This window comes from Polyodon spathula, chromosome 4 (genome assembly GCF_017654505.1).
Source record: "Polyodon spathula isolate WHYD16114869_AA chromosome 4, ASM1765450v1, whole genome shotgun sequence".
Classification (NCBI taxonomy): Eukaryota; Metazoa; Chordata; class Actinopteri; order Acipenseriformes; family Polyodontidae; genus Polyodon; species Polyodon spathula.
In genome coordinates this window covers 33543164-33615252 of record NC_054537.1, presented here as the reverse complement: position 1 = coordinate 33615252, position 72089 = coordinate 33543164, and the positions used below count along the sequence as shown (strand labels likewise).

The 72089-nt window shown below is 37.1% G+C and overlaps 3 protein-coding genes across 3 annotated transcripts in view; 2 read left to right on the top strand and 1 right to left on the bottom strand.

Annotated features, from left to right (window-relative positions):
• Nucleotides 1-9215, bottom strand: part of LOC121313926 (ankyrin repeat domain-containing protein 29-like) — a 10197-nt gene extending 982 nt beyond the window's left edge. Inside the window, exons 1-10 of the mRNA XM_041246704.1 lie at nt 9204-9215; nt 7540-7650; nt 6499-6597; nt 4698-4796; nt 4279-4377; nt 3716-3814; nt 3067-3165; nt 2617-2712; nt 1392-1490; nt 1-309 (exon numbers count right to left, since the gene is read on the bottom strand). The exon at nt 1-309 is cut by the window's left edge and continues 982 nt beyond it. Coding sequence (XP_041102638.1) covers nt 226-309; nt 1392-1490; nt 2617-2712; nt 3067-3165; nt 3716-3814; nt 4279-4377; nt 4698-4796; nt 6499-6597; nt 7540-7650; nt 9204-9215 — 897 coding nt within the window. The 3' untranslated portion in view covers nt 1-225. The remainder of the gene's footprint in view (nt 310-1391; nt 1491-2616; nt 2713-3066; nt 3166-3715; nt 3815-4278; nt 4378-4697; nt 4797-6498; nt 6598-7539; nt 7651-9203) is intronic.
• Nucleotides 9216-17962: 8747 nt separating this feature from the next.
• Nucleotides 17963-22454, top strand: cts12 (cathepsin 12). The gene is made up of 8 exons (XM_041246625.1): nt 17963-18030; nt 19061-19196; nt 19305-19427; nt 19544-19708; nt 20012-20236; nt 20541-20709; nt 21052-21157; nt 22327-22454. Exons 2-8 carry the CDS (start codon nt 19071-19073, stop codon nt 22424-22426), a joined length of 1014 nt encoding a protein of 337 aa, XP_041102559.1. The 5' UTR covers nt 17963-18030; nt 19061-19070; the 3' UTR covers nt 22427-22454.
• A 16771-nt stretch (nt 22455-39225) lies between these two features.
• Nucleotides 39226-71565, top strand: LOC121314440 (tetratricopeptide repeat protein 39C-like). The gene is made up of 14 exons (XM_041247720.1): nt 39226-40064; nt 46039-46087; nt 59467-59595; nt 61362-61476; nt 62633-62984; nt 63869-64037; nt 64531-64624; nt 66343-66450; nt 66879-66988; nt 67236-67359; nt 67798-67895; nt 69008-69112; nt 70083-70121; nt 70623-71565. Exons 1-14 carry the CDS (start codon nt 39928-39930, stop codon nt 70710-70712), a joined length of 1719 nt encoding a protein of 572 aa, XP_041103654.1. The 5' UTR covers nt 39226-39927; the 3' UTR covers nt 70713-71565.
• Nucleotides 71566-72089: the final 524 nt, after the last annotated feature.

Sequence of the window (72089 nt, the reverse complement as noted above, 5' to 3'; positions counted from 1 at the left end):
AGATAACTGAATATACCCTGGCATGTTTATTGCTTTCCAGATGTTATCCTTATGGCTATAAGTGTTTTGCAAACAAAGTTCATTTTTATTCATAGCAAGCTCCAGAATCTTTTTTGATGTTTCTGCTTGGAAAAGTTGTCTTTTGGTTTCTCAGAGACCTCCGAAAAGACAGCCAGTGCTTTCCATAGATTACAGAGCCCATCGAAGAAGACTGCATTGGGGTCTTCAGCTGTTTCTGTTTGTGGCTTTAGTCCATAAAACTCTAAGAATCTGTTCATTTTTTGTAAGATCTGCTGGTAGTTCATTATTCTAAAAATAAAAAGAGGACAATATTTAATTAAAAAAACAACTGTGAGGCAAAAAGAAAATCGATTACAGTAGATGCTTGGTTTGTGGATTAACAGTACCAGAGGCTCTCCCATTCACTTGTATTTAAAACTTTTATTACATTATTTTTTTTTATAACAGCCAAAAATTAGCACCCCCTTGTGGTTATCAATAGAATCAAACTAAGTAACAGCCCTGATTATAGAATTTTGATAAACTGGAGCAAGGAACCAGTATGTTAGAAAGTAATAGTTGAAATATGTATTTTGTATAGTGCCAAACATTCAAAATGTTCCTAATATATAGACAAAAGCTAATTAAATTGTTCTATAAATCATACTTACTTTCATTCACCATATAGCTATCACATGTGTTTTGGAAGCACTACACATCAAACATGTATTTTCATTTACAAAAATATAATCTGATAAATAAATAAATAAAAACATCTGAATATCAAAGTAAAAAAAAATGAAATCATATTTCAACACATTATGAAAACAAATTGTTAAACTTTTTTCCTCCTTTCTTATTTAAAAAAAAAGCACTTTATTTTGACCTAAGGAATCAAAGATTGTATATGTGTACTCAGTCTTTATCATCTGGCAACCAGAAAGTCACATGACTGCAACACTGCAATCCCCTAGGTCACAGGTCAAAGTGAAGTATACCTGCGGCTGAAGTTGCCACCTTAAATGGTTTATGAGATATTAACACTGGTAGATGTGGCGATGACAGATTGACACCCTCATAATGCATGCAATTTGGATCCTACTGTAGGATAATAGATTTCATTAGTAGGTGCAAACTCATACAAGCTCCCCTTACAGGAAAGCTTAAATACTGTAAGGGTACAAACTGAAAGGGTTAGAGTATTTTCTTTTTACATTCATTATTTACACTATAGTTATTCACATCATTTAACATTTGAAAAGATAAAAGGGTGTCAATACTTTTAGATACCAATGTATATACATATTTAAAACCTTTCTAGGTGCTGTACACTCCCAGATGTGGGGACACAACACACTTCACACCCTGAGGATTGGGAGCCAACAAGATACCTTATTTCTTAGTGTCGGGTCAGCACCAGCTCCCAGCAGCAGCATCACTGATCTTACATTTCCTCCCATAACTGCAGCATGGAGAACTGTGGACCCATTCTGTGTATGAAAAAGAAGCAAAGTACAACTGTGCATCTTTAGAGTTAGTAAAGTTCACGATTTCATATGGAAATTGAAACTAACAACCATTTACCAGTAAATTCATGTAAAAACAAAACAAAACAAAAAAACATAGAGAAGCAATATTAGATTCAAGAACCGAGGCAGAAATTCTGAAGAGGAAATGAACGATGAACGTGGGACTCTTTAAATGTAGGCGCATTCAATTTTAGCGATGCTGTTATTTCATAACAAATTAGTATCCATTTCAATCAGCCATTAGATAGCCATAGGGAAAACAATGGAACACGAATACAAATTGGTTTATTGTATTCTTGCTATGCAGCTGTTTAATATGATCAAAACCTTTAAGAGTTCGAACCATTTTTTTCTAAATCTGCCTTTACCTGTCTGAGCTGAGCTTGCTTTGCGCTTGTCTGGAGAAACATCAGTGATGGGACTGAATAGCCATCCATCCATTCAAATCACTTGCCAATGTGACCTTTCAACTCAGTCTTGCTATGTAATATAAGAGAGATGTAGGGGCTAGCAGAGTTGAAAAGTCACATTGTCACATGACTGGCTGGAGTTGAAGACATTGCCATGACTTTAGGTATCCTGACTGAGGACCACCACATGAGATTTTGATACCCTTAGTGAGCAAGGTTATTAGTTTGTACTGGTAGAAGTACTACTGCTTTCACTGTGTTTAGTGTCATTTCTCAGATATTTGAGAAACTGCTCCATAATTACTGTACTCACTTGTTGTACATGGTCTGACTGCATAAACCTGCCTGTGAAGGTAAGCGGGAGTCATATGGTTTATTTCAATTATGTAGGGGGGTGGAAATATATCTTCTAAGAACATTTACTGTAAAACCACACATTGGCAAAAATCCTGCATTGAGTTATTTATATTTTTTAATATAAAAAAATAATAAGTATAAAGTGCATAAATACAGATGTCTATTTTGTTCCCCCCTTTTTGACAGCGTTTTGATCCCCCAGTCTGGGGAACATTTCTTTGTCGTTTGGGAGAGAACATTTTTGTATGTGCTACAGCCCTCCCGAAGCCATTTCCCGCACCGCGCCCCCCCCCGTTTGTAAACCTGCGTTAAATTATTACCTTTAGAAGGCTAAGTGATGGCGAGAATTTGAGCAGCTCCTCTATAACATCATTGTGTCCTTTGTATGCAGCTTTAAACAAAGGTGTGGAGCCATCCTTTAAAAAAACAATCACAGCATGGTAATTCACAAAAATGGCTTTTATGCAAGATTTGATCTAAATAGTGCAGTTGCTCTAAGATTCGCAGTTAAATGCCCCATGGGTGTATGATCCAGTACCAGTACAATGCACAAACAAAAATGATTTAAATCTCAAGGGAAACATTACCAACAATCTCAGCTGAGTAATACATTTCAGAATCATTGAATCACGTTAGCCTCAGGGGGAAAAACACACAGGCATTGCAATAAGTTTATCTGCTAGCCTCAGACTCCTTATCACTTTTTCACTCTCGTGGGCACAGCTTTGAGGAGCTCTGGGTTAAGGTGAACAGATACGTGTCCAGCTTACTTTTCTGTTAGCATCTCGGTCAGCACCACGGAGTAACAGAACCCTCACAACTTCACTGTGTCCCATCTGGGCAGCAATCCACAATGGAGCAGTCCCATCCTGGAAATGGAGAACAACAAGAGTGTGTGTGTAGTTGTCAGCGTGCTGTCCAGCGACAGACTGTTGGCTGATTTGTTCAAAAGTGGAACAGGCAGTGGTGTATTGAGTAATGCAAAGCTGCTACTGGTACTGCTGACCCCATGGGTGAGACAAAGTAATAGGACATGAAATCAGAAATAAACACCTGTCCACAGGGATTAATCTTTTTGTACAGAGGTTAAGAAGCTCCTTTGGGAAACGGTTTGTGGAAAGCCTCTCCATGACTCTTTTCTGGGCAAAGACTGAGGCAAACAAGAGCTCACAATTCAAAAATGAATGCAAGTATTTATTATGATATAAAACTAGCAAGAAACTATATATAGATATATATTTCTTATGATAGACAGGGCTGGCACAATGATGAGTGGGGTAGTGAAAATGTACTGAGGGTAATAATGGAAGGGAAGTGGAATTCATACCCAACAACTTCCGTAACCACGTCTTTAAAGCAGATGCAATGTAATGAGTTATTTCTATAAAATGTAAAAGCTTATTTATTGAACCTCCTTACCTCCCTTGGTTGGTTTACCCTGGCACCTGATGACATAAGATGACGAATTACAGTCACATGACCTTCTTGCGCAGCAAGGAATAGAGCAGTTGCACCATCCTTGAAAACAAATAGGTTGACGACAGGTACTATTAATAACATGGAAACCATACCGAATCTGCAATTCAGTAAATTGCCATGACAATCATAAACCTACAATTATTTTGTGATCAAAATAATTAATTGGCCAAGCTGTGAATATTTTTGTTAACATTTTTGTAGTGTGTGTTTCTGTTATTTGATTGGTCACACACTTTGGTATTCAACACTCATGGCAAGCAAATCAACATGTTGGATTGTGGTCCATATTGGCACAAACAGCTTTGGGTGGCAGGGGAAAAAAGCAAAAATAGCAAATTGTTATTGTTCCTCAAATTGACAATGACAAAAAGTGCTCAAAGTTAAACTAATTTATCATTTTGAAAATCACCATTAGAACAGATCACCATCTAAACTTCAAAAATTTTGCAGAGTATGTGAGCGAGAGAATGACATATACTAATAATGGCACAAAAAACACTTACATGTAGTTGGTCGTGAACATTAGCGCCATTCTTCAGCAAGGTTTCGACCACATTCGAGTGTCCATACTGACAGGCTGCTGAGAGAGCAGTACCCCCATCCTAGAAATATACAACACTACCATTTAAGCTTTTCAGTGACTGCATGGATGCAGCAAAACCCTTACTCAAGAAATGACTAAAGCTGTCCCACGGAACTAAATATTACAGTAGTGGCAAAGGTGTACAAAAGGTGCTTTTGACAATTCAACACAGTTCACCCTCACACTGAAAACATGCATACAGTGATTAAATTTATACACTAGTAGTTCACTCTAAAACACAGAAATAAGCAGGTAGAACACTACTGTACATTCAGCATCTTCTCCTGCCACACTGTTGAACACATTTAAGGAAAGTCATGTATGCAGTCATTGACTTACTTTGGTTTGGAATTCTGTTGATGCTCCAAACTCAAAAAGAAGCTTCACAATGTCATTGCTCCCTTGCTGTGCAGCGAAAAACAGAGCAGTGGTACCTGTCTGGAGAGAAGCCTAGCGTGAACATAAAGCACAAAATAAAAAACAAGACCAACATGACTGTGTAATGGTTAGAACAAGACACAAAAACCTCATTGATAAGACACTGTATCTCAGCTAGATAGTCCTGGGAACACCTTAATTGGACAATCGAGTAATAAGTGCAATGATTTCCTAAAATGGACAATGATCGCAGCTAGATAAGTCCAATGATTTTTTGTGGTAGTGGTGTGTGTTGGGGTGTGGTGTTTGTGCGTGGTTAGTTGGACAATCGACGTTGTTAGCAATCGAGTATTAAGGAGAACCCCCCCCTAAATACCCCCCCCCCCCCCCCCTTCTTTTTTTTTTTTGTTTTAAAGAGAACATGAATCAGCTGAAACTGTGGACAGACAATTATTTCTAAAGAAAAGCCAAATATAATCTGTGTAGGTTCATAAGAATTCAAAGCACACTAATGATCTGTATGAGCTAAGAACGCATCCCCATGTGCTGTCTGGAAAGAACACTTTGAAGATAATTGAAAACCTAATGTGATTCCTTCTACCGGAAGTTTCCGTTTACACCACTCAGTAGTTATTATGTCTATCACAGCATACTCCATACCACTCACTGAGCCATTAGTATGCCATTAGCAAGCATCAGGCTCTGGTACAATATTACAGTACTTCAACTATAAATCTACAGAGGTGCTGTGTAAAGAGACTTTTTAAAACAAAATACTTCATTTGATTTTCTAGGCTGTGCTGGGTGTTCTGCAGCTGTAACTTTACAATGACACACACACACACACAAACATATATTAGTGATGAGCACCAATGTCGATGTTTTGATGATATCGATTTTGTTTGATATTGATAACAATTTCCATATTGCGATATCAGGGGATTTTTACATTTTTGCTTCATCAGTAACTTTTTGGACGAAACTTGAGAGCTTTTGGTGAAATAAACATGGTGTATCTAACTGCTAAGCTAATCATCAGTTTTCTTGAAGTTTTAATTATAATATCAATTTGCTATGCTGTAATGGATTTATTTATAAATAGAACGAATACATTTTTCAGCATTCACTCTCCACAAAGAGAAGTATGGAAAGCTTGCAGAAACATAATACTAACACAGTATAATCAAGTGTTTTTTTTTAATACTGAGATAGAATAAACCCTACACATACCACTCATTGTCAGCCTCGTAGGCACAGGAAGACCACAGACTAACATATTATTTAAGTATTTTATTGAACTGATTGGCATTTAGGTACCAAACGTTATTTGCATTCTGCATTAAGTCTGGCACTGTTGACCATCCGTAGGATTTTACTCCATGGATATTATGAAGCAAAGTTTTTGCTTTTCGTCTGTAAATATCTGTTAATGTATGTTAATGTATATGTTGTGTTTTAGAAGAATTCGATATCAAAACACATGCACAATGTTGATGTCAAATTTTCATATCGTTGCCCACCACTAATATATATTATATATATATATATACCCATATATACACACACACACACACACACACATACCCCCCCCCCCCCCCCCCCCCCCCCCCCCCCCCCCCCCCCCCCCCCCCCCCCCCCCCCCCCCCCCCCCCCCCCCCCTATAGAGAGAGAGAGAGAGAGAGAGAGAGAGAGAGAGAAAGAGAAGTTTTAGAATCTTAGAATCCATAGGCACTCCTAATTATAAACATAGATGATCAATTACCTCTCTCTGAAGGTTGATGTCTGCCCCTTGCATGATCAGCTCTCGGACACAATCACACTGGCCACAATAGGACGCTACCATGAGAGCTGTAGTGGCAAGCTGCAGGGGAAATAAATAATATTTTGACAATACTACTATAATCTTAACTCAGGCAATTACCGCACCACTGTAGCCTTAATACAGCTCTGATAATCAGTGTAACCTCTGGTAACTATTAACCTATGTGTCTGCAGCACTTTGCCTCAGGTGGACGTAAGCAAATCTAGAATTTCTTCTATCCACTAGGCTAGGGGCAGAGTGTTGCAGGGGGCTAGGGAAAAGGGTTCAATCTGGTCTATTTACAAATGACAAACATTTCGACTACATTTCACCACTATTGAGGGTTATTAGTTATGAATGATACACTCTGGTGCACTTAGGCTAGACGTAATTCTGATGGCTATATTGCGGCAACATGGGGAACTTCAGACTACTGAGTCACAATTTAATGGGATGGCTATAACAGAAAATGTTGCTAAGTGACTTACCAACAACAAGAATACATAAGTTAAGATATCTCTGATATGTCCCACCCATTCATACTAAGCTGCAAAGTCATGTTATTTAAAAAAAAAAGTAATAAAAAAATTAATAAATAAAAAGGAATGTATTGGACACTCATGCAGAATGTGTTTTATAGCCTGGGCTCAGCTCAGCAATGCATAGCTAGTCTTTAGTTTTCAAGGCATTGCTTACATATTGTAGGCCACATGTGTCATATCCCTTTAAAGACACATGTCAAAGCCCTGGAAAGAAATCTATGGAAGTGCACAATTGAATTTATATTGTCCATTGATCTTAGCAATATGGTCGCCCTGCCTTCATTGTTGTTTTCTTTGCAAATGTTAATTCAAAGTTAATTGCCCATTTTTTTGGCTTTTATTGCAAATCCTCCCTCTCCCTCTTCTGGTCTGCAAAAAAAATAAAAGGCTGCATCTTTGTTGCCTTTTCTTTCCATAGTAGTGTAGTGCAGTTCAGCTGTTTTGGCATGCATGTCCATACACTGTCTTTGCAGTCTACATCCACACGGCCGCTGTTTAACAGCAGCTGCAGGACGGCCAAGTTCCCTTTCCTTGCAGCCCAAAATACAGCATTGGCAAGTGGGGTTTCCGTCTGAAAAACAAAGCAAACATCCATTTATACAAGTCAAAGAGATAGATAGAGAAAAATGTATAGATTTTTCATTAAAGCTGAATGCTGTTTTCAAGTCTATTCAAGCGCCATGTTAAAACATAGTTAAGCCCTTAACATCCCTACACCTGACATTAGCAGATTAGTAGTTTAATGGTGGTTACCATGAGTAATCGCTTTGTTAAATTCCAGCTACATTCATCAGCCACTACATGCTTACTGAGAAAAAAGTATTCAGTCTGACGTTATGAACTAAGTCAAACATGATGAGAAATGGTAAATTTGCCTGATATCTGCTATTAGCTGCTGTGTTGCTGCTACTACTTCATGTATTATGCACTTTCCACTGTATTTAATGTACTATTTCATGTATTATGCTACTATCATGTATTATGCACTTTCCACTATATTTAGTGTATTATGCTTTTTTTTTGTTTACTGTATATCATGTATTATGCATTTCTTTGTATTTAAAGTATTATGGATTGTCTTGTTACTTGTAGAGTACTTTGTGATGGTGGTCCACTATGAAAGGCGCTATATAAAATAAAGGCTGACTGAAAGACTAAGTGCGTGTGTGTGTGCATGTATAATACTATATTAATATACCAGCACTCATTCATACTTTAAGCCATATATTCACAGGGTGACAGGGGGTCAGGAAGACTACTTCCTTGTAGTGACCCCCGGACAACGTCTCTGACAGCAAAAAGACCTTCAAATCGAACTTACCATTCAATGCTTAAGCAAAGCAATGTTGGGCTTGGTTAGTACTTGGATGGGAGACCACCTGGGAATACTGAGTGCTGTAGGCTGCATTTTAAGCTCATACCAATATATATATATATATATATATATATATATATATATATATACACACACACACACACACATACAGGGTGACATGTGCTCACTCAATTCTAAAAATAGAAATTCAGTTTTGTAAACTCCTGTTTCCTGAATTTCTGCCTGCATCCAAATTATTTTCCTAAATTCCTAACTCTGGCCTATTCTGCATAAGGGATTATCTTCAGATTGTTCAATGAATTGTAAAGCCCACTGAAACATTGCATTGCAGTTTTCTGCCATTTTAACATCCTGAGTTTTTTTTTTTTTTTTTATGAACTGGAAAAATATGTATTTTTTAAATATGAGTAATTAGTCGTACCTATGCACTGGTAAGTAAAAGATGAGGTAAAGTTCCCCCTTAAATGCTCTTAAAAACCTAGCAACGTGTTGTAGAACCACGCAGTCAGGGCATTAGGAATACAGTTCCAACACTGCCCCGATCTAAAACTGAAGGTCAATAGCGCGACCCCATTACCTCTAAACACAGGCTACAGCAGCATTTATAGCGCACTCATTTAAAATCTACATCACTCCCGCATGCAGCTCTGAAAAGCACCGCTCCACTAAAAACTATCATCAATTGCTATTCAATTAATAACAAGTCGCACGCTTTCATATATTGCAGATATGTTGTATACCCATATCTGTATGTATTTTATAGAAAGTACATTTTTTAAACCCGTTACCTTAAAAGACATCTTGCATATCCCAGTAGAGGCTCATCTCACTTTTAGATGTATTATAGCTGGGACACAATCAGTCTTCTGCAGAAACGCGTATCCGTTTTCGTTTAAGCACCCCACTATTACAAATCTACTTATCAGCTGTAGGGAATTTACAGCCCTGCAAGCAAGGACTGCAGTGCAACACAGAGGCATCCAGCAGCATCTCATCGTCACGACTACCTCCACCCTTGGCTGCAGTGCCTGTATGCTTTTTTTGGATATTATCATTATAGCTCGCGCTAGCCTGTGCAGCTGGTTTCGACGACAACCTAACTGCTTTGGCCTATTAAATACATTTGATTAGCCTGTTAGTTGCTTGAATATGTGTAATGAGTTTTAAAGCACACGTTGGTACATTGGACACCATCAAAACAATGGTTTATATAAAACATTTAACTTTTGAAATAAACAGAAGAAAAAAGTTCAGTATTATTCTAAATCAGCGTGACTGGACATTCCGATCCTCGTCACACTTTAAACAGCAAACAACCGAACTCAAAAAGTTTAAAATATTTCGTCTATTAATTTAAGATTTACAAACTTTTGCTTATAAAAGTGTACCATTTAATTATTATTATTATTTTTTTATTATTTTTTTTTACTGCAATCAACCATAACAATAGATTATGGAAGTAACCTCGGTTCCCTGAAATAGAAGATGACCGCCAACAACACTTCTGCTGTTCAGGTACTTGCGGAGCATGTTATATCAAAGCTACCGATAGGCCCCTCCGTGGAGTGACGTATTCGGTCCCGCCTCCTGACGTAAAACACTACACAGAAACTTAAATCACTTTTGCGTTTAACCCACGAACGCGAGTGATGCGACTTTAAAAACTTGGTTGTTATGTTCCGTCTTTCAGGGAATCATCCGTAACCCATCGTTCCCTTTCAATTTGAAAATGACCACCAACAATACTTTTGGGAAAGAATAGCAAAGCCGTTGCTAGGGAGAATGCACAGACCATATGAGGGCCAGCTACAGCCATCTAGGTGTGTGGTGTGAGCGTGCAACCTCAAGGACCCTGGTGCCTATGGAAGGCATAGAGCCGCAACAGCTGTTCTTAAATTGTGGGTGGTGAACTCATTTCTGGCGGGTCGTAGCGTGGGAAAAAAAAAAAAAGCTTTAAACACGTTTTCCAACAAAAGCGCCACAGCAGTCTGTTGACAGTGCTGCTCGCTTATGCTGTGGTTGTACGTACTCAACATATATACATTCTTTCCCTGAAGGGCCTCTGCGATACGATCAACCAATTGAATATCTGCAGTTTCTCTGAGGTAGCCCAATCATAAGTTAGCTGGGTGGGACATAAACTATTTCAGTTGCAGGTACTGATGGTAAGTTTAACCAATAGGAGAGTCAAATTCGTGAGCAGAGGTGGGGTGTTAATATGCCGGGTAAGCACTGAATTTCGCCGACAGTCAGAGAAAAATAATACATTTCAGTATTTAGAATGTAATCTTCTCTATATATATTTTTAATTTCACCAGACAAGGGAAACACCGTAGTAGATTTAGTTTCGAATCCACTTTCTCTGAATAATTGTACTGGAGATGAGCGATCTTTAAAACAGAGTAGTGTTGACAAATTTGCCATATTGAAACAAAGCGAGTCGCTATCTATCCTCTTTTATTTTAGTTTATTCATGGTTGTCTGTGTAAACATGCTATCTAAAAATATTTGCATTTTATATTTTATATAAATTATTTAAAGAATAAGCGCAGCACGCACAATTACTGCCTGAGACTTGGCCTTATCAGAGTGAGCCAAGAATAACTCCCACTAAAACTCTTACTATATATATATATATATATATATATATATATATATATATATATATATATATATATATATATATATATATATATATATATATATATATACTCTCTGTGATTTGAATTTGTAATTTATATATGTTATATATATATATATATAATCTCCTCAAATTACGACCCTTTGACTTACGACGCACCGAACTTATGACTCTTTTGCACTATTACTCTGCTACAATTTTACGGCATTTACGACATGGTGAGACCCGAGCCATGCCTCATGTGCGCATGCTCGGTGTCCGAAATGCAGTACCTGCCATGGTCGCTCTGACATAGTCTAGCGATTAAATTATTATTTTTTTTTTAATGCATATAACTTTTTTTTTTTTTTTTTATTTTTTTTTTGCCATTAACAATGTCTCATAAAAGCAACTGACTCAAAACGAAACCTAAGCTATGAACTCTGTCACATGATGAGGGGCTTAACTTCAGGCAATTGTATTTCCTGCTAGGAGTACCACATACACACACTGAACATGTCATTAGAAAGCCCCAAGACTGTACTTTTAGACAAGCCAGGTAGGTGTCTGAGTAATATACGCGTAACCACCGGGCTGAGTGTAAATTTGCATAATTATTTGCATGAGTACAATATAACGGGTCATTTTTGTAAAACTATATTATCTCGCTGAAAAGTCAGGAACGTAACCCCAATTTATAATATTGTTCCTATGGGAAAATGTGCTTCGAGTTACGACGCTTTGATTTACAACGCGACTTTCAGGAACCAATTGTGTCGTAAGTGCGAGGACTGCCTGTGTGTGTGTGTGTGTGTGTGTGTGTGTATATATATATATATATATATACACACACACACACACACACTGTATATGTCGTGGGAAGGCAGTGTTTAAGATAAGAACCTATGCAATAGTCAGCGTACCTGCAAAAAGCCAACTAAGATCAATTTATGCCTGTGCCCAAATTACTTTGAGAACCACAGGCATAGAGGGATCTACGACATTAAGTCGGTAGAACGTGGTAAATGTAAGCGGAGTAGTCCAGCTAGCCACAGTACAAATATCGGTCAATGAGGCACCTCTAAAGAGCGCCCATGACGTATTCACACCTCGGGCACCCTCCCAGGTGGGGGTAGGTCGGCATTAGTATATGCAGTCGAAACCGTGTCCACAATCCAATGGGACAGTTGCCGCTTAGAGAGGGCTTGACCTTGGGTCCATTCACCATGACAAACGAAGAGCTGGTCAGACAGACGCAGTGCTCTCATTCTGTCAACATAGCATCTCAATGCCCAAACAGGGCAGAGGGAGTGTAATCTCTTATCCGACTCCTCTGCAAAGGGAGTGGGATGGAAAGCCTCTAGTTCCACTGACTGATTCAAGTGAAAAGCTGTAATCACCTTAGGGAGGAAAGAAGGGTTTGTGCGCAATGACACCCTGTTTCCATTGTCGCAAATACGCATACAGGAACTGTGCACTGAGAGTGCCTGTAACTAGCTAATAGAAAGTCTGTCTTTATAGAGAGATACTTCAGCTCTATGGAATGTATAGGCTCAAACAGGACCTTAGTGAGACCCTCCAGTACCGTGTCTTGACTCCATTCGTGGGAGGACGTCCTTTATAAGAGGACGTAACGGACAAGCACCCTTTAGAAAACGGGTCACCAGTATATGAGCGTCCGGATACTGAGTCGATGGGAACATGGCGGATATGGCTGCTAGGTACACTTTCAATGTAGAGGGGGATTTACCTGCCTCTAGTAGATCTTGCAGAAACTGTAAAATAACTGCTATAGGGCAATAAATGTGACTTTTAAAAATGTAAAAAGTATTTCCACTTGTAGGTGTATAACACTCTTGTGAAAGGAGCCCTAGTGTTCTGCAGTGTACCCACTACTGAATAAGATGTGTAAACTATACATCAGCTGCAGAGTCACTTACTGCAACATCTCACCTGAAAGGTGACCACAAAAAGATTAAATTACTTGCTCTGGATGACACACTCAGTCAGTGGCTGAGCCAGGATTTGAACCAGGGATCTTCTAGTTACAAGCCCTTTTCTTTAACCACTGAACAACACAGCCTCACCTTCTATTGGAAAAGCTGATGATGCTCCTTTATGTCACTGCTCTTTTGGTTTGTGACCGTCAACACTTGATGTTGCTTGTTTGGTTTGTGAGTCTTGTACATATGGCAATCCATAAAAATGTGTAACTGTTGGCATCTGAAGGGTATTTTTTTTTTTTTAGAATTGCTGGACAAGCTACATGCCAGACCCTTTGAAAGCAACAAAAGAGAGACAGAGATCTCAGAACTTCCATTGTCAGCCTGGCACTTGCATTCTTATTGTGATAGATTTCTTCCCTGTTTTGAAGAATATTTTTTATATATTTACATTTTTCACAATTGTAAAAACCCTGCATTCTGAGCTCAGATCCTCTCACATACTTATATAGTTTCTAGTAGCTTAACTCTTGAAATTTATTTGGAGAGAAATGAGTCAAATCTTGGATGTTCAAAAGGAGGCCTGTCAGTCACACTGTACACAGTGACAATTGCAGATTTTACAAATATTTACAATACCTGGCCAGGTACATGCTCTGGAGAAATCAAGGTGATTGCCAACAGGGCATTTCATTTTGAGTAAAAATAAGTCTACAAGAACTGTTAAAGTGAACTCAACAGCACACTACTGTCAAAGTATTCCTTGCACTCTGCTATTAGAAACCACAATGCAACTCAACGATTCTGTCCCAAGTGTTCCTTAGAGTTCCCCTTTATAGTTAAAGTTAGCATACCTAGTGCCTTATTTAGCAAATATGTGTGCAGACGCTTCTGCTCGAGGAAAAATGACAGCGTTAGTGAACCACCGCGATAGCGCATGAAAACATGATTTAGACGTTGGGTCTCAGGCGTGGGCTAACGCACATCAAATAGCGAATCATGCACCCAGCCAATCAAATCACAGTGGGGAGAGTAAGGTTACAACCAATAAGGATTCAACATTCCCTTTAACAGCACCTGTGTCTATGCAATAGTGAATAGTGGGCATTTTGAAACCCCCAAAAAAGAAGAAAGGAGACAAAAGCACCAAAAATTTTTTTTAACTGCCCAGCAGTCCAAATGAGGAGGATGGCCAAGACCCTCAAGCAAGGCTACATGGTTTTTTTTTAGCAGCCTGGAGGTGGACAGTAAATACTTACGAAATTATAAAAAGCCATCTGTAAGGCTTTGTCTGACCTGCCTGGCACTTACAGCATCTGCAACTTCCACCATTGGGGCTTCAAGTTCAGCATCTGCTTCTCAAACCTGAGGATAAATGAGTCATGAGCGGAGCTGGGATGGTTTGCATACACATTAGTGATGCAGTTGTTGGCATCACACTTGCACGATTTATGTAGAAGTGCCTATTCTGTGTTGGTTCGCGTAGCTACACATGTGTGCAATCGATGATCCCAGGACACCAGGAAACCCATAACTCCCAAGAAAACCCTGCTTTGTATTTTGTTGCAACTCATTAGAGACAGGGAAATGAATGAATTCTCCTGCCAGCTTTACTAAAGCTGAAGTTACATCTCCCACTGCATATTATACAGCCTACTGGCTCATGCCTGCAGTATAACCCACCACAGTGGAAAGAGCCAGTGGCATAAAATGTTAGTGCAGCTGATACCCTTAGTGTTAGAGGCAAAGAATGTGCTCTCCGCATGTCTCCTTCCAGGTCAGCCTGAAGCAGTTGGCAGATGTCAGTGATTGTTTTTCTGTTGAGGCGAAATTGCTGCATACACATATGTGTGTCAGACAGGCTCAGAAAAGACAGATAACTTGTATATATTGGGGAACATCTCCTCTTCCTCCTCTGGCCATGTAGAAATCCAGTGTAGACCATATTTATTTTATTTCTCTTTTCTTTACGTTCTTCCCTGGTAGTTTCATCGGTATTTATAATTGACCATTACATTTGTATGTAAATGAAGACACTCCCCTAAAGTTCAGCTTATGTCCAGCACGAACGTTGACTTGCCGGGTGTCCTCTAAAACACAGTTGCTAAGTCACATAGGTGGGCAAAGTCTGTTTGCCCACATGTATACCTGATACCTGGTGCGTTAACTGTCCGTAAAAGTGTTTTGCAAATGCCTTAGGGGTTTGCGGACTTTGCTAAATAGGGCACTGTGATAAGTGCGAGTGGTGTAGTGAATAAAGCAACGTCCAATCAGTTACGTTTCCCAAAAATATCTGTTATTTTTAATAAATAAACAAAACAAACCACCCCTCTACCAGCAATGATATCTGGGGGAACACAGCTGGTTTGCAGACCAAAACAAAAACAACACTCCACAATAATCCCATGCACGAAAGTGTGCTTTTAATCTGCAGGGTAGTGTTCTGGTGATGCGGGCTGGCTCCGTACTCCTCCTCTGCAAAAAAAGAAAAAAAAAGCAACACGTAACAAAAGAAAATGCAAAGGATCTCAACGCAAGGCAGCAAACAACCCGTCACCATGGTTTCTCCAATAGAGGGCCGTCCCGCAGCTCCTTGCAATGGAGTTGTTCCGGTTACTTGCAACTACGCGCCCCTCCTAATATGGGCACCTTCCAGTTTCCACCTACCATCAAGGTAGTCCATCTAAGAGGCAGCGTACCACTGTCCTTCAACATCGATTCTTTCTCTCTATCACAGGCCCCTAGAGTTCTGGCAAGGGTTTATAAAGTCACTGTACCATGGCTACAAATTGTATATATTGAATAAGATGGATGGCTGTCATTTAATCAACACTGTATCTACAGAGCCACATACAGCCACATGACATACAGATGGATGACTATACAGGCAGAGACACCTACATATATCCCCAGAATCAAATCATCTCAATAACTTAATGTTTGTATGTACTATATATCTGTCACAAGGGATTTCATATAATTTGATAAAAGGGAAAATGTTATTTTTTGCTTTGAATGACACATGCTTAGTTTAGGAGTAGAAGATGCCTCACCACACATGTTTTTAAAATAGCTAAGAAGCCTATATTATCACATCTTTGCATCATAAGTTAATATAACCTTTAAAAAGGTTTGCAAAATAGGTAAATATGTGTTAGCCTTTATAATTTGCCACCAATGTGCCTTTTAGAGATTCAGAAAGTAGTTTCTAACATACATTTTGCTGATTCAAAACAAATAGTCAGCTAACAGACCTGTGTGTCAGAGAAAATAATCTATTTGAACATGGTGATTATGTCCAATAATCATTTTTAAAAGGGGGAGCTTTACCTAAATATACATCAATATAGAGCCAAACAAGCAGGATATTCAAATGGACATGGACAAGAGAATATTTATTTATTGGCTACTTTGTGCTGCTACTATGAAAAATAAAAAAATAAAAAACTAGGAAGAACCCTTACACAGAGTCACCAGGTGATGTACAGTATAGCATGATTCTACAGTACTATGGCTACCATCACACAGCAGTCACTGGTAGATACAATGCAATTTAAGTTACATACCTTAAACAAATTATTTGTAAGGAAAATGGGAACCTCAATAAAAAGCTGTTACATTTGCACAGCTATACACACACACACACACACATATATATATACATATATATATATATATATATATATATATATATATATATATATATATATATATATATATTCTATATATATATATTGACTGTTAAATACCAGGGCGTGGTCAGGTCCACTTGTCTAGAACAGCCTCGTGGATAATTGCATAAACCCCCGGGGTTGTCGTTCATACGTAATTTTCCTTATTTTGCAAACAGACGTTTTATGACAAACGAGATCGTCTTGTCGTGACACTTGAATCCAAACCACCTTGAATGAAACTCAGACTACTCATACATTTCCGTGGCATGGCAAGCCATAATTAAAAAAAAAAAAAAAAAAAAAAAAAAAAAAAACAGCTCCAGCATCAAATCTCATTTAACTCATAGCAGTTATTCTGTTACATAAACATTTTTGTTACATAAACAAGCACTGGGGAAAACAGTCGGGTGCCTGCAACTAGCGTTTAAAGTGGATTCTTGGCAAGATCGCTCATTGCTCCAACTGTACACAGACTTGTCTTATATCATAATTTAACTATTTATGTAAGGAATAGTTTGGTTCCTTGATAAAATCTTTTTCAATGTTTTTTTAACTGTGTTTTACAATTATTTGTTAAATGTACGCATAATTATCCATTCATAATTTTTTACCTGATAGGTTTGTTGGTTTTAAAACATATGTATTCAGATTTCCAATGCTGGGAAACATTCCAAATTCTAATCAAATTGCAGCTTTGTGTATTCTACTTCAAGTATCTCTCAATGCAATCCTTCACTACTGTAGAACTACAATTTGACATATCTGCCAGAAGCATTCTATATCATCTGATTGGCTGGTTGCGAGCACATGATTTATAATCAGAATTATAATCGAATTGTCTCAAGCCTGTCTGTCTGGTGCATTGGCAGTAGACATACAGCAAAAACTCATCAGGGTTGAAAAAAGGACAGTTATTTATGGGCTCACAGCCATTGGCAATATCTAGAGTTGAATGGATTTCCTAAAAGCTTAAGCTTACTCCAAAATGAATAGTTAAAACTTAAGACTAAATACAGGCTTGTATATTTCTGGTTCAGTAACTTTTTATTGGGTGCAATGATTCTTTCTGAAAAATGTGTACTATTGAGTAAAATGCTAGCTGCAAACCTATACTAGAATAGTATGTAGATTCAAATTCCTGACGAGTGGCAATGTCTTTCTAACCCTGCTGAAGATGGTAGTTTCTTTGCTATACGTGTTGCATGGAGGAGTGTTTAGGAACGAATAGAGCGCATGTCAGAGCACACCCACAAATTAGAAGAATATAAGATCGTTCCTGAGCAGATGATCATCAGTCAGTGGCTGAATGAGTACAGTGTCTGCAGAAAGACACCTGGAAATCACCTGTGTTATACCTGAAGGAAATCAGCAGCTACAGGTGAGGTATTGTTATTGTTTAATATGGGTATATTATTTATTTAATATGATTTAATCATATTCATTACAAAAACGCATTAGCAAAAGTGCAGGTGACTAAAATTATTATTTATTTTTGTGTTCTATGCCCAGTTTAATAAGGATATGTACACAATAATTTTAAAATTATACAGTTTACTTATCTATAAATGTATACAATTGACATTTACCTTTATAAAAAAACAAACAACTTTTATCACAAATTAAGCTTTCATTTTTTTAAATTACAGAACTTACTTTTATTACAGCAATCATGTAATAATAATACAAAAAATAAAGATGAAAGCTCAACAGAAAAAAAGTGATAGAGAAAGATTATAGCTAGAGACAAGAGCCAAGATTGACCAAACAGAAACAGCTCAAAAGGCCAAATACCATTATTTACCACTCTTCAAAGAGCAAACAGTGGGTTGAGAGTAATGCCAGCTGTGAAATCTGAAGAAAAGTTTAAAAGCCACCAGTGACATGACAAGGACATTAGTGTATGAGACAGGGGTCTGCTCACATTTGCCCCAGGTCAGATCCTAACTCGAACTGACCAATCTGATTTTGGATTTGCGGATGACCACAGCCACCATGCAGGGAAATAGAAAGGGTTTCATGGCAAATGAGATGTTACGAAGGATGTATAGACCAAGACCTGAAGATATAATTAAAGCAACTTAATCCAATAAATTCTTATGCATTTGGGAATAATTCTGCCTGGTACAAATAAATGATGTGGATTTTAGCAAGGACCTAGACGTTTATATTGAGGGGAGAATTGGACAGTTTGGCCTGCAATCAGAAATATACATCAATTGTGGACAGCATTCATTTACCTGTGCACTGTATTGAATGATCATCTCCTTCATGTAGGTCTTCAGTCACACATAGTGTATGGGAAGGAAACACCACAGCTGTGTATGGTATATATATATATATATATATATATATATATATGCATGAAAAACACCAGGCTTCCTCCTTCATGAGTCTCTGTTTTTCTTCAGGAGATTCACCATGAAAATCCTCTTTCTTCTGGCTTCTCTGGTTCTTCACCTCCAATTGGTTACATGCTCAGATGAAGACCTACATTCCGAGTGGGAGGCCTGGAAGAACAATTTCCAGATAGCCTACAACACAAGGGTGAGACAGGGTTGTGGTGGGCCAAGTGTCTAGTGTGAGTGGGTTGGTGGAAGTAATGTCTTGGCTATTGTATTCAGGTCTGGTTCTGAATGATGTGGTTTGTTTTAGACTAATGAGGGACAAAAGAGAGCAGTCTGGGAAAGAAACTACAAGATGATAGAAGAACACAACCGGAAGGCTAGAAAGGGGAGAAAGACATTTAAAATGACCATGAACAAATATGGAGACCTTGTGAGTACATTCATTCTTTTTGTTTTGGTAATGTACATTATTACATTTGTAAGTAAACATTATCTACCCTGGTCTAATCTGCTGTGCCAGTCTATTCAATATCTGCTCTTTTTCAGACCACTGAAGAGTATAAAAGGCTGCAAGGTGCACTAGTGAACACTAAGCTAAGGAGTTACAGGGCGACAGTATCTAGAAAAGAACTCCGTGATGCTGTCAGCAAGCGAAAAATTCTCAGCATTGATTACAGGACCTTGGGCCACGTCACTCCTGTAAAGGATCAGGTGGGACATACCTCTTTTCTTCATTAATTTTTCCCAGTCATAAAAATTTAAATCTTCAAAAAAACGACATCATTTAGACATCAGGTGTGGATGATTTGAAATGGTGGGTTATGATGCTGATTTTAACATTTTCAAAAGGCTATTATCCATTGGGACTATCCATTTTGAAAAATAAATGTATTGTTTTCCCATGAGAGGTTTGCATCTTGTAATAAGCCACTGATGTTATTTTAAGCATAAGCTATGATTCTAAGTTACACTCATCAACAGTAACAACTTCCTCTATTTCCTCCCCTCTCCCAGGGTGCATGTGGGTCCTGTTGGGCCTTCAGCACTACAGGGGCTATTGAGGGGCAAATATTTAAAAAGACAGGCAAGCTGGTGTCACTGAGCGAACAGAACCTGGTGGACTGCTCTCGTGCCTATGGGACTTATGGGTGCAGTGGGGCATGGATGGCTGATGCCTATCAGTATGTGCTGGAAAATGGCGGGATTGAAAGTGAGGCTTCCTACCCTTATACAGCACGGGTATGTCGCTAGAACAAGTGATTTTATTATTAAAGGATGAGACCATGTGTTTTCTTTGGTTAATCCCAAACCACATAAAAGTACAAAAACCATTATCTGTGACATGTCTCTGCTTGTTGTGTCCAGGAAGTGAGACAAGTGAGTACATTTAAATGCTTAGACTGAATCTGTTACAGTGTTACACAGACACAGAAAACAACAAATGAAACAGCAATCTACTTGCCTCAGGGCACCTTCAGCTTTCCTGACTCTCCCATTCCTAAAGTTTTCTGCTGTTTAAATTGTTTATGTCTGCCTCACTAAGGATGACCAGCCCTGTCTCTATGACAGCAGGAGGTCAGCTGCCAAAATCACAGGCTTCAAGTTCCTTCCAGCTGGAGATGAGAAGGCACTGGCTGATGCTGTGGCAACAATTGGGCCCATCACAGTCACAATTGATGCTAGTAATCCCAGCTTCCAATTCTACAGCTCAGGTAGTCTTCCCTATAACAAAATATCACCCTATGCAAGGTCGATTTTAAGTGAGCTATACAGTGTCTTAAGGATGTTATATTTTACTAAAATTGTTTTCTTCCAAAAGTTGCATTGTGTACCATAAATACCTTAGTTTGTATTTTTGATGTCTTAACATGGCCACTCCATCTATTTCTGTTTTTCTACTGAAAACGCAACCTCAGATTCTACTCAAAATATGAGTTGCTCTGTATAATTCAGTGCTATCCTCTCTTTAGTCCTTGGCTTTATGGGATCAGAGCAAAGTAAGCTCTGATCAGCCACAGTTGACATAATGCAAGAATTTCTCCACATTTTTACAGGAATTTATGACGAACCTCATTGTGATGGAAACAACCTGAATCATGCAGTACTGCTGGTAGGGTATGGGACTGAGGGAGGTCAAGATTACTGGATTATCAAGAACAGGTAAATCATTATTTCTTTCATGTAGGTCTTCAGGGACTCGCACAGTGTATGGGAAGGAAACTCCAGAGTGGTGTTGGATTCAAAGGAACTGATGTATACGATTCTATAAAAGAAAAAAAAAAACATGCTAGAGAAATTATTATTATTATTATTATTATTATTATTATTATTATTATTATTATTATTATTATTATTATTATTATTATTTTTAAGCTTCATTTCCAGTAAGCCACATAGACCAAATATCATAAACCAATTTCCAAAGGTGCATCAAATAAAATCTTGTTTTTATGACCACTTACACTGGACATTGATAAAACCATTTGTGTTGACATTGAATTGCAAAACGCAATCAATTAAAATATTACATGCAACAATTGAAAACAGTATGACATACAAAAAAGAAAGATGCAATCCCCCCAAAAAGATGACATGCCAACTCAAGACACCATTCCATAATAATAATAATAATAATAATAATAATAATAATAATAATAAAATTATGGCAATGTTTTTGTAATTGATGACATGCAAACTCAGAAAACACCTTATGAACAATTCTCAGGTAGTCAGCATTACCTTTTAATTACCTTATTTTAATTTAGTTTTGCAATGTGTCCTGCACATCAGGGCCACCGTAGTTAAATACCCATAAAACAGCAGGGTAAGGATGACAAAAATGCACTGGATTAAAGAAATAATGTTACAAATATATGAAGCTCTGAGCACTGGAGGTGCATGGCACCCAACTTTACATTACAGGGATAGAAATAAGACCCCCATTGTATAGATGTTTGATCCATTCCTGATTTTACTATGAGTTTAATAAGACACACCTGAGCTTGTTACCTATATACTATAGCTAATCAAGCTCGTAGTAATACCTAAAATGGAGGAAACTGCCATGCAATAGGAGTCTTATTTCCATCCCTGTATTAATACAGTATGGCACAACAGTATAAAATAATTTTTCAATGGTAAAATGGAACTCCTTTTTTTTCACTCTCCGCTGTCCCTTTCACGCGTAATAACTGACAAATACAAACCAGTGCTCTTTTCATAAAGGTAAACAAGACAAGTACTTGGTTTCTGAGAGCTTCCCCCTCTTCTCATAATGATTCCTTCCAACTATCCAATATAGTCCTAATGTCCTCATGCTTGTTTTACAGCTGGGGCACTTTGTGGGGAGAAAACGGTTACATGAAGATCATCAGGAACAAAGGCAACGCCTGTGGAATTGCTAACTACACTCTCTTTCCCAAAGTGTGATGCCTGCCCTACTCTGAAAGTGCTGTCTTACGAGATGATATGAATATATATATATATAAGTATATATATATCTATATATATAGATATATATATATATATATATATATACATGTAACACGGCAAAATGTCACGCAGTAATAAAATGTTGCTTTATATTTTTTACATATCAAAAATGATATTTACTTTTTTTATAAACATCAAAATTTGTCTTTAATACTGTAGTTGAGGAGAACATTATCCTATGTACTACTGATACTCCATCAAATATTCTCTAAACTGAACACAACATGTAGCCCACCAAGTAATCCCTATTGGAAATGTACATGTTTCAATTGCAATTTAAATCCAATAAATGTTATTTTAATATGATTTAATGTGTTTTTCTTCAACATGCATTTCAAATACAAACTTATAACAATGTGATAAAAATACATCATTCTGAAGCAATGCCATAACCTCATATGAAAAAAGGTATTTTAAATGTGTTTAACATGTGAAAAGTGTGTTCATAATATGTAAAGTTGAAACACCTTATATTTAATGAAATCCACTGTTCCTTACATTAAGGCTTACATTTCCTTGGGATTGAGTAGACCTGTCTTATAGGATGTTCTCATAACTAAAGTGCTCAGTTAGAAAATTAAGTGTGCTCAATCTACAACACATACAAAATAAATGCAAAAAAACCCAAAACATTACAATGGGTGATTTATAACACAAACGGTGTTGTCCTTAATGTAATAAACTATTAATAATCATAAATGCATCTTGCTAAGCAGAGGTACTGGCACACCTAAACCGAGAGGCCAGTTAGAGAGAAAGGTGGAAATGGAGGTCGGCCATCTTGGTGCAGGGCGAAATGACCATATGAGGGGAAGAGATCATTATGCTCAGCGATTGCATTATGCAACTGACAGGTATGTTTAATCATGCTAATCAAGAGTGGAGTCTCCTGGTATATAAGGGCAGTTATTCTGTGAGTGTGGGGTCTTTGTGAAAGATGAGCAGTGTTGGTGTATTTGTGTTTGTGTGTGTTGGTGTGTTGGTGTGTTGGTGTGTTGGTGTTGGTTTTGGTTTTGGTTTGTTGGTGTTGGTGTGTTTGTGTGTGTGTTGGTGTGTTTGTGTTGGTTTTGGTGTGTGTGTGTGTTGGTGTGTTGGTCTTGGTATTGGTGTTGGTGTGTTGGTGTGTTGGTGTTGGTGTGTTTTGGTGTTCGTGTGTGTTGGTGTGTTGTGTGTTGGTTTTGGTGTGTGTGTGTGTGTTTGTGTGTTGGTGTGTGGTGTTGTGTGTGTGTTGGTGTGTGGTGCCACACAACCACAACCACGGTTTTGATGTGTGTGCATTGGTGTGTTGGTGTTGGTGTGTGTGTGTGTTGGTGTGTTGGTGTTAGTGCTGGTGCTACACCCTGCACCTGCACCCAAAGACCACGCCACATCCTGGTACTTATACTTATGAGATGTTTTAAACACTGTTTCATGAATAAAATACTTTACAATCTACCAAGATGTCATTGAGCATTAGAAGATACAACATGTGAATAGAGTGAACTCAGCTAAACTGGGCCATTTAATATAAATTGTTTATCCATAACTTTAAACAGTGCATTAAAAGTAAAGGTACAAGAAAAAAAAGTCAAGCAGACATTGTTCATGTATAGTAACCATTATCAATCTCTTTATTGGTTGTAATAATAAAGGCATTGATAAAGATTTCTACCAAAACATTTGTCTACTAGACTTTTTACTAGAGTAGAGTTTCCCAGAGTTTTACCACAGTAAAGTCAAACCTTTATAGAAAAACATTAGATTTATTTCATTCAAGTGTCCTATTTTGTTTGTGAAGAACTAAACCTCCTCTTGTTTGAAAAATTTCTTATGTTCTTATGGTACAAAGTAGTTACACTTGAATTCAGATTTATACAAACTGCTAATTATGAGTTCTATATGAGGACACACCTTTCCAAGCTTAATCATTTGAAGCTGCATGTTGTGTTTTACATTGCACAAGCATTATCCTCATATTTTCAATCACTTAAAAAAAAAAAAAAAAAAAAAGTTTGCATAACTACTTGTAAGCAATTGCTTTAGTGGAATAACACAATGTTTAATACGCTTTGCTTTATTTATTTCTTTTTACTAAAGGTATATACCGGGAACAGCTGGGCGTCAATGCAACCACTGTGCTGCTGCTTCCTATGGATTCCCTAACTGTAACCCCTGTGACTACAACCAAGGTGAGACTCAGTCTGCCGTGTGTGATCCTCACACCAGATACTGTCTCTACAAGGGAGTGGCTAGCTAACTCTGTATCCCTCTACCACAAACTCCCTATACCTATAACACCCTTTAAGAAGAATAAGAACAACCTTTGTCCCAATACTGTCCCCATACGTGTAGGAGAGGCTGGCAGTACATTTACAGTATATTTAGATGAAAACTGTAGTGTCTGGTGAGTGTACAAGGCAATAATGTGACATTTGGAATGATCTCTGAAGTATATTTTATAATATACCTGTATCTTACTTTTTATGTTTTATTGCACTAGGAAAATGTTCAAGGTACAAGATGTGATATTGTTGCCCAGGTTCCTTTTACTTTGATCCAGCCAACCCCAAAGGGTGTACAGCGCAGAAGTAATGTAAGCTTAGAGGTTCAAGGTTCCTTGGGTGTCTATTGTTATCATTAAACTACACAGCATTATAGCATTATAAGGATAGCTTGTTGCAGACATCTTTTAAAAAAAAAAAAACTTTATTCCTGTGTTACTAATGGTACCTTAGGTAAGGGAGTCCAAGATTAGTGCTTCACTGAGGTCTATGAAACCAGCTGCTAGGGTATATATGACTTAATAAATGTGACCCCGTGTTTGATTTTTAGTTTGTAGGTATAAAAATGTAGAGGCTGGATAAACTGAATAAAGAGGAAATCCCTGTAGTCTTTAACCCTGGAAGAAACACAGCAGTGGCTCATGTTCATGGACTTCCTGTCTCCCTGTACATGACCTGTACTGAGTGCTCCGCCCTCCTACTTCAGGGATAGGCCGATCATTTCTTAAATGATTATTTTGTCGTCTCCCATCGCTTTCCACTGGGGAAAGCTAGCTAGCTAGCTTCTGCAGTGTTAACAGAGCGATTGTAAGAAACGTTACGGTTCAGTATACAGGCACTTTTTCTGTTGTAGATTTGATTTTATTATTTTAAGAGCTAAACTGTTTTCATCTTCAACTACATCGGGACAATGCTCTTTGCACAGTATTGCAGTTTTGGTGTTCAACTTCTTTTGTTATGGAAAGTACTAATGTAGTAACAGTACCCGGCTACAGTTTAAAATCGTTATTGTTACATTTCTTTTTTGTACAGTGTTTCTGAATAAGACCACAGTTAGGCTACAGTACAGTAACTAAGATGTTACGTAGCAATCATATGTAATTGCATAAAAAGCGCCAATGTGATGGTAGATAATTTATGAATAATTAATGGTGCACTTTAAATAGAAATGTGTGATTATTTTGTTGATTTCAGAAAGAAAAAATAAATAAAAACATCAAGGTGAAATACAGTAACGTCTGGAAATAGCTCTAAATGTCCACACCATGGGGCAATTTACATAATTTGTTTAATTCAAATTTTGCACATCTCCAACTATTTGTCTGGTCGCCAGAGATTTGAATTAAGTTTCTTTTTATTAAATTTCTTGTGCGGCCCCCCCATCCCATGCAACCTCCGGAAATTGGCCCCCCATGACCAAAACTTTGGGAGTCCCCGCTCTAAACTTTATTTATTTATTTATTTTAACAGGGGCAGCACATGACATTATTATATCTGGACCCGCAGAACCCTTCCCCAGACAGGCCGTAACAGACGAGAATTCAGTTGGTGGAGGTAAGAGGATATTTTTGATTAATTCCGATTGACTTAATGTAGCCACCAGGGGGCGGTCATTGCGAATTTTACTGCAAAATACAGTCATCATATTTTATATCTTGATCTTAATTGTACTGTAATTCTTGATATGTATTTTTTGTATACAACTGAAGTCACCCTTTGTAAGGGCATCTGCTAATAAAAAAAAATAAAAATAATAATGTTATAACACTCTGGCCATAATAATGTTACAAACCACTTGCTTTCATAGTTAGAGTTGGTACTAGGGGTGTAACAATACATTCATGTCATGATACAGTATGCATTTCAATATGTATCATGATTCAGCCTTCTGTTTTTTCAGTATTTATTAATTTCATTTTCAGTGTTTTTTTTTTTTTTTATAGCTATTTTTGAGTTTTATGTAGATACCCTGAAATTGTTTTTTTTTGGGGGAGCTTTCGCTTTTTACTGGTATATACTGTATAAGATTCTTGTGCAGTTTCTCCTGGCACAATGTGTATAGTATGGTAACTAGTCAGTACTTGCACACTTGCACACCTTCCTTTGCTGTCTTCCACAACAAATTCATGGTCTCAGGCATATTCTTCTGGAGTTTTTGTGTGTCTAGACATTTTTTTTTTAATTTCCCCACAATTCCTAAATGTTTTAAATCCGAGAAACTTATAAATTCACCCTATCTAACTGTAATATAGCTTTAAATCCCTCAAGCAAGAACAATCCTCTGTTGTAATCTTGTTTTAAATCCTGCAAATGTGCACAATCCTCAGTGTCTGTCGAGTCTCCAATAGAAATGTAGGAATTTGCTACCACTTGGTAGTTGGGTGGGTTTAAAGTATTCAGAACATTAGTGATGGACTGCAACCGCAGCTGGACCTCCGTCCATCTGAAACCGCAGCTTCTCAATTAGTCAGGAAGGAGGGGCCTTGCATAACTAACTGCCCTGGGATAGGGGTGAAGTCAACATGAATTGAGAAACCATTTCCAGTGTTTTTGCGGTGTTTTATCGGTTAAGTCAAGTACATTTCTCAATTGGTTTGAGTAATGGGCTAAACACAACACAACGATGCCTAGCAAAATAGAATTGTAATACAAAATGAGCCAACTTGTTAGAAGTGAAGTGAGAAAGGATTGCTTCTAAGATGTTCATTTCATAATGATGTCCATAAAGAGAGCATGTTCTCTCCATAGAGTTACATTATAGGCCCTATAGAAATTAACCAGAAAGTGAGGTTTTAGAAATGACAACCACTGTACAGCTATGGCCAAAAGTTTTGCATCACCTAGCATTTTAGGATTGAGACATAATTAAAATAAATACTATATGAACACACTTTACATCTTTTATTTATCATGTAATCAAAGAAACTACAAAATGATGTCGCAAAAGTCTACCAAAAGCCATATTACTAGTACAGTATTTCATGTTAGACATTTTTCAATTTGTCAGTTTTTTGTAAAGTAGTTGAAAAACTACAAAGCGGTATGTAATTCAATATGTTAATGTGACATTATTCAGCAGGTTTCATTCGACTTTGTGGAGCAAAATGAGTTAATACTAGAGGGTGAAGCAAATCTTTTGGCCAGAGCTGTACAGTAATTTTGGTTTAACGCCACCCCCATGAATGAAATGAATACAGCACTCCATGCATGTTTATTTAGTATCTTGTTTATATAACAAGTAAAATGCATGGAAAACAAGCTCTTTATAAAAAAGAAATAAACTACTGAATCCTAGGAATTACTTTCCTTACTGTATAGCAACTTGTTATTTCTCTGAGTATTTTTTTCAGATAATATATATTTTTCCTCTTCTCTCCAGTAAAAATATAAACATCCCACCGCTAAGAGGCTGTGTTAAAAACATGAAACAGCGGTAACGCAGAACTCAGAAACACAGTTGGCATTAGTAGAGGATGCTCAAGTGACTCATTGGTATGTATAAATTACATACAAACTGTGTGTGTGTGTGTGTGTGTGTGTGTGTGTGTGTGTGTGTGTGTGTGTGTGTGTGTGTGTGTGTGTGTGTGTGTGTGTATATATTAGTAGGATTAAAGTGTCTGCTAAATGACTCATTCATAATAATAATAATATTAAATAACAATGATTTTCAGTGACATGGATAAAACAACATTTACGAAGTTATCTAAATTTTTCAGATTATTACTTTGCTGTCTGTTTTAATACGTGCATGTGTATTATGTAATCTTGGACCACCAGTTGGTCAGAGTGGTGGGTAATATCTAAAATATTACTGTGTCTACTGTGCTATGCTTTCTTTTTCTTTCTTTTTTATAATCCCTTTCTTTCTTCCACTGTAGCTTGCTCGTTTTGCAAGTATCGGACTTGGGGGATATCTGGACATTGCCCCAAATGGTTTTGATCTAACCAACGACGTTGTGGTAGGACTGGGTTTCAGAACAACACAGATTAATGTCCCTCTTCTACAGAACAGCCAGGTGGTAAGAAAGCGTTCTCAGTAGGCCCCGTAAAAAAGATGTTTCTAAATCGTCAATGAATGCACCAAAAATTGATAAACTTGTTCTCTTTGTTGTTACTACACCCACCTCTCATTATATCACCTCTCGCGATATGCACAATTACACAAAGCAAATTAAATTTCGACTTGCTGAAGCAGTTTTTATTTCAGCCAACAAGGTGTTCACGTGTGGCAGCAATGCACTAGAAAAAGTCACAAGGCAGTGACGTCAGCTCCCTAGCAACAAGCCTCCTAAATTGGGAATGGATTATTTCAATGCAGCAGGGTTTGTGCATTTGAGAAAGGAGAGGAAGACTCGTGAAATTAGTTGGAGACTGAAGTTGATGAGAAACAATTACCCTGCACAGTATGAATTAAAACGGTGTGCTTTGTTTTATATGAAAAATGAGAAAAAGCAGGTTGCATAGAGGATTTATACTGGATCCTGACGCCCCCGATAAAATTTGTTATTAGCCTATTTGTTTTTGTATGGGTCTCTTGCTGTATTGCGGCCCTCGATATATAGCAGATTTATACTAGACCCCGACACTCGGGATGTATCGAGTGGGTGGTGTATTAGAATGAAGAGAGTCTTTTTAGTACTTTGTGTTAAACAAAATGATTCACTTCTTGGGAAACACTTGCATGTTCTCAAAGCCCAGTCACTACTCATCTGAGTTCCAAAAGAAGACATACTGTATTTGCTAGAGACAAGTGTACATTGCAGTATAACTCGGATAGACTTACATGAACGAAAAATGCAGCAACTTGAATTGAGCTACACTGAATCACTTGTTTCTTGTGAGCCCCATTTCAAAAGGCATTAGAAAATGATTTTCAGCAGCCAATCCACTTCAAGCTCTAACAAGATTCTCTCAGACAGTAGTCAGCGCACCCATCAGCTGTGATTCAAATCAATCATTTTACATCTCCAACTTCGTGGCAGTGTAAACTCAGCTCTTTCTTGCAGTGCAGATCATCATAGGTTAGCATGTGGTTCACTGCTGTTGGTCTAAAATCTGAGCTGCAGTACAATAGACTCCGAATATGCTCTGCAAGCAACCTATCTTTCCTGTTACAACAACAAGCAGCTCAAAAGACATAATAGAAGAAGCATATTGAAAAAAGATAGAAATTAGAAAAAAAAAATGCAACCTAGTGAACACTTTCATAATTATGGTCATAAATCCTTTATGTACTGTTTAAAGTATTAAGTATTGAACATATAGTCAACATTTTCTTTTCTACCTTTTGGACAGCAAACTAGATCTGAGACTGAATGAGAATGGCTTTGTCATATTTTACATAGACGGTAAACTATTGAAGACTGATAAGATCTATGGGGATGATAAATGGTACTATTTGGTTGCTACAAAAAATTCTGAGGGGTAAGTATATGATATTATTTTTTTTTTATTCACAGTATTTTCATGCAGTATTTTTAGCTGCTGGTGTCAAGCAGTGATTCTGATCAATATGAGCAACGCTGGTCTGTTTAAAGCCAGATTATAGCAGGTTAAATAATTACATAAATATTACCTGTGCACCTATATGCACTACGTAGGCCTAACATGTGCATATTTTGAGAAAAACACTTAAACACTTCGGACTCGGATTCTAGGAGGCTCATGTGGAATCATAATAGATGTTGCATATTAAATTGTTACAGAACACCTTGCAAGGTTTGCAAGAAATGCATTACGCCAGCTTTTCTGTTCCTATGTTGTTCATATCACAGCGTTATATTTTTAAACATATTGGGCAGGATTTTCAAAAAAAGTGTTATTGTATTAAACATGTGGCATAGTAACGAGAGCTTTAGTATATTAGTGATTTTCAAAAAAATGTGTTAATTAAATCAATCCGTTAATGCTTTGAAATTGAGTCGATGAGGTTGTTAATGAAGTAATTTCTCATTAAAAAGCTTAATTGTCGCAGGTCACCTACATCACTTCCTCCCTCAACGACTGGATAAGGGGGGTTTGTTAATAAAAATGCATGTTAACGAGATCAAGAGAAATGAATAGAAGCATAATATGTTGTTATGGAAACTACTAATAAATTACCCCACTAGTAATTTACCCTCATTCAGGGGGATATTTTGCCATAGCTTGCTATATACGTTTAGGCAAATTTCATGTCAATGATCTCGATCACATTCCTAGTGGATCTGTGTGTCCTAGCTTGTATGCCTGTTCTTCATTCTTGTGTGGATTACACAAAGGTGTCAAAAGCCAAGGATGCATTGCATATCCGCAATCAGCTAAGGAAACTTTATTGTAATATCTAATATGCTGTTTTCTCTACCAAGATTTCAGTTGTATAATTCACATAAAATCTACAGTAGAGGTCAGCTGTCATAGTGTATGTATGCAGAATTCAAATAGGCTACAGTTGCGTTGATAATTTCTTGGTAGTAACATTACACTGGGTGCAAATGACGGTATATCATTTTAGCAATACAACAAATGTTCTGTCTACAAATGGTTAAAACAAGTGACTAAATCTCATTCATAACCACAAGTATAGAAAAAGCTAAAATGTGTTTATAACTACAAATATTGAATTATCTAGGTAGTCTGTAAGAAATTAACTCTGGTTCTGTACTCTCTCTCTCTCTCTCTCTCTCTCTCTCTCTCTCTCTTAAATTTCTGTTTTCCAGGTGAGTTATACACTCTTTCGTTAATTAAAAACCCTTGTTTTCCCAGTGCAAATTAACTCCCGATAAATTCTGACAGATAACATGGATTTCCTTTAAAATTCCCACGCAAACAAAATAAATAGTTTCAGGAAGCACTGCTTGTTAATTTTGGAAATCACATTAGGATGATTATTTAATAACGAAACAGGCATAACAACTGCTTGATTTCCGACCATTTGAAAATCCTGTCCATTGCCTCTCTTCAAATTTGTAATGATACGTTGTAATTCGTGAAATGGGATCACATCGTGGTTCATCAAATGGGATTATTCTAAGGATCGCAGTGTGTCCAGATCACACTCCCTCCTGCAACAAGGCTGTTTTTTTGTTGCCACTCATTTCCATCTGAGCATCAGCATTATTGCAGGACAGAGCAGGAACGAATGCACCGCGTGTAAGAAAAAAAAATCTCTCTCCTTGCTAATGATCCAGAGTACAAGTTGAAAAAAGTAATTCTCTCATTTATTTACTTATAATATGTGAATAAAACAAAACACGATACACCAAACACTGCAGGGGGTTCTGTAACCCTCACTTAATTTAAATAAGAAAATTATATATAAAGTAAATCTAAACAGGATGAAAAATATGTGCACTTGTAAGCATAAGATGGTATAGTACAATGCCAATGGTAAGTATTAAATGCTAAATGTCTCAACATCTTACTCCCTTTTCAGGACCAAACTCATTGCTGATGAAATGGAAGAAGGGAAAGTTGGACCCTGTACATCATCAGATGTCCAAGGCAATGAACCCAGCATATATCTTGGAAAAGACCAATTTGATGGCTGCATCACTGGTATTTATTTGAAAAGGTAATTTCAATACAATAATTTTTTTCTCCCTTTTTGTTTTTCTTTTTGTTGTCAGTACTAATTAAATATGTTCCAATGGGTATAGGTTTCATTGCAGATCTGAAGCTGGCAACCATGCATTTCATTTTGTGATTACATTTCAGGTCAGCAGCTCCTTATGATGTTGAGGACATAAGGACATACTCGAAAACAGGGGCTGTGTCACTGGGTGTCTGCAACACTGAAGAGCCACCTCAATCAATAATGCTCAAGAAAAAAACGCACACATTCAAACAGGGATAAACCAGTCAAGGTTAGTATCTGTTCTTATATACCAGCAATTCCCTTCAGGGCATAGGGTAACAAATATAATAGAAGCTAGAAGACACTTTAGAATGACAAATAAATCTTGCAGGTTGACAAAAAAAAGCTATCATAATACACGCAACCCTTGGGTCATAGAGCTTTGCACAATCAATACAAATGTTGCTTTTTAACTAACTTGGAAGTATCATGCCCCCAAGTGTTAGCGGGCTTCAGAATATAAAAAAAAGCAGCAAGTTTAAAAGCAAAACTATGCAAAGGGGCTCATCGATCTGACGCACTGTTTTAAAAACCCTAAGGTTTTGTATGGTATGGTAAAGGTGCTGAATTAATACAGTGCATATCAATCACTGACACAATAAAAAAAGTCTAAAAACAGAATGCAAAAACATACTGATAGAAACGCTTCTGCAGTGAAGACATTAACTCTCAGGGATCTGCTCAGATACAAAATATACTATGATTTAGACTTGCTTTATAATGTGTTGTTCTTTAGTATGCTTCACAGTGCAAGGCACATTTGGAGCTTTTTTCATAAATTTGATGTCCCCTTTTATCACCTTAATAAATATGTAATAATTTGCATAACAGCATGGATACACTTTTTACAGTAGCCTGGCAGTCAAATTCAAAAAAGTTTTACTATTGCTTCATTGTTTAGTTGACGGAATATGACAGATGGCAATTCTACATTTACAAGGTGTAACTATGCATTTATCTAGGTGTACACTAAAGACATACAGTGCATACAGTACAGATGTGTTTCCATATTTACATGTTTTATGCTGCTTTGTTTTCAGAGGTGAAGAAAAAGATGTGGATATTCGGAGCCTTCCCCCAGGTTCTGAACAAGTGAACAGTAACGGAGACGGACGGACGGACGGACGGACGGACGGTGTTCTATTTAGTTTGTAAAAAATTAGCCTCCCACTTCCACATTACATTCCTTGGGGGAAAAAAAAAATCATACAAAATTATTCATTTTATTTTGTTTCTTAAATCTGGAAGATTTCCTAAATAAACACTTAAAAAAATAAAATAAAATAAAACTATTCCAATTGTATGTTTTTAATAAGATAATTTTTTTTAAAAGATGAAATAGAGAACTACATTTCACGGTTGTAGTTTGTGGTGGTCTAATTTGCATGAAGAACTCTGTGTCCACTGCACAAAATACAAATAATACATAAATGAACTATATCTGAATGTTATTTTTGTTTGTTTATTTGTTTGTACAGGATCAAAGGCAAAAATAGGACAACTGGTTAAGATATAGCTACAATAGCTATAATGCATGAAGAAGAAACTGTCTTCCAAGTGGATTAAATCCAAGCTAAGATCTGTATACTGCTCTATGCAATCTTCTGTTATAGCTCTTACACAATTTTTGGTCTCTTGTTCTGAGGGCCTGTTAGTAGGGTTGAATATAATTATACTTCACTATAAGGTATGAAAATCACTTGGGTTAACCATGGTCTTCATCAGGAGCTAGAACATTGCCATTGCTGAGCTGTGGTTTAGATTGCACATGTAGATTGATCTACCCCTCCTACTATACACTGGACTTCCCTGACTTTGCACCATGTTACAGGGTCCTCCGCTGATGCATTGTTGGACTACTAATATGTCATTGTAAACATAGGCGTAATTTACACGGGGGATGAGTTTTTCAATGATGGGGAAATGCCCCGCCCTTCTAACATTACAGGAGTACTAAAACTTTTATTTCATGATAATGTGTTGGTATAATCAATAATCAGTATAGAAGTCAATGGGAAGAAAAATGGAATTGGATCCAGGAACACTGGAGCTAGATCACGAGATGGGTTTTTACTACGTGGATCTGGACTCCACTGATCCGTAATGCTGATCCGATCCTGGAGCTGCACACACCTTAACTAGGGAAACTGACCAATGAGAAGTGAACATACGTGGCACATAGTTTGAAGACCCCGGCTGACAAATGTGTATACAGCCTGAGATCACAGTAATGTTGGGGAAAAATGGCAAATGGGTGGAAAAAGATAGAGTAGGATGCACTATGTTGCTGTATCCAAAACACAGGGAAATGGTTTAAGTTTGTAATTCACCATAGCTCCTGTTACTTACTAGTGTTATCACACTGAGATTTCTGTCTACTTACAGTTTCACTTTTCGTTTTAAATTGAAACAGTGAACTTAAAACAGCAAAAATGACCTTTGTGCCTTGTGCAAATACATATATACATCAATAACAACTAAATACATTACCAATAACTTTCTACACTATTATACAAATTAATTACGATATATTACTGATTCTAAATTATGTTGCGTGTTTAGGGCCTACTACTCTTGTATTTCTATTTATCAGTGTTCCAAAAACTCACTCTTGGTCACATTTTACAAAACATTTTTCAACAAATAAATAAACAATTACCATAACGAACATTATCTTATTCATCATAGTAAAATTCAGTTCTTACCTGTAAACAGGAACACGTTGAAAGTTGTCTGGAGCTTCGTGTTATTTTCATCATTGTCGATACGCAGTGGTTTGAGGTTCAAGCTACATCTACATATTTTAAGTGGATGGAAGCTGAAGAGATGTTTTAAAAACACCCTTTTCTTATACCAATACAGTACTAGCATAACTGTAATACCAAAACTGTGTTTATCTTAAATATTTCAATTGTGTGGAAACCCCAACATTTTTAGAAATATATTTTAAGGGCAATTCTCATCCCTCTTATTAAATCTGTATTATGCAACACTGTATTATACAACACAGTACTAAAGAGATCTGATCTTGGATCCAGGCTTCAATCTGAGCAGAGCTTCTGTGCCCTTCGAAGACTAAAGTCATGGCTTTGTAATTCCAGACTCAGAAGCGACTGAATATTACAATTATTTGCCACACTCATCACTCATGACAACAATGTATTGTTTTGAGTGATTGCCGCAGGAATGTCTTTGGATCTTTTAATTAGACCTACAAGGGATTCAATGTTTTGTTACACTTGTTTGGAACATATTTTATTATTTCAGAAAGAATAATCTTCATGCCCCAGCTACAGAAACTGTCCCCCCACACTTTTTAAACCAAAGTTATACCACTGATTGTAGATACAACTTGTTGCATCCTATTTCATACAGTATTTTAGTACAGTAGTATTATTTGCACTTACTGTAAACATTAAGCTTGCATTGTAACCCTTCACTGCCCTGTAACACCAATAAATCACCTTGGATAAAGTCATCAATCAAATAAACTACTACTACTGCTACTACTACTATGACTACTACTACTACTACTACTACTAATAATAATAATAATATGAACAGTTTTGTCTATCAGAATACAATAATTAGATTCTACTGCTGCTGGGGTCTTAAGGGGACCCCTAGCCCTCTGCCTTTTTTCTGCCATTTTGGCAACCAGCCACCGCTGCTACAAATATGTAACCTGTTTATATCCCATTCTATAGATATTGTATGGTATGATTGATAAAGGGTTACATTTTCCAAGTGTTGACGACTCAGTTATTTTTGTTTCGGAAGCAACAAGATACTAACGTGTGTAAGTTGTAAACACTCTCAAGTTAGTGAAATTAATCAAATTAACTTAGAAAAACATTCAGAATTAAGAGAAGAGAAAACCAGTAACAACTGAAAATAACAACGAATGCAGCTATCATCCCGCAAACACCCTATAATTCAATAAACTTGGAAGAAAACTTGAATATTATTTCATGGACTTTTACAGACTAGTTTAAAGGAACTGTAGTAACTGTGATCACCACTGAAGAAAGGGAAGTTAATAATGAATGAATTAACTAATTAATTAATTGGGTTGTCTGACTAGTAAGGACAGCTTTACATGAAGAAAACTTTTGTTACTGAATAAAGCCTGAACAACAGACCACACCCTTGCCTTGCTTCTGGACCGATTCTGCAAAACATATTTGCAGAAAGGATGATGCTTATGAAATGTAAAAGGGTGTGGTCATAAGCTTCTTCATAACAAAAGGGACAGTTTAATATGTCATGAAAGTAAATTAACAACTAAACAGAGAATACTATAGCGATCTCAGAAACTGAGTAAAAGGTGCTTGAATTAAAATAGTCAATTGAAATGGGTGTTAAGTTAGGGTACTGTGGGTTCTAGTTTACAGAGACATATTTTTAACATGATCAAGAATGAATTATGTTTTTTTTTTATTTTAGATTTTAATACTATATTTTATTTGTATATTCAAACAGTTATCTATTACTAACATATTACTGACTTTTTGATAACATTTCTAAAAGATATATAGGTGTTGTGTGTTTTGTTGTTCAGTTGTTTTTTTCTCTGCAGTCTAGAACTAGGAGAAATACATAACTGAGAGTGCTATAAAGTAAACCTTTACACATATTAATGAATTATCTTTAAATTGGTATTTAAACACCAATTCTCCCTACAATTCAGTGCAGTAAAATTCAATTTACTTATGTACGCATGCCAGAATACACCCTTGAAATGTAACATCCTTTTTTCAAGAGTAGTTAGCAGAGATAATTCAGTCATCTCAGTAATCTGAAATGCAGGCATAAAACAGTGGTTTGTGAATGTCACAGTCACATAACCAGCTGTGAGTAAAATGCCCTTTTGCATTCGAGGCCCTCAGTGAATTGTACTGCAGCAGTCTGTTGAATTATTTCATCCTCTGCCCTGGACAGTGCCTGTTTAATCAAATTGGAATTATTATGCCTCTGCTGAATGAATTCTTGAGAATTAATCGATGGATACAATGGATTTAACAATTTATAGTAGGCATGGCTGTCTTTCTGATATAATGTAGTGCCAATAAGCAATGTATTAGCCCCAGTGTTCATGTAACACTCTTAAATGTGTCTTATTAATCTCATAGTTAAACGAGAAATAGATTAAACTGCTATTCTGTCTTATTTCCACCCCTGTAAAGTCAGGCCTGCAGGCACCTATAAAACATTTAGAAGTAAGGATATATGTGGGAAAACGCATGGTTCTATTTCAATTTTCGAAAAAGAATTGTCAGATTTTCCTTCAGTATAAACCATTGAAGCACATCCACATAAAACCCATATCAAGGTCTGCTGCTAAAGAAAGCAACATATAATTCTACAGTAAAAGGCCCTGTGGTGTAATGGCATCCTCTTTCTTTATTTCTCTGATTTAATTGCTGGGATAACATTTTAAGAAAAGCTTGTTTGACTTGTTAGACTAAATCTTTTCTTATTCATTTGTGAATTGCCGCTCCTGCTGCTATGTTGGTCCGAATTAATTAAAACTGTGAGAAGTCACTTGGCTGTATTGGTGTAGTGTTATGTAAATATTTTTTTTATGTTCAGATTCAAAATGTGTCTATATTGGAGAAGGCACCAGGAAGCAAGAATTGTTAACACACACAATTGCAGTTAACAATCTAACAGTAGCTCCAAATCTGACCCACAAAACTATACAAATGTGAGCGCTAAAGAAGCATCTAGATGACCGGAATGCTAACTTCATAAGTGTATTTTGATTTTTTTTGTAGCTAGTGTGATTTAAAATTATATTAACCTATATTGCTTACACAAAAACGTAGATATCCATTGGAATTTTTTTTATTACATGGCAATGCCAGAGTCTGTGTGGAGAGATGCCAATGTCAAAATATACAAATGAGTGAGATATGAAAAAATTAGGAGTGAGACTTTGGATACTCCATTAAAATGCATGGTAATTTCCTGACTTTTAGGAATGAGACTGCTAATGCTGATGCCAAAAAAGTACTTAAATGAGTGAGTCCCTCTAGATCAGGGGTTCTCAAACTCAGTCCTGGGGACCCCCTGTGGCTTCCTGGTTTTCATTCCAACCAAGCTCTCAATTACTTAACTAGACCCTTAATTGAACCAGTAATGTGCTTAATTAGACATTTTTTACTTGTTTTCAGGTCTTAAACAGTTGCAGTTCAAGTTACTTATCAAATGTTATAGCTACCTTGAAATATGCAACTGTTCAGAAATGAAAACAAGTAAAAAGGTCTAATTAAGCAAATTATCAGTTCAATTAAAGGTTTAGTTAAGTAATTGAGAGCTTGGTTGGAATGAAAACCAGCAGCCATAGGGGGTCCCCAGGACTGAGTTTGAGAACCCCTGCCCTAGATGATTCAGACTTGACATGACATGTTTGTGCCTGCATTTCAAATTTCCTGTAGTTGTTATTTAAAAGTATTTTATTGAATTAAGGTCTGTGAGGGAAAACCTGTGTGTTACCTGTTTTGTATATTATGACAAGTGTGTGTGTGTGTGTGTGTGTGTGTGTGTGTGTGTGTGTGTGTGCAGTGAATTACAAGAAAAAAATACAGGACAAAAATATCAAGGCACTTATGGGGCTTAATATCTCGTGACAATATTATTAAAAGTAACATCGCTTTAAAGTGATTTTTTTTTTTAGCCGAGTATTTTTAAATAATGCAACACAAACAAACGCTCGACAGTTCCGAGCATCTTTGCCCAGAACTTGGCAGGTGCTGCTCATCTGTCATTGGTTGACACCCGCGTCGATGGGGTGAAAGGTTATGGCTGTCACTATGACTCTACTCGCTTTTTCAGATCTAGGAGGACAGGGAAGATAAGCTGAGCAGAGGAGGATTCGTCACCTGGGGCCGATAATAAACGAGGAAATGGTGTAATCTTTCACCTTGGTTTAGTCGAGATAGAGAATAGCGAATCGAATGCAATATATATATATATATATATATATATATATATATATATATATATATATATATATTATATATATATACACATCACTTATTTTTCTTGATTGCAAAATCCCAGAGGATAAGGTGAAAGAAATCAGGTCTTAATGATACAAAATGTACAGAATTCGAATCATGCTAAAATCATAGAAATCCATTCGGTATCGTGTGCAAGGGAATGGAGGCGGTTAAGAAATGATCACAATACAAGTAATACAATTACTGTATTGATATATCTTGTAAATCGGGTTGGGTCTTAAATCCAGCGTAACGCAGGGAGATAATTCTGACAATTGCAGTGCAGTTGCATTGCTGTAGCCGGTGCTGGTGCTTGCTGAGTAATTGTGAAATAAATACAAATAGGCACAGTACATACAGGAAGGCACACATCCTCCTCCTCTTCTGTCTCCGCCTGTTCTGCTGCTTCTATTATGTGTTGTTAGTTTCGGTTTAAATGGAGGCGGCGAAGAGGAATCTGTTTTTTGTTTGATTTTTTTTTTTTTTTGTTTTTTTTTTTTTTTTGTTCTTTTTGGTTGGTTGGTTTGTTTTTGTTATCCCGGTTAATTTTGATAAGACATGGCAGGGCAAGAGCAGATAAATCAGATAGACGAAAGCTGTCAGAGTATAGATGGTGCAGAACTGGCACTCGAAGGGATCAACATGCTCCTCAACAACGGATTCAGAGAGAGCGACGAGCTCTTCAAAAAATACAGGTAAGAGAGGACTTTCGAGTCAGGTGTGCTTGTGATCTACTGGCACCTTGTGTTCCTTAACGACTAGTGTGTTAAACTACAGTATCTTCCATGTCAATGCACATACGTAGAGGACATAATGATATAAGTATGCATGTTTGTTAGCTTGTAGTTATTTATTTATTTATTTATTTAACGTTTCATACTACACTTTTTATTGTTTACTACGCGTAACCACTACATTTCAAGAAACCCATCAACAGCAATAATGAATACTGAATGATGATAAACAGAACATAATTGGTCTGTTTACGTCACCAGACATATGGTCATATAATTTCATTATTAAATACTTGTAAAAGTACAGCATTACTCCACATAGAAAAATTGTAAATTAGTGTGTGTGTGTAATATATATATATATATATATATATATATATATATATATATATATATATATATATATATATATATTGTGTGTGTGTGTGTGTGTGTGTTTAATGTAGTAGTTCAGCTTCCTGACAACCAAGAAATCCAGGTTGGCGTTGGATGGTGTGCTGTATGCACTAGTGTTGTTTAGTGTGTATGTTTTAGCCCACGTATTACTTATGTTTGTCACTTTCTTTACGTTATTTATAGATTTCACTGTGTGCAGAAAAGCTCTTTGGAAGTGCAGTCAGTTAACCAATGTTAATTTATATAAATACCACATGATGTTAACTAAATTATGCATGCACCCAGGGGTCAAAGAACACAACTGCAGTTTGGTCACACATTGTACATCAGCTAGCATTTTAGGCTTGAGACATAATAACAAAACAGATTTATTTTATTTAACATCATGTAATCAAAGAAACTACAAAATCCAAAAGTCTACCAGAAGCCATGATAGTAGTATAGTATTGCATGCTCAATTTTTAATTAAGTATACAAAGCTATGGAGCGCCATTTGTGCCAGTTAATTCAGCAATTTGTCCACAAGTTCATAGATTAGTTCGTCCATTCATCCATCTATTCTTGAATTAACCTTTAACCTTGCAGCTTACTAGAAAAGGTGTTTCATCCATTAGACAAAAAAAGCAGACGTCTTTATCCAGTGTTACAGTTTTAATATGCAGTAAGTAACAAATACAATAAATAAACCGAATATGATAGAATTACAATAAATTAATTAAAAAAAAGCAGTATAATAATAATAATAAGTTTGCAGAATGCATCATTGCAGTGGGATGGCAGGACATAGCTGGTGATGCAGTGCTGGATCCAGGCTGCTGTAAATCAGTGCTTGAGATCAGAGGGATAGATCAGTGGGGTCTACAAGTACGTTCATCTTGGTTAGCAGAGCATTCGCCTTACTATTTACCTTTCGCACGCATAGGAGTATGGGAGTACTGAGCTATGTAACCAAATTAGTCATGTGATACAAAAAGGCATCCCTAAGTCTGCTTTGCGTTCATATATATGTAAAGGCTGGCTCTGGGCTGCCTTTTCTTTTTTGAAACATTCACATATGAGAAAAGGCGGCCATGGGCTGTCTTAAATCTCAAGTGTGAATGGGGTCTTAGTCCTTGGCCAAGACAGATGGAGTTTGTCCTTCCCAGATCTTGAGGGAAGCCCATGATTGAATTGGCATACACACTGAACAACCACAAAGAGGTGGTCTCGTCCAGGGAGGGATCAGGCACAGTGTGGAAGGAGCAGTTTTCTCAATCCAGCTCTAAAGATGCATTGAAGAGATTGATATGGATTATTTTATTTACTATCATATACAATACTTCGGAATACACATCAGCATCAGCTGAAGCAATAATATCTTTTGTTTCCTACTTGTTTTTACAAAGGAAAGATAATTATGTATACTGTGGTTCTAGTCGTATTTCATTCATGTGGAATAATGTTTGTAGACATCTAAAACAAAAGAGTGCTGCAGGGATGTACTGTACTGTTCATCATTGTTCTGTCAAACCGGAGTCATCATACTCCAGCATGCATGCATGTTTGCGGTGCAAAATTCCTGCTGGTCCAGCATTTGCCCCACTTACAGTACACGAGACAACCCTTGTCTGTTTGTAACACAGACCAGTTTATTAGGACCGTGCCGCATAATTCTTAGCTGTTCAAAAGCCTATTTACAGTATATCCAGATATACGGTCAGCAGATATAATTTAATTATTAAATACGACATTACCCTACATAGACAAACTCCAAACTGATAGTGTAGAATTGCAAAGTTTAGCATTTTTTCTGTCTCACAAGATGCTGCATGTAAAACTGTTGCCCTTACCAATCCCAGACTCCACAGAGGCTTAATTGAGTGCTTGTCTAATCAGTGAAGATGCAGGATCTCTTGGTGTGCGAAGGAGAAAAAAAGACACATTTGTGCAAGAAGGAGTTTTACTAAAATATAAAATCTCTCTTCTGGTTGTCCAAGGTGACCCAGTACCCAATTGGCAGGTCTTTCGAGTTTTGTTTTTCAACCTGTATGTCCTCAGGTAGGGATACAGCATTTAAATATATGTCCACTGTAATCTGATTTTACCCAGTTTTCCAGATTGTACAGTACTGTGATCTTTGCAATTTTGTCACGCAGACATCGCATTAAATTGCCTTTCTATTTGTGCTGAGTCCCTATGGAAAGGTCTGTTTACTTTCACTGCCCGTTTGTCAGAATACTAAGATTGTGCCAGCATCAAAGATTAATTTGCCAAATATGATTTGCCAAAGATATCCTGTTTAAGGATAGTTGTTTTTTCTAGTTGTTTTTTGATTGGGTGCTTAAAAAAAGGAAACTGCACAAACTCAACAAGAGCCATAGTTGTATGTACAGTACAGCTGTACAGTATTTTGTTTGACTATAATTACATTTCTCTCATAACACTGACTGCCCGTCATGTTTGTTGTTTTTCTTTCTGGAGGGTAATGACTGATGCAATGTAATGACAAAAACCTGAACCCCGCCCCTGGCTCGGCTTGCAGACAGGTTCAGATGTGTTGTGAGGCCATAGTTTAATAGTTTGGTTCTTGCTCGGCTCAACAGATAGCCAGTGGAGAATGACACGTACCCGTACCGTACCGAGCCCTCACAGGTTGAATGTGCCAGTGGAGAAGGGGTATTCGTGTGCAGAACTTTCCAGCAGTGCAGACAGTGGCATACAGGGCTTTTTGTCATATTTTCTCATATTTCTCATTCCAACCTCTTTCGTGCTTTTGACATATCCCTCAGTTTTGGCACTTTTTATCTTCCAAGGGGTGAATTTGTGGTGTAGCCTGTTCCGTACATCAGTATGTTTCACTTACTTTACAATATGTAAGAATTGCTCATACAATTGTGGGAAACTTGGTACTGGCGTTCCATAGCACAAATCCTAATGGTATAAGAATTGGTGTCCATGTTTTGCTGTAGTTCTTTGCGTTATTGCCTCAGTTCTTCAGTTCTTCATCAGGTGGTTCTCTGAAGAATAGGCCTATTTCTTCGGAACTACGTGCATGAATGTAGGCCTAATACATTTTGGAAGTTATTCCACCAGTCCATCTACTTATCAATATACTGTAGTTGACATTTGAGTTTATTGAACCTAATACAGTAATCTCAAGCTCTGAATAATTCGCATTATATAGCAACACAGTCATAAATGCAAAACAAACATGTTTTGTTTTTTCTCTTCCCAGGTAACAGGTAATTAATAGGTAATTAAACAGTTTCCATTACGTCTTAGTATAGATGCAGAGCCAGGGAATAACAATGATGTCCAAGTGATCTTATGAACCCATATTCTGTTCTGGTTTATTCTACCTGTTACACAATTTACTTTTCTTCCTTGTTGCCACACTTATCTTGTATTTGTATACTGGCAGTGTGTTTGTTACAGTGTTACAGTAGAGTATTAATATACCTTTACTGATCCTTACAATGCCTGGTGGCACAATCTGCAGTGCATGTTTTTCATCTTGTGGAGCACGTGGAGGAGTTTTATAGTTCTTAAAACACTAAAGAATGCAGACCTTGCTAATTTCTCTCCAGAAGAGTCATGATTAACCCTTAGTCATCAGCAGTGGGTCCAGATGCACCCCAGCATGTTTAAAATGAACATACCTCATAACTCTTTGAAGATCCCGGGATACCCTTGCAAGTGATTAAATGTTAACCAATGACCTTTATTTTGATACCAAGCAAGTCCTTGATACCCAGCAGTAGATGTAGAAAATTATTGATTTAGCCCTACATGTTTATTTTTATCATGAAACTGTGTGTCTGTGTGTATATTATATTAGTTTCCAGCACTGTATTTGATGCCTGCATTCTCTAGAGCAGGGGTCTCCAACCCTGGTCCTGGAGAGCCCCTGTCCAGCAGGTTTACTAGCTGTCTTTTACATCATCAATGGCTAAAGGTGTGAAAAACCTGTTAATCTTGACTAATTAAGCCAACAATTGGCTCACTTAAGTACCTGAGAGCTCGGTTGAAACAAAAAACAGAAGCCCCAGTATCTCTCCAGACCAGGGTTGGAGACCACTGCTCTACAAAGTCCTGCTTATTACCTGCTACAGTAAATTACTGAAACTAAATTATATTTTTTTTCTGTCTTGAAAGAGTTGCAAAAAAGTACTAAAGGCTACATTAACTCACATACGTTCTGTCCTACACATTTAAAGCAACACTTGCAGTGTTTTCACTTTCATACCTTTTTCTGTTTTTTTTTTTTCCTGTTGTTGTTTGAATCATATACCACAGCAATATTTCTGAAATGACTTTCAAGTAAACGGATCTGAGAGCTGCCTGTGGCAGGACTGTACACGCTTTCAGACTTAGGTTTTCAACAAGAACATTATGCTTGTCACATGGGAGGCCTGATTTTAAAGTTCTTTGAAAATTGCTTTCATGTTTCTTTGTCTTTGCTTCTTTTTGTTCATTTGTGTTGGGTCATTGAACTGTCTGTTTTCTTTGGATATATTTTTGTATTTATATTTTTTCCCTTGCTGCACAGAAATGTAGTCAAGCATAATGTACTGTAGCCTTACAGTAAAATGCATGGTCTGGTTATATAATTGATATTTATACAGAATAAATAGTTGGTTATATGTACATATAAGTTTTTTTTTTTTTTCCTAATTCTGCAATTTTCTTTGTAACAAGGACACTATAAATGCCAGTGCAGTGGCAGGGAAATGTAAATGATTTGATCTACCAAAAATATTTAACATTTTTCAAAGCAGTGTGCACTTGTCACCATGTTACTAATTGCTTTGACGATTTCAGCACATGCAGTGCTGTGGCTATATAAAAGCCTGGATATCTCCCCATAAGAAGTTCAGTTCTTGCCTAATCTTCTGACATTAACATCCTGGCCCTTACCAGTAAGCAGGACAGGCCCTGGGAGGGTGGGTTAAAATAAAATGTCTTTTTTGGTCACTAAAAAAGCTACAGTATATTACTTTCCTGGAAAGACTCCAAGCCAACTGCTTTACGACTATGGAAGAATTTATTGTGAGATAATAAACCTAGAAAACATTGCCTATTCTTTAAATAATATCTTACATTTGTGGAGAGAGCAAGCATTTGTATTTGAAGCTGACTCTACCTTAGGGAATGAGAAAAAAAAAAGAAGAAACAAGTAGGTCTTGTTTCAGATTAAATTGTGTAAATCAGAATGATCAACGGCTTTAAGTGTGACATAAACAGACCAGCTTTAGTGTCTGTGTTAAATATAATGTGTGGGACACTGCAGCGTCACTTACACAACAAATAATTAAGTATGATGGAATGTTTTTTCCAGTCGCACACCCGGAAGTGCCCACGGCATTTTAATGATATGCTAACAGAAACAGACTCCAACTTGCAGTGGGAGAACATGAATCAGTGCTATTATGAAAATCAAATATCAATTTAACCAGCCTTGGCACTGCCTGCCGTTAGTCTAGTCTGCCTTCAAGCTTTAAACAGGTAGCTTACTGTGAATCCACTAATATGATCTCTTTTTCTTATCTGCTTCTTACAGAAATCATAGCCCGTTAATGAGCTTTGGAGCCAGTTTTGTCAGTTTTTTGGTAAGTGTAAAAAATATGTGTGTAGTTTGCCTTATTTGTTTTAAGCTTGAGGTTCATTATGGAATACTGTAAATTGGATTATATGCTCCGCTCTGAATGCTGTTGGGCAACAGAAAATAGGTATTAGGTATTATATATATATATATATATACAAGTTAAAACATTGTGGTAACCATAGAAAAAATGGTAAATGCATTGGTAAAGTCATTGTTAACTGCACAGTTATTGTGAAAAATGACTATGGTCAAATTTTGACGAACAAAAGTAACACCTACTGTGGGGTATAATTTGGCCATGAGCTTTTACTTCCGTATATTTGATCAGAAAACTGGAATACATTAAGAATTGCCTCCAAAAGGTTTAGTACTGTATGTCTAAATAAAGATACATTGATGCTCTGACCTCTAAGGCAACTTAAAGGTTATAAATAAGTTTGGTTTATCTTGATAAAATCATTTTGGTCTATTTCAATAGTGGCATATCTGTTAATAAGGTATATTAATAAGTGTATATTTTTTTAAGCATGTATTTGCACAATTTTTGAATGCATGAATTTACATTTACCTCCTACATTTAAAAAATATATAATTATGTAATGATTTACAACATTGTTTTTTTAAACCTGTTAAAATGTGTCATTAGGTGTATTCTCTTTATATGCTCCTGAATGGTACTATACGATATAAGGAGGAGGGGGGAGTTACTTTTGTACATTTCTACAGTGTGATCTACCCAAATGTGAAACATCTGCATAACTTACTAATGTATCTTCTCTGTCCAAAACTGTGAACTCAAACCTTAATTTACTTAAGTGCCTTCTTGCTAACATAAAACCTGCAAGACTATTTTATCCAGATGCATTATCTTTCTTTATGGTCCTGTGCCACCCATGGGTATTAGGGGGAGTAAGTGCATTTGCACACTGAATTCCAATGGTGTGTCTTACTGCGGAGGCATTACTGACTGCAGCAGCTACTATAGATGAGGTTGGATATAACATTATTTCAGTAGTTCAGGACAAACACCAACCACAACGTGTTTTAGTACAAATATTTATTGAGGAAAATGGGGACTATGCAAAAATACACAAGTATTCTTTATATATACGCATTAATTTGCCATCAAACCTAAGTTGGTTTGAGGGCTCGCTGCCTGGCCGACAAGACAAGGTGAAGACCCCCCCATAGAGATGGGGAGGTGGTGGGTTACGATGAAATCGAAATGCAAATGAGAGGTAAGTGAAGAGGGTATTTATAGTGCTAACAATCTTAATTAGCTAATGTGTAAATTCAATGATACAAAATGGAGACGTGGAGATTAGTGTCTGACCATCCCCCCGCCCCCCCCCTGAACTTTAGCTATACACTTCATTTCAGCAGTTCGGGACAAACATCAATCACAACATCAGGGTTCGAAATTTACACCCGCCCACCCGCCAAACGCGGTTTAAGTTGTTCTGTGGCGGGTAAATTTCACATACTAATAAGCCACAGTGGCGGGTACGTTTTTGTACACTTAACATCGCTCGACTGTCGTTGAAGAGCAAGGCAACTGGTGATCACAGCTGTCATGTCGCCGTGCAGTTTATACTTTTCACAGGCAATCGCCCTGCTCAAACTGCAGTCGCTGAACTTAGACCTTGTTGCTGACCTCGTTGCTATGGTTATTACAATGCCAAAATGGATGACCGGTTGTTTGTTGAGAAGCTGCTCAGTGTTTATCCCTGCGTATATTGTAGTCAATAGAGCTGATTATAAAGATCAAATGAAAAAGGAGAACGCATGGGTTTCAATTACTGAACAAATGCAGTCAACTGTTTTAAACACATTATATATTATGATGTGTCCCAGGTCCAACACGTTGTTGTTGTTGTTCTTTTGTTATTATTATTTTGCGTGCTAAAAACTGAAAAAGGGATTCAAATTATTGCTAGTAAACTATAATGCAACCACATTAAATAAAGTAAACTCTTATATGGTATTTATGATGAATAAGGATACGATTTTGTCACAGAAGTCACGGAAATCATGAATTTGAACAAAAGTCAGTGAAATCTTGGGAATGGATGTAAAAAACACATTTGGTTAGGCACTGCCTTTAGGTCCTTTAAAATGCAGTATGTCATGCACTGAAAATACAAATCTGCAAGTAAATTGTGCTGCCCTTACAAAGGTAACACGAAATTCTCCTGTCAGGACACTGCACTCTGATTGGCTATCATATTATTATTAATAAAACAATGAATAATCCTCTCCCTACACCGAAACCCTAACCTTAAGGTCAGTATCCTATACTGCAGTCATTACCCATCTAAAGTAGTTCATGTTTGGCAGTGAGTAAGTGTTTTTGTTACTTTAAAAAAAAAAAAAGTGACTGGAGGTGCTGGCTTCTACAGATGTGCTGACAGGAACATTTCGTGGTACCTTTGTAAGCACTGCGTAAATTGTTGGGTTGTATATGCACATAGCATTTACGTGTAGCTATGTAGGTCAGCAAATGAGATTTGTATTTTGTAGCTCTATGTTACTGTAAACTCTTGGTTGTGATCTAAACATACATACAGCGCTTGTTAACATACATACAGCTTTTGAAACAAAAAAAGTGGGCTTGCATCTTGCAAAATATTACTGAAATTTTTGAAACTTTTTTTTTATACAATGTAGCTAGTATATGCAAGTAGTCTGTTGAAAATAAATACTCACTTTCTCTAAAACTAAACATTGCTTAATGAAATACTTTAGATTGCCTTATTTCCTTCATCTGTTGATAAAATGAGAGCTTTATCTGTTTCTGGTCTTTTTTCTGATCTTTGTGATGCACCGTTTCTTGGGCACGGTGCTGCCTATGTGATTTGACCTTTCAACTGGTTTTTTTGTGTTTAAAGGGGCAATGCACTGTAGGCTACTCAGAAAAAAAATAGAGTTTCATTTTGAACACGGTAGTGGGAAGGAGGGAAGAGTGGACAGAAAAGCAGGACACTTTTGAGGTAAGGAATAGAAAGGGGGCCCTTTTTTAAAGCCCACAGCTGGAAAGGCAGAAGGGAGAAAACAGGGAAGGGACCACTATGGGGACCTGCTGGTACTCATAATGGCCAGAGAGGTCACTACAGAGGCCTGCTAGATGTCTGCAGTGTGTGTGTGTGTGTGTGTGTGTGTGTGTGTGTGTGTGTGTGTGTGTGTGTGTGTGTGTGTGTGGGGGGGTTAACCTGAAAGGTTACAGTTGGAGGTACAGGGGGGGCTTATTGGAGAACAGTGGCAGGTGCTGGAACTCCAGGATGGATCGTGGGAACAGCCGCTCCTGACTGTGAAACAGTCTCAGGATCCAAATAGTCAGAATCTGCTGAATGAACCTTAGATTGACAGGTGTTGTGAAGGTCCTGCCTTCAGCGTCTTCTGGATGCAGAGTTGGGGCTGTGGGTATGGGGCGAGCTGGGAAGCGACAGTCTGTGCTGTCGTCATAGTGCCTGCGACGGGAAGGATGCTGCAGAGTGGACTTAAAAAGATTAAATAAATTCTCCTTATGTGCTGCCGATTTGAATGGGATGTTATTGCTATGGAGAAAATGCTGGAGGCTGGGGATCATCCGGTCTCTGATGTCAGGAGTTGCGTGGGAACGAGTGGCCAAGAGGGAGCTGCGGCAGACAGGAGAGCAAGCTGGTTGTTATGCTGGGTAACAGGGAGAAGGCAAGGCATCTGGTGATGGTTCTGGAGAAGCAGACATCTGAGCAGAGAACGCTGGAATGTGGTAAATACCACTGATCGTTGTTGTGGCGTTGACCTGGGAGGAGCTGGTTGAACTGGTTGAGTGGATCTCGGCTCTGGGGAAACGGCAAACAGATAATAATCAGATGTAATGGAATTCCCTTTTTAAGAGTGTTTATGTATTCCCTCCTTTTGAATGACTGTATGGCAGTGAGCACGTGCAGAAGGAGCGAGTGCTTCAAACCTTAGGGGTGTAATGTAAGAGATGAGCTGTGGAAGTGGAAACCTTTTCTGATGGGTGAAGGGATTAAGTACTGATATAATGTATATTTCTCACAGGAACATTACCCTGTACACTAAAATAAAAATAACAAAACTGCTCCAATTATGCCCTTGGCTGATGTTAATCATCCACTAACCACTCTATCTAGCTGCCTAGCTGGCGTGCTGTCTTGAAGGACCCCTGCTGTGAAGTGTGATAGATAGACCCTGGCCTGTTTACCGGTAGTGGCCCCCATTTTTCTTTAAAATGCTTTCCATTTTGCAGTTGTTTGGTAGCATGTCACCAAAGACCCTGGTTTGGACAAAGCCCACATAGAACGAGTATCGGTAAAATATACAAATGGTACTGTAAATATTTTAAGTATTAAAAGTATGTTTTAATAATAATACAAAATAGCTGTTGGATATAGTTCCCCTTTAAGGTTTTTTTTTTTCAGACAGCAAGTTTCAGTATTCACAGGACTTTGGAGAGAGAGAGAGAGAGACAGACAGAGAGACATTGTTCTTAAAGAAGGTGTTTTAGTTTTCTTGCTTGTCGCTGCCATGATGCTCATCTTGTTGTTTAACAACCTGAATGTTGCTGGGAGTCGGGACAATGTGCAGCATGCGAATACTGATATAATAACACGCGTTTCACTTTTGGTGTTGAATCTGGTATTTTGCCCTGTGGATTGTGAAAATGCTTCCATACCCCATTTACATGCCTGGAACAATAATTTGGAATACTATATATTCTGACTCCAGATCAGTGTTGGCCTGCTTGTAAACATAGTCAATAGTGGACAATATAGACAATATATAATATATAAAAAAGAAATGATTTACATTTGATTGTGTAGCTTTTATAATAAACATCCAGGGCATGATTTAATGAGAATGATCCTTGTTTTTCACAGCCATAATCTACAAAGTCAAAAATGTCACTGAAACCCTTGACCTGTGTCATTTTAAAACAATCCTATTCGGCATAATTATTATTTGTCATGATAATAACTAAAATAAAAAGTTTTCTTTGCCATAACAGTTACCAAGAAAGTTTCCCCTCAGAGATCTGCTGAAATATGTGCTGGTCTTGTGATGTGGACTACTGGAATGCTTACTGCGGGCTAGGTAAAAAAACAAATTTTACTTGTGACCTGAGACACATTTAAACCAAGCCCCTAGAAGAGCTACTGCACCTCGTATGACACCCACATCAACAATACATCTGCAAAATACCATCGAATTCTTACAAATACTGTATTTTTTTAAACAATTTTTGCTACTTTTTTTTAGCAATTGATTAAACAGTTTTGTAAACATTTGTTAGCAAGCTGACATCAATCTTCTAATATGAAAAAGTAAATTGTCATGACCTATATCTACTGTATGCATGTTTCAGATTTTAAGTTTGGCAGTTACCTCATTATACCTCCCATTTTCTTAGAATCCTAACAGTTTAATCACAATTGAATAAGCAACTTTCAGAACATTGTGTACAAATAGAAGTGTGACATAAAGACGGACAGACCAACAGGGCGCTTCCATATATCCCCAGATCTGTGTACTCAGGGCTCCAGACTAACTTTTTACCCAGTTAGCCAATGGCTCCTAGGCCAAAGATTCTAGGCGGCAAATCCAGTTGCAGGGTGCCACTTTTTCATTGATTTGATTGTTTCCATAGTCAACTGCTTAAACATACCTACAGTACACCATTACATTCTCTCTCCCTGATACATCTGTTCCACAGTCAATTGGATTGTAGTTCACCCATTTCTGCAAATCATCTTTTATTTCATTTCCAGTGACTGCATTGAACTCAGCACATGCGGTATCATTGGCATAGGTTTTAGACATTTTCAAACCGTTCTTCATTAAAACTACTTTAAATCTGAGAGCTAAATTTGGTGAATGGTCTTTCTTCTACTGCAATCATGTAAGCTGCATTGAATTTCATTATTAATTCCCTAAACGTTTTTTCTTCATTTACTTCAGCAGCACGAACCACTGATCTGGCTGATGGTGTCTGGGTTGGCATAACTCTTTGTAATAACGTAGTCCCTAGCATGTGTGTGTTTTCTGCGTTCACTGTGCTTCTTCACTGACTTTTTATTAAAATGGTTAGTTCCAGAAATAAAATTTAATTTAATTTTCCCTGCAACAACTGGCCCTGCTTTGCTGCAAAACTCACAGTACATGTTTTGTTTTTCATTACTGTAACGTAACCAGGGAAATTCTTGAAGCCAAGAAGTCTTAAATTTCCACACTTGTTTTTTTTGGCTGTGAAGGTGCACTCTCTGCCGGTTCATCGTGTAATTGTGTAGCTGCCGCGCAATAGAATCATCATAAACAAATTCTCATCTCTCACCACAAACAGAGTCTTTATCTAATGTAGATGTGGACGTTGTATTACTGCTAGTACTACTAGGTGCTGTAGACAAACTTGAGAAAAATTATATTTTTATTTTCGACATAACTCAAAACGTATACGCCATCTATACTAAACTCTACTCTTGCTTTATAGGAGGTTACACAGCATATAAACAAATCAGCCTGATACTTTACCCTGTTCTCTGTTTTTCTTAATTCCTCAATTTTTTTTATTTTAAAATCTTTACATTTTAGTGTTTGGCCAGACTACCCCATGTTAAAGATGTTGGTGTATTTACATAGTATGTATGAGCGTAATGAGTAAAGGTGATAGTCAGTGTTGGTTTAGGAGCCAACGGTGCCTAACATAAAAAATATTGTAACTGAAAAATATTTTTAAATCGCACTGGCGACTATTTTAGCCGCAGTCTGAATCCTGTGCACTCTCAATAAATTGTGCTAAACAAGTGTCATCACAAAGAGATGTCTTGACATGACATACAGACAGACAGCCCGGGATGCTGCTGCCTCCACTGTATAATGTCATGAGGGAAACTGGAGAATGTACTGAATAAACAGATAACACATACACAGTGTGTATCTTAAATTACTAGTTTTATCGCTTTTGATAGTTAATCGCTAAGTGAACTTGATTTGCATAGTTTGTCACGCTGTAGTAAATCTACAGTTTTTTTTAACATTTTTTATAAATTTGTGTTTGTCTCCTGTCAACACTAGCCTTACAGAACATGTCTGAGGACTTTACAACATTTTTGCTGTTGTACTTGGGTACTGCCTCCTCTTTACTCCATTCCTGCAAGTTAAATATGATTGTCCTTGGTAATTCCCTGGCAACATTGTCCAGTATTCATGTTTTCTTGTCTTATTTGGGAGATGTTTTGTTTTATTTTATTTTATTTTTAGTTAGAGTATTCATTACAGAGATACAGTAGCTTTAGCCATGATGTGTTTGTGTTTGTGTTTTTACTGCTGTTTGTTGAAGGACTTTTCCAATAGTTCAGAATACATCACAGGGGCCAAGGCTTTGTGGATTGGAGACAGGTGCTTTCTGAGTTATGAGTGTGGTTTGACATCCTCAGCAAGTTTGACAAGGTTTCAGTGACAGGGGAGTCGTGTGGATTCTCAAAGGGACTCCCATAACAATAAGCCACTGTTTTTGACAGCAGTCTGTGTATTTACAACAAACCTGCAATAAGTCACACAGAGCAGGTGGATGAGTCCTGGCTGTATACAATGTCAAGTGTCCCAGCGTTCAAGGGGTTGAAGGGGAAGAGAACGTTTACTGTACTGTGTGAAACTTTTAATGCTACATGTTTAACAGGACAGATCGAATGAGTGCTAATAACTGGTACTAAACATTGAAAATTATTTGGAAATAAAAATAGAAACTGTGCCAGCTTTTTCCATTTTGCATTTGCAGGTATATGGTTTGAAGTTAACTTTGATACAGTACCTGTATGAAGATTTTTTTTTTTGATAACTTACAGATACCTGTCCTTGTGACTGATTATGTTCACTAGTATATTATGATATTTAGTTTTTCCTGGCTTTTGCTGAATTGGTGTATAAATATATATATATATATATATATATATATATAATATATATATATATAATATATTTATTTTTAATAAAACGGGGAAATTGTTTTGCATCTGGGCTGTGTGTGTTAATAATCGTAGACCCGACACACACAAACAGTTAAGCTGTTTGCCCGACACAAAAACCAAACACATACAGTTAAGAAAAATACACGCAAGTACACACAGTACCTTGTGTGGACTGGGACTGTTCAAGCAGCAGGGGCACACACCTCCCTGCTTCCTTCTACTCAGCAGCCCCGTGCCAGACTGGTCCTGCACAGTTTTTTTAAACCCTGCACCAGGCATTATTTACAAATAATTACCAGGTACGGGTGATAATTAAACAATTAAATAATAAACAAACATGTGCATATATACATGTTTTTACACAATGAAAATGAAATGAGCTCGCTGCTCATATATTTACAAGATATAATATATATGATATATTATATATCTATATATATATATATATATGGTTTCTTAGCTATCATAAGTCTCAGGACTCCTGAAAGATTCTATTCAGACCCCTGACCAATTCTCTCATATATATATTACAAATGGTACATTGAAATTTCAAAAGTATTCATATTTTATGAACAATTCTCTCATATTACAATTACAAATGGTACATTGAAATTTCGTTCTGTTTGATATTTTATTTTTAAACACTGAAACTCAGAATCAATTATTGTAAGGTGACATTGGTTTTATGTTGGGAAATATTTTTAAGTTTTTAACTTTTAAATATTTTTTAATATCTTGCTTGCGTAAGTATTCAACCCCTGTGCTGTGGCAGCTCCCAGTTTGCACCGATGAAAGAAATTGCCCTAACGAGGACACAATTACCTTACCATTGGCCTCCACCTGTGAACCATTAAAGTTGCTGTCACATTTTCTGGATAAAAACCCCACTGTTGAAGGATCATTGTTAAGGCTGTGAATCTGAAGGAAAATGAAAACTAAAGAGCATTCTACAGAAGTTAGAGATAAAGTAATACAAATGCATAGATTAGGGAAAGGGTACAAAATAATATCCAAGTGTTTGGATATCCCAGTGAGCACAGTTGGATCAATAATCAGAAAGTGGAAGCTGCATCACACCACCCAGGCACTGCCAAGAAAAGGCTGTCCCTCAAAACTCAGCGCTCAAACAAGAAGGAGACTTGTGAGAGAAGCCGCAGAGAGGCCAACAATCACTTTGAAGGAGCTACAGAGTTCAGTGGCTGGGAGTGGAGTAATAGTGCATCAGTCAACCATATCAAGAGCTCTGCATAACACTGGCCTGTATGGGAGGGTGGCAAGAAAGAAGCCGTTACTCAAAAAGTACCATCTGAAAGCACGTCTGGAGTTTGCCAGAAAGCATGCGATGTGGGAAAAGGTTTTGTGGTCAGATGAGACCAAGATAGAGCTTTTTGACCAAAACACAAAGCGCTATGTGTGGCACAAACCTAACACTGCCCATGCCTCAAGACACACCATCCCTACAGTGAAGTATGGTGGTGGCAGCATCATGCTGTGGGGATGCTTCTCATCAGTAGGGACTGGGCATCTTGTTACAATTGAATGAAGAATGGATGGAGCAAAATACTGCAAGAGAATCTGCTTCAATCCGCTAAAAAACTGAAGCTTGGGAGGAAATTCCCCTTTCAGCAGGACAATGATCCCAAGCACAAGACCAAAGCAACATTGGAGTGGATCAAAACAAAAAGGTGAATGTCCTACAGTGGCTCAGTCAAAGTCCTGATCTCAATCCCATTGAGAATCTGTGGCACTATTTGAAAATTACGGTCCACAAGCGTCATTCAACCAACCTGAACAACCTGGAGCAAATCTGCCAAGAAGAATGGGCCAAAATCACACTGACAATGTGTGCAAAGCTGGTACATACTTACCCCAAAAGACTTAAAGCTATTATTGCAGCGAAAGGTGGCTCTACCAAATATTAATATGTGGGGGTTGAATACTTATGCAAGCAAGATATTTCAGTTTTTTATTTTTCTTAAAAATATTTCCCAACATAAAACCAAAGTCACCTTACAATAATTGATTTTGAGTTTGTGTTTTAAAATAAAATATTGAACAGAATGAAATTTCAATGTACCATTTGTAATTCAGTAATATGAGAGAATTGGTCAGGGGTCTGAATACTTTTGCAAGGCACTGTATATATATATACACACACACACACACACTCAGGGTGGCGTTTAATTCAGATTTTTAAAAACCTCTGAAATTATTTCGAGTTCTGAGTGAAGTTGTCTTGCGAATGATGCAGAAAATTCACTTGACCTGAACCTGATCTGAAGCAACTGGTCCAGAATGCTGCTGAATGCTGCTGCTGCTGAATACTGACAAGTACAAAACAAACTGAACATATCACACCTGTTTTGGAAACTTTGCATTGGATATAGGCCGGGTGCCCAGCCCTAATATGTTGTTTCGTACCAAACACATGGGGGGCAACCCATTTCTTCTCTTAAAATGCCTATTATGGTACCATACATACACTACTAAAATATCTCCTCTTGAAACATGCCAGGTTTTGTTTTTCTGTACAATATGACGAAATGTAATGTCAGAATGATGTAATAATTTTAACTTTTTGATCATTTGTATAATCTAAGAGACAGAATTTGTAATTTAACATATGTAATTTGGTAATTAGTTTTCATTTTAAATTGAAACCTTAAAAATGTTAGTTCTTATTAAAAAGAATAGCAGTCAATGTGATTGTGAAATACTAGATAATCAATCTTGCTATAATGTTAAAAACTACCCTTTTCTATGACTATTTGTTTTAAAAGATTCACTAGGATATACCTGTAATCTATTCAGCATCTTTGTTAGTGTTCAGGAATGCATTACATATCTATTTTAATTTAAGTTGTATTTTAATCATGGGACTGTGTTAATTCCATAATGCCAAACATTGTCATATTATTATAATAAATTATTTATAAAATTTAAGTTTCTGGTAGCATTGTGTTGTTCTTGAAAAACTAAAAACTTACCTGGTACGTTTAGAGAACTAGCTACATATATCCTCAAGAAAATTGTACGCATTGCTGAATGTGACCAGCACAGCTGTGTTGACTTTGTGACAGAATCCCAAGTACGCTATATCTATGGCACTGATTGGAAACTTCCAATGCAATGAAAATTTTTTTAATGAGTGACCCAATATATCCATATTGGCATTGATATATGCAGAGCATTGGTATGCCTGCATGCATTTACTGGCTGCGACTCCACCAGTGCTTTCCATGGGAAAGGCAAGAAGTATCCGTTAGATTACATTTGTAAAAGTGATCAGTACAAAAACCTATTCGCCCAGCTTGGGATGGACTTCAATCTGCCTCAAGAGGTAGCTTCTGAATTGGAGTTTTGGAAAAATTATTATTTAAAAAAAGCAACTAACAGAACTATCAAGCTGCATGTTTGATGTAAAGCATTATTGTATATGATTGAAAATGTGAGTTAACTTGTTTGAACTTTCTTGCTCTTGAGTGATGTAATAAACTGACCTCTGGTGACCTTGTTGTATTTTCCATTGAAATTTATTTCATATCACTGTATAGCCCTGAATGTGACAAAGCAAATGAGTGGTCATTTGTTGATATATGACATATTACCTCAAAGATACTGAGTTTTTTATATCCCCTAACACTAAATTTCAGCAAAAAATTTACCATATAAGCTAATGACAATTTTGACTTACACAAAAACTGGCAGGTGTCTAGTAGAGATATTTGGATCCAAAATTCAGGAGACCGAGGGCTAACAATTGGTGCAAAAAACAGCTTGCCCCTTTGGTGTTGTGTACCCAGCCTAAAACCTTTCAAATATGTGGCTATTTTTAAGATTCTTCTGTTGACCTTCAAGGCTGTCCGGGGAACTTGCAGGAAATATTTATCAGGCTTGCTGCATCCCTACATGTCAGCTGTGGTCTTCAAGCTCAGAGCTGCTGGCTGCTCTCTTGGCCAGGTGTGTCACTGTGGGAGGTCAGTGTTTCTCCACTAGTGCTCCTAAACTTTGGAACTCGTTGCCACTGACTGTGAGAGGCTCTCATTCTCTTGAGACATATAAAGACACATTAGTGGAGAAACTCTCACCTCCCAGAGTGATATAGATATATACACACACGCACACAGTAGGTGTCTTTGTGTAAAAAAATAAATAAATAAATAAAAGAAAAAGTTACCAATGTCGTTGTATGAACATTATCTGCAGAGCAATATTAAACAAACACTTGCTTCATTTTTTGGAGAGATAGAGGAGCCACCTTGTGGTATTAGAGCCTAATGCTGGATAAAGATAACAAGTTAGTCAGTATCAGGAGGGCATACTTAGAATAGATATTCAAGGTTTGTATGCAGTAGCAAACAGTTTTCAAAAAAGGTTGTCTCAGCTAAAATTACCTATGGGAAGTGTAAACAAATGAGACTTCACAGAACGGGAGCCGCTTCCTTTAAAATCTTCTTTTCTGAAACCGGGGATTTAATTTTGAATAATTGATTTAGCAGTACTGTACATTAAGTATTTGAATATTACGTCTTCTTTTGTAATTGAATTGGTGTATACTTTATGAAGCTTTACTTTTGTTCAGTCATGGTGGTTTTGTTCAGTTTATTCACAAACTCGGAATCGATTCTGACTTCAGTGACAACCATTTGGGCTACTGTGTTATCTAATGCGTGTCAGGCATTTATCTGATGCATCCACGTTGGACAACTGAGATTTTTTTATTGCTTTCTCTCCTTTTCCTAGTGATCTTGAAATTGCTGGTTTCAGATGTAACGTGGATGTCGATTTGTTCAAAGCTTGGAAGGCGCATTGAACAGCATGTGATTTTCCTTGTGTTTAGCTGCTCGAATGATACTTATTCAATTTTGCAATTAAGTTTGCTTTGAAGAGGTGTTCCTTATGCAACCACAAAGGCTGTGTTCAAGTAATGGAGAAAGCATTTCAGTAAACGGTGTCAAACAAATTTTGCTAAACGTGTTGCAGTAATAAACAAGCCCAGCTGAATGTGACAACTGTATGTGGGATTTTTTGTGTGTGTGTTTTGTAAGCTTTTACTTCCTAGCCTTTTCAGTATACTAATAATTTATATGTCAAGCATGACAGTTTGGTAACTTTGAAATTGTGTTTTTAATCTACTTCATTTTTATTGTGCATGTACAAATCTGTACCTTTTATAGGGCTATAGGTTCATGAATCTTCTTGTTCCAGATTACTATAAGGAGGCAAGATGTCCAGTAATAAAGAACCTCTGTATGTTTCACTAAAATCACCACCTGAGAATGGTTAGAGAAACAGTTATACATCTTTGCTTGGGAGGAAACCGATGAGTAAATGTGTGTTTAAAAAGTATGTGCTTGCCTTTTTAAGCGGTACAGTGAAGTTTGATGGTGGGTTGTGCTTTTTCTTTTCTTTACAGAATGCCATGATGACTTTTGAAGAAGAGAAGATGCACATGGCCTGTGAGGATCTGAAGACAACAGAAAAGCTGTGTGAGAGCGAAGAAGTGGGAGTCATCGAAACAATCAAGAATAAGATTAAAAGGAATGTGAGTGCAGAGACAGATGCAGTTCTAAAGTTACTGTACAATTTTAAACACAAGAATTAACTAATTAATATACACTGATCATTGCCCCCATTATATCTGTTGATATTCATATCTCAGAGTCCATTCAAGGTAGTGACCTCGTATTTTTAGGGTTGTATGAATGGCCATTACATTGACCTCTGACATATTGAGCTAGGCAGTGTGGTCCAGTGATTAAAGTCCAGGCCTTATAACCAGAAGGTCACCAGTTCAAATCCCAACTCTGCCACTGACTGAGTCACCTTGTGACCCTGAGCAAGTCATTTAATCTTGTGCTGCTTCCTACAGATGAGATGTTAAATCAATGTCCTATTGTAAGTGACTCTGCTTATAATGCTCAGTTCACAGCTTACCTCTGTAAAAGCGCCTTGTGATGCCGGTCCACTATGAAAGGTGCTATATAAAGATGATATGATGGCTTTCATATTCAGGACATGTAACTTTTGAAGTTCAGTATTCTTTGATCGTCTTAAGTTCCGTTATCAGTTTTCCTCAATAAAAGTTAAGCCTTTTCACTGCCACATTGCTTTAACCTTTGGCCATACCAGTGATACAGATCAGATGCTTTGACATAAGGCCTTTTATAGTTGGTCCACAGTTGTAGTGTGATTTTCTCAATAAAGTTCCATGTACAATTGTTTCAGTGCCAAATTGTTTGTAACTTCTGGATTTCCATTTAATATGTTTATTCACCATTTGTTCTGATATACCCTTTAGTAGGCCGTGCCAAGCAACGAATACAAATAAATATTTGTATCGAGTATGGTCATTTTTCCGAGTATGGGTACACAAGTAATTTTGCTGTTATAGTCGGCACCACTTAATCGGGACACTGATAATCAGGATTTCTGCTTGAAAGGGACAGAACTCTAGGAGATGATAATTCCCAATGTTATTTATGTAGTTTTCAGAGTAAGACAGGTTCGCGTAGCACAGTGCAGTAATTAGGTGATTACGCTGTGACTTGTGTAAATTGGGTAAACCATGTTGAACATTTGGCGTGTCAACACTGCAGGTGCCTCGCCCTGTGATATGATGGGATTTAAATATTTTTCATTTTATTTCGAAATAAAAAACAGTGATTTAATTTTGTTTAGAAATAAAAACAGTAAATTCCTACATACATCCACTTTGACCGACTGTTATCTGTTAAGCACATATTCCTATCTTTTATAAAACTTTCTTAAATTAACTTAACAATACACATTGTTAATGGTCCTGGCTGAAATATTAAACAGACAATACTATACTATATACACAAGCACCCCCAGTTCCCCGCCCCCCCATCACAATAATCCCCAAAATAACTTAGTAAATACATAGTAATACATACATCTTGCAGATATTCAGTCTGGTCCAAGTGCTCTCCACTCCAACTGTGTACATTAATTGCCACCCCATCACAGACATCCCATATGATTTCGTAATAAGTAATTAATCTTGCGCATCAGCAATTCAAGTGACACATTAAGACTTAAGAACGACAAAAGCATTCTTAAATAAACCTTAAAACAATGTATGGCAATATTTTGAGTGAAAATCACTTCAGATTTTAGCCCTACCAACTTCTGGTGACATCATCTGAGTATTCATGCAAGTGTTGGTGTCTGAGTATGAGTGTGAGTAATAGATTCTGTGCACATCCCTACCCCTTAAACTGTGCTACCGGGATGCTTTGTTTTTTTCACCAAAAAGTCCCATTTCTAGTTTTTTCTCTGCTGTTACAGGTTGACTCTCAGAAGCCTCCCCCCTCAGTGGTAGATCGACTCCAGAGACAAATCATTGTAGCAGACTGTCAGGTGTATCTGGCCGTGCTTGCCTTTGTCAAACAGGAAGTCTCAGGTTTGTAACTAATATATTTTTTCAGGAAATAATTTTCAGTAGCTCTTTAAGGTAATCTTTGAACACAATGTGATGCAAAGGCAAAAAGTCAGTTGTCCCCTCTATTGGTCAGAGTGAATGTAAAACCTTAGGTATAATTTTGCACCCTTTTCAGGACTTTGCGTTAGAACCAGATGTATATTACCGTATTTCCATTTGTGGAAGGGTGGTGGTCAATTCACTGACACACAGGAGACAGAACGTTATTTGTAACGCTGCTCATTATTTTTACCCGCAGAGGGCACTGTTGTTTGTGGCTTGAATGCTGACAACAGTAATAAGGTCCACAGGGTTACCAATACAGGTAGACAGTCCAGTGCACGTACAAGTGCTCAAAATAATAATGAAAACAAAAGGCACAAAGAAAAAGGGAAAACAACACTACTAACAAAACTACAAAAGAAAGGTGCTTCACTCTGCAGCGTTTCCCCGACCGTCGCTAGCCGTCGAAGCTGACAGACACAGGTACTGCGGGTTGATGTGGTGCGCGTATTTATTAAAAAATAAATAAAAAAAAAAAGATATACAAAAAAAAACCTGCTCACAGAGCAAAATAAAAAGGTTAAACAAAAATAAGTCTCAAACACAACAAATACACCTCCACCCAAAACAAGTATCGTGATGGTCCTTCTAGCACGAGCAAAATTGTTTACTTTTTAAAATTTCTTTCTCCTTCTTTCTCCGTTCAGCCAAAGCTGCGGGATTTGTACATGAGGCCATCTCCAGATTAGCAACAAATTAATCAATCTGGAAATGGCCACATTCTACACAAGAGTTTATAAGCTGCATGGTCGACAGCCAATTTGTCAATTACCATTCGCTGTGGACCACAAATTCTCATAAGATGTCTGGCAGAGACGAGCTGCTAACATGACCCCTGCTAGTCCACATTTAAACTAAACAATTATACATTCACCTGTGATTTTAACCTCCAAACAATACATTTCTCAGCAGGGCTTTGCCCAGCCCCACTGATTACATGCAGGGCTCTTCTGCCCTGCCACACCTACATATCCTGGTGACAAGGATATAGTGGATAGTCTAGTTCCTATGAGTTTTTTTTTTTTAAAACTGACATCGTGAATGGCATAAACCAAGTTTTTTTTTCACCCCCTAGCTTACATCAAAGGGGGCTGGATCCTTCGAAGGGCCTGGAAGATCTACAATAAATGCTACAGTGACATCGGTGTGCTACAGGAATCGTGTCAGAAGACATCTCAGGAGTCGTTGACCTCGGACAGGGCGAACGACAACTCGGTCACCACTGAGGGTGTATCAGCTGAGTCCCTCAGCAGGCTGAAAGGCTCTGTGAGCTTTGGATATGGTCTCTTCCACCTTTGTATATCCATGGTACCGCCCCACCTGCTGAAAATCATCAACCTGCTTGGCTTTCCCGGGGACCGGCTACAGGGGTTGTCTTGCCTTATTTATGCAAGTGAAAGTAAGGACATGAAGGCACCTCTAGCTACGTGAGTAGGTGTATTGCATTGCTCTGGGGAAGAATATTAAATGATATGTATCTGTTACTGAGACGTATATTTCACTTTTGTACCACACTGATGATGCAGATCCTTTTCACATTTCAAACTATTTCAGGTTGGGACAATCAACAAACAGGTTGGGACAATCAAATTTTTCCATATTTAGATTAACACTTCACATGTTTTGGTGAAATACCAAATATATGAACAACAGGTTACCTTATTTAGCAGAAATGTGTGCCTGTTTATTTTCTATTTTTTTTTTGAAAAAAAAGTATTGAAAATCTTCTAGAATATTATGTGGACTGAACTCAGGTGAAGATGCTTAAAATGAATTAAAGGCAATATAATAAAGAATTACTGAGAAGTGGACATGTTTTCCACTGTGCTGTAATAATAAGGAAGCTCAGGTTCCGTTACTGGGGTTGTAAAATAAAAAAAATGAACTGTTTCACTGTCACATTGTTTTAACCACTGGACATATCAATGATACAGATGCCATTCCCCTTCCATTATTCCCCTTGCATTGCTATGTTTATGTTCACAAAAAACATACATTGGCAGCGTGAAACTACCAACAAACTACTCAGAGGAAATATTTAACAGCTGCAACTTGTACCTTGTTTTTACAACACCGTGACACTGTACTGGTCATGCACTTTTACACTTTAAATACCATGCCACATTGTTTCCACAACATGTTTTTAACTCCATGCATTGCCGCCTTGTTTGGCACCTGATACTGGCACGGTGGTCACTGTACTGGTTCTATTAAATGTTCTTTTCTTTCTATTGGAAAATTTTAGAGTTTAGACTCAAGCTTAAAAAGAGCCTAGTCTCTGAGTGACACTCTTTCCATTTTGTCTTATCAGGTTAGCGTTACTCTGGTATCACACAGTGGTTAGACCGTTTTTCGCCCTGGATGGGACAGACACTCAGGCAGGATTGGCAGAAGCAAAGGCGATCCTCCAGAAGAAAGAAACTGTGTATCCAAACTCCTCGCTCTTCATGTTCTTCAAAGGAAGGGTCCAGAGATTAGAGGTATGGATTGCTTATGGTTTGACAACATCTAATGTTATTGCTATGGATGTTCTATTTCTTCAGCAAATCGTGCTGTGCTGTGTACAGTAGCATTTTAAATGGCTCACGTGCTATTTCAATAACCACTATAATACCCCTTGATGAAGTCACTATGAAACTTTCCCACTATTGTCTCACCGCTTATGTAGGTCTGGTGGACCACATAAATTGGCTTACATTGCAGACTAGGGGGGGGGGTTACATTCTCAAATGTTTTGACCTGTCGCTATATAAAGTTTTTTAGATAAATATTCCATTGTTTAAAATCTACACTGAAAATGTACTTCATGTGCAGTGTGTATTAAGACCTCCAGTGCATGCTTTTACTTGTAAAGTGTACTGTAAAATAGGCATGAACCTGAGGAGGTCCTAATAGCTGTTGTAAATCTACAGTGGTTTACCATTTGCTGTTTTCAGTACAAGATGATTCTGATTTTCTTTTTTTCTTTTCTAGTGCCAGATTAACAGTGCCTTGACTTCTTTTCATGATGCATTGGAACTAGCAACGGACCAAAGAGAAATTCAACATGTGTGTCTCTATGAAATAGGTAAGGCCTTGTTTATATTTGAAAAAGTGTATTCTTCAACACATACGGTATAGCTTTTAAAGTAATAGCCTTTGGATGTTAGATTTTTTCCGAGACAACATTTGCAGTTGTGAATTTTTAGGTAACCTGTGGTCCTATCTGTTTCTTTGCAACATTTCAGTATCTTGTACATCTTGTACATACTCAGTAAAGATTATTTTTAGCTGAGTTTGCAATTGTCCTATCAAAGACCCACAGTGCGGCTGAAAGAATAGCATTTTTTCTGTACTGCAATAAAAGAGCCTTACCATTTAAGAGGTATTTATACAACAGGCGTGAGAATACCCTTTCATTGATAAACCACGTTATTTCTGTTTATGACACGTCATAGCAAAAACTAACAACTAAGAAATAGAACATGTTATGCTCATTTTAGCCATGTCTACTTTTACTGTATTCAGATTAAGACGTACTGTAGATATTAAATAAAAAAAAAAAAAACACTACACGAAAAGTGAAATATTTACAGAAATGTTTACATTCGCCTTAAACATTTTAAGCCCGATCTGAGTCAATTTGAGAATGACTTCAAATCAATGAATGAGAAACTGCAAATAATACATCTCCGAAAAGCAGATGTAATAATCCCCGTGAGGCAGAACTACTAGACGTAGAAAAGACATTCATTTCTTAATAATTAGAGTCTGTGTGAGCAAATCTATGCCTCCTTAACTAGCGCAGCTCAACTGAGCTTCAAAGAGATGCCATTCCCCGCATCTGGGAAACAAAGAACCAATGAAATTAAAGTTCCTTTGGTCATACAACCAATAGCAAGAAGATGACTTAACCAATAAATCACTGCTGACTGTGGAACAGGGTTGCCAACAGGCTCCAGAATTTACAGACATTGTAAGTCAGGTCAGGTCTTTTAACTCGCCTCTCTAACCACAAATTAATTGGTTTATTGACATGTAATGTGAGTGTAAATAGCGTGAGCAGTTGCTAAAGAAATGTAATTGTTTTATTAACTATTACTAAAAGCATACAGCTGTCTGGGGGCAGGAATTACTACCTGTGAGGATCGTTTCCATCAATCAGACCTATACAGCTTGCTGATTTGCTGTGTTTGTCTGATTGGGGCGGGACTGTGCGAAGCAGAAATAAATATTACATTAATAGAAACTTAACCCCAAGATTAAACGAGAAAGAGTGCGGGTGAGTGAATAATTTTCTATAACGACGGAATTTTACTATTTTGATACATTTTGTTTACCGTATAACATTTCAAGCAATATGATTTTAATACATGTTATGATGCTCTCCGGATAGAATTGCCACCACAATTAAGCAGTTGAACATATTTATTTGTTGTTTTAACATCAATTCATTTGTAGTTTAGTGGCGAGGTAAAAAACCTGACCTGACTTAATGTCTGATTCTGGAGCAATTTGGCAGCCATGCTGTGGAAGGACACAGACGTCCCAATTTAAACTAAAGAAATAAAAAAAAAAAAAAAACGTAAAGCAACTCGTTAGAAGTGTTGTGTAAGTCTAATATGCCTCGCCCTGCTGCAAATATTGGATTTATTTTTACTCAATAGCCTGACTTCAAAGAGGCCAAAGTTAACTCATAAAATAAGTTTGATATTTTCAGTTGGGCCGTGGCATATCCTTTATTTAGGTTCTTCACTTCTGTTGCCCTGCAGCGCTAGGTGCTGATCTTTTATGTTTTCTTTTTAGGTTGGTGCAGCATGATTGAGATGAACTTCAAAGATGCGTACGAGTCCTTTGAACGGCTTAAAAATGAGTCAAGGTGGTCTCAGTGCTATTATGCTTATCTGACAGCAGGTTTGTCTATTGCACAAGCAAATAAGAAGTAGTTTTTTTCTTAAGTTTTACGAATAGGTTTTGTTTCAGTAGTGAATTTAGAATGTATTTTGGCTTACAATCGGGCTGTTCTTAACTTGGGGTGTCTATATTGGGTAATCGGACCCATAGTAAGTACATTAGTAAGGAAAGCACAGACAGTGGGCCCTATTTACAAAGCTTTACCTCATGAGTTATTTATATATTTAGATTGATTACAGATATAGATTATGAATTACATAATAGTCATGAAACAGTTCCAGACATTTGAAACTTTTTATTTTTTTAGATGCACAGAAATGCTACTTTTTATATTTGTTTTAGATGCACATTTTTTAAAATCACAATTCTTATTATTACTATTGTTCTTGATACATCCAGCAATATCTAAATGTGTTTGTTCTTTTCAGTGTGCCAGGGAGCTTCAGGTGATGTGGAGGGTGCAAAGAGTGTTTTTAAAGAGGTTCAGAAGCTCTTTAAAAGAAAGAACAATCAAATTGAACAGTTCTCACTGAAAAGGGTAGGAAATTACACTTTTATATAGAAAATGATCTGTTTCCTGGGTTTTTGTAGGCTAAGTTATGATATAAATTCAGTTTATTCCCTTTTTTATCAACAGATTTATTTTTCATTTATGTTGTGCATGTTATGTTTATTGCTGCTGGTTTTAAATGTAAAACCTCTTGTAATCCATTAAATTCACAGAACCTGCCTTGTTATATATAATTCAAAGAACTTGGCTAACCAATTTTTTGTTGTGTCTGCAGGCAGAGAGGCTGAGAAAACAGTCTCCCTCCAAGGAGCTCTGCATTCTGGCAGCCATTGAGGTGCTTTACCTGTGGAAGGCACTTCCAAACTGTTCATCCTCCAAACTGCAGAATATGAGCCAAGGTGAAATAAACATTATTCCAATACTACTTTCAACACATGTGCTATGAAGATGTATCTTCCTTAAGTTTGTTAATGAATGTCTTAATATGACTGATACAGTCAGTACAAGAATCAAGCTTGTAATCTTGAGAATTTCTAGCTCAAACCACTTGGCGTTTGTACCCCTTTGAATTTGGTTCTTGCGCTTTATACCTTTTTATTATTTAAAATGTATGTATTACATTTTCCTTCTGTGACTGTTCTAAATATGTAATAAAAACCTTGAACATGCATTCAACGGAAAAACACCAATGCTGGCAAACTACAAGTACTGTGTTACTCTTGTGATCCCTCCCTGTTATGCGGAGAACATATCCACAGCAAGTGAAACTGGGCTCAGTCCCATAGATGTTAGTGTGAATAAATGCCTACTTACATTCTTACTGTATTTTTGTCTAGCTTTGCAAGAGATGGATGACACATTACATGTCGGTTTAAAACACTTGCTACTTGGTGCCATCCACAAATGTCTTGGGAACTCAAAAGATGCCATTCAGGTGAGATTTTTGGATTCTCTCTCTGGCCCTAGGAATGCTATATGAATTCTAGGGATGTTGGAAAATATTTTGGAATATTGTTTTTATGTTTTTTTTTAGGCAGATGGCTTGAAAACAATTCTAATCTAGCTACCATGCACATGTGTGTTTTAAACCTGCCACAATAAACCTTAGTGTGAAAGGACTGTGTCACAGCCAAGGCTAGTAAATGTCAGGAAGCAGACACAGACAGAAGCAGCATTTTAACATAAAAGAAAGGAACAACCCTGACCATACACATTTAGCCCCAACACAGCACACATTTACTCACCCAAATTCCCTCTCCCGAACTAAGGATTGTGGAGTTGGCAGGGAGAGATTAACTCCTTCCCTGCCTCTGTCCTGTCACACTGAGATTTCAATTTCCCATCAAGAGCAACACATAGCTAGACAGAGGTTGTTTTTTGTAGGTTGCACATTGTTTCAGTCAGTGAGAAATCCCGCAGCTACTTGCATCACTGTCTTTCCCAGCAGTAGTCACTTCATTGGAAGGCACAGGAAATGTCTTAGGCTGTTTTAAAAGAGATACTTAGCACAGTGATCTGTACAGCTGTTGGAACTGCTCTGCTAATTTTCAAAGGAGTGTATTATAGAACCTTTTGTGACAAATTATTGAGCCATGTGCGTCACCAGAACATAATTATCCTTTCACACAAATACATATTAAAGGAGTGAACAAACAATTAGAAACACCTGCCCTCTGGCACTGTTTGTGAAATGGTCAATCCCTCACATGACCTATCGTTCTGCAAACAGTATCCCTACATATATTCTGTGATGCCAGCATATAAAAGCTGCATCTCCCAGGTACAAGTCTGATTCAATTATGTTGGTTAAATCAGTATGTCTAGGGGCTGTTTGCAGGCACTCTGGATGCAGGGGAGCAAACATTACTGATGCTTCACAAGGAACAGTTTTAACTGTGATGGCACTATGGGACTTGAGGAACTGTCACGTATCCCACCAGAGCAATTAAAAAAACTTTACGGACCAGCCAGATCTTTCAGATATTGAACAGAACATCATATTGAGGTAATCAACCGTTTGTGTAAAGCTAATTTTTTTTCCTGTAGGCTTTTCAATTGGCTGCAAGCAATGAACTGGGCCGACAGAACAATTCCTATGTACAGCCTTACTCCTGTTATGAACTTGGTTGTATACTGCTGGACAACACTGAGGTAAGAAAGCATTACTGCAATGCCACGATAAAATATTAATGCATTAGCATCTATTTAAAATAGATGATTCATCAACCTGCTTTCCTTTTTCAAGTTAAAATGCAAGCACTGTTATGAAAATGAAAGCTTCCAAATGAGAATGCATTCTCTAGTGGATAGTACTTGGAGCCATTAAAACCCACTAACATTAATACTTCATTTGAAATGTCATTTGAAGGAGAATAGTAACACCACACTTCCATCATGCTGGTAAGAGTTCGGAAGATCTGTCCATTTCTTGGTTCAATTTATATTAAACAGAGTACTTGACGCAGAGCCAAGACTTTAAAAATAAAAAAGATTTTAAGTACAAATGTACAGTAATACCAATTTGACTTTGAAAAGCACAACAGCAGGTCTAGTCTTAATTCAATATTTTTTAAAAAAAAAGCATCTAGAGTTTCAGATTCCTACAGATAAGCCCTTCACATATATATGTTATGCATAATTTACAGTAGTAGCCTAGTTTCAGATTCAGACTGACTTTACTGTATCTGTGGATGATATGTGATTTTATATATTTGTTGTGTGTTTGTGCTCATGAACAGTAACATTTACAATGTGAAAGATTTTTTCGGATCAGTTGAAAAACTAAGATATTAATTTATTGTCCATGAACGTCCTTAGAAAAATTCGGAACCCAGCTGAACTACGAAGTATCCACGTCCATCTAAACAAATGAGAATATTGATGGAAATTTGTTATTCAGTCATTTTTATTGAAGATGCTCTCAGTAATGCTATTTCACCAGCAAGTCTGTATCCCTGTATTGACATGTACAATGTTTTGATGACTACTCTAGAGACCTGTAGCTTGCAATAACACATAATTGTATATAATCTTGTCAGTGACCTCATTTTTTTAATAGATCATTTTCTATGTTTTATTTTGTTTGTTTATAAACTACTGAAATGATTCATTCATTTTTCAGGCTACGGGGAAAGGCAGAGCATTGCTTCTTCAGGCCAAGGTAATGTTTAGTCAAAGCCAAGAAAGCATTTTGTGCAGAAATAAATAACTTTCTGTTTTTGTGCATGAAGTCATTTAACCATGTTTTGATTTTGATGGGTATATATATATATATATAATATAGAAAACAACTAATTGTTATAAACTTTATTAGACAACAAATTCATGTATTATCTGATATTTAAACATTTATTTCTAATCCAGCAAGCATACCAAAAATGGTCCTACAAAATAGTGGTATCAAGTGGTAAAAATGCTCCAACTATCTGTATGAGAATAATATATTTTGGAACAGTTTATTGAACAGAACTTAATGGTCTTATAAGGAAATGTTTTACTAGAACAATTCTGAAAAAAATATCAAGAATTACAGTATATTAAGTTCTTCTGTCTGAGGGGAAAAAAAATAGTGTCTGTAAATGTTCTAACTTGTCCTTGAGTTTACAGTTTACTGGTGTTTAATAGGGCAAAATGTAACTGTCTGTGTTTCTTTGCTCTGCAGGAAGAATTTGCTGGATATGATTTTGAAAACAGACTGCATGTTCGCATCCATGCAGCACTAGCTTCCTTGAAGGAGGTTGTTCCACAGTGATCCCCAAGCAAACACACACTCAGATTCTGCACTTTATGTTGTGCACAGCACGCAGCGGATATGGGAAACCCGGCTTTATTTCTGAAAGCCATCAATACAAACGTGTTTTAAAGAAGAATAAATACCGGGTGTTGGTGTGAATTCTAGTTTGAATAGTAACAGTGTCATAGTAACATGTTGTTTTTTACATCCTGCAGTAAAGAAGAGCTCAAAATTGTAGTTCCTCATTAGAATATCAATTGACCTTGTTTACTTAGTTTTAGTTGGTTTGTCATTCTGTTTCCCGGTCTGTACTTTATTAATTTGTGGTAATGCATTTCTGGCAATGAGAAGCACATAGCTTGTCTGGTTTTTAAAGTGTTCATCTGTGTTAAATGTGGAGAGACTTCTTTAAGTTCTTATGTCTTTGAGGCCAAATATATATGTATATATATATATACACACACACACACACACACACACACACACACACACATATATAGAGACCCGACAGGGTGTCCGTATACGTCGAATACACAGGCGCTTCAGGGCCTCCAATCCCCGAGAAGTCTATATATTTGACGTATAGGGACACCCTGAAGGGCCTTATTGCATTTATAATCCAGGTCAAACAGTGGATTTGAAGAAAACAAAAGCAGCAGTAATTATTAGGGTAAAAAAAATTGTTTTTACCGAAATATCCTTACGCCAATAAAGGGACTGCAAAAGTAGTCTAATTTATAACTTTGAACTACACACTAAGTTAAGCTGAGTAAATTGATTTGATTGAAACATTCAAAAAGTAAATGTACAGGGTGATTAGAAAGTACCTTTACCACATCAGTGCATTTGTGTTTTTCTGTAGCATTTACAAACCGCTCAAAAGACATTATTTGAAGTGACAAAGTCGTGGTGAGTGAGTATAAAGAAAGCGATTATTATTTTTAATTTTTTTTTTTTTTTTAATTCTTTTCTGTTTTGCTATCTTCCTGTTCATTTAATTGTTAATCATCCAAATCGGCATGTCTACTTACTACTTTTGATATTGTTTTGCTGGTAATTAGTCACTCAGTTTTCTAGTTATAGTACATCTGTAGCTGTAAACAAGATGGCTACAGTTACTAACTTCTTTGAGGCAGCGCAGTGATTTTGAAGGCTTCAGCTGTCCGTCTTCATCCAATATACGGACAGCTGTAACCTCTTTAGACCAATCACATTGCTTGTTTCACGTTCAATTGCCAGTCCTGGATTATAAATATATATATGTACAGTGATTCATTGCGTATCTGACTGCGGTGGGCCAGAGTAAGGGTTGATATGTAAAAAGTCGGATAAATTAATCCTGTTATAAAGACCATTATACACAGCTGTAACAATCACTGTAGTCACACAGTTATT

Coding starts and splice junctions, on each gene's coding strand:
- cts12 (XM_041246625.1), top strand. CDS start 19,071: ATGAAAATCCTCTTTCTTCTGGCTTCTCTGGTTCTTCACCTCCAATTG. Junction 20,710..21,051: donor CTTCCAATTCTACAGCTCAG/GTAGTCTTCCCT, acceptor ACATTTTTACAG/GAATTTATGACGAACCTCAT. Junction 21,158..22,326: donor TACTGGATTATCAAGAACAG/GTAAATCATTAT, acceptor CTTGTTTTACAG/CTGGGGCACTTTGTGGGGAG.
- LOC121314440 (XM_041247720.1), top strand. CDS start 39,928: ATGGCAGGGCAAGAGCAGATAAATCAGATAGACGAAAGCTGTCAGAGT. Junction 46,088..59,466: donor CCAGTTTTGTCAGTTTTTTG/GTAAGTGTAAAA, acceptor TTTTCTTTACAG/AATGCCATGATGACTTTTGA. Junction 61,477..62,632: donor TGTCAAACAGGAAGTCTCAG/GTTTGTAACTAA, acceptor TTCACCCCCTAG/CTTACATCAAAGGGGGCTGG.